The sequence below is a fragment of the Erinaceus europaeus genome, chromosome 7 (genome assembly GCF_950295315.1).
Source record: "Erinaceus europaeus chromosome 7, mEriEur2.1, whole genome shotgun sequence".
NCBI lineage: Eukaryota > Metazoa > Chordata > Mammalia > Eulipotyphla > Erinaceidae > Erinaceus > Erinaceus europaeus.
The window spans coordinates 110286472-110347419 of NC_080168.1; the positions used below are offsets into that span (position 1 = coordinate 110286472).

General features: G+C 49.3%; 2 protein-coding genes across 4 annotated transcripts; one reads left to right on the forward strand and one right to left on the reverse strand.

Moving 5' to 3' along the window:
* The first annotated feature begins 18521 nt into the window (after window positions 1–18521).
* On the forward strand, window positions 18522–27169 carry PPP1R1A (protein phosphatase 1 regulatory inhibitor subunit 1A). Of its 2 annotated transcripts, XM_007518133.3 has the most exons (7): window positions 18555–18890; window positions 22963–23023; window positions 24004–24041; window positions 24324–24387; window positions 25368–25517; window positions 26403–26509; window positions 27050–27169. In XM_007518133.3, exons 1-6 carry the CDS (start codon window positions 18807–18809, stop codon window positions 26507–26509), a joined length of 504 nt encoding a protein of 167 aa, XP_007518195.1. In that variant the 5' UTR covers window positions 18555–18806; the 3' UTR covers window positions 27050–27169. The 2 variants fall into 2 exon arrangements, with proteins under 2 accessions (XP_016041512.1, XP_007518195.1); XM_016186026.2 differs by lacking the exons at window positions 26403–26509; window positions 27050–27169 and adding an exon at window positions 25790–26181 and having other exon boundaries at window positions 18522–18890.
* Window positions 27170–28108: 939 nt separating this feature from the next.
* PDE1B (phosphodiesterase 1B) lies at window positions 28109–60104 on the reverse strand. Of its 2 annotated transcripts, XM_016186027.2 has the most exons (16): window positions 60099–60104; window positions 59888–60006; window positions 40677–40790; window positions 38686–38868; window positions 38530–38596; window positions 37451–37567; window positions 34962–35102; window positions 34557–34657; window positions 34340–34465; window positions 34109–34210; window positions 32859–32979; window positions 32165–32246; window positions 31769–31877; window positions 31209–31339; window positions 30635–30753; window positions 28109–29465 (listed from the first exon to the last, which is right to left on the reverse strand). In XM_016186027.2, the coding sequence occupies exons 2-15, from the start codon at window positions 59995–59997 to the stop codon at window positions 30650–30652; spliced, it is 1608 nt and encodes a 535-aa protein (XP_016041513.1). In that variant the 5' UTR covers window positions 59998–60006; window positions 60099–60104; the 3' UTR covers window positions 28109–29465; window positions 30635–30649. The 2 variants fall into 2 exon arrangements, with proteins under 2 accessions (XP_016041513.1, XP_007518196.1); XM_007518134.3 differs by lacking the exons at window positions 59888–60006; window positions 60099–60104 and adding an exon at window positions 46419–46709.
* Between the last annotated feature and the right edge of the window lie 844 nt (window positions 60105–60948).

A 60948-nucleotide genomic window follows, 5' to 3' on the forward strand; every position in this document is an offset into this window, starting at 1 on the left:
GAGTTCTTGCAGCAAAGGAATTTGACTGTCCATTCACCTAGACAGCCCCCTCCCAAAAGAATGTCCATTACCCACAAGGCCAGGGCTCTGTCCGGAGAAGCTCTGTGACCCCTCACCATGGGCTACAGATGGGGTTCTCTCTGTTGCTGCAGTTTCTGGGTAAAATAAAGGCTGGTCATGCAGAGAAGACAAGCACCAAGCTCTCCCCTCCTGGCCTGGGGGTGGAAGGGGTGGGGGTGGAGTTGTCTCTACCTCTGAGGTGTGACAGCAGAGGGACTATGATGATACCTAGCCCTCCAGAACGTGAGGAAAAGGGGAGCCACCAGCCTGGGGACCAGTCCCTTAAGGCCAGCAGAGAAGTTACTACACTTGGGGGCAGGGATTGACTACACCTTGGTCTTCCCCCTCCCCCCTCCCACCCCAGAAATGTGGCAATTTTTCCAGCACCACCAGCATTAACTTAATCCACCCACAAATAGCTAATGGTCTCCTCCTTTTCAAAATCAGAAGAACTAGAATACAGGATACCTGCTGCACATCATCTGTGTACAGAAACACAAGCATTGTGGTCCGAGAGGTGGCACAGTGACTAAAGCACTGGACTCTCAAGCATGAGGTCCTGAGTTCAATCCGCGGCAGCACATGTGCCAGAGTGATGTCTGGTTCTTTCTCTCTCTCCTATCTTTCTCATTAATAAATAAATAAAATCTTTAAAACACACACACACACACACACACACACACACGAGCATTGGTGTTTCGCACCAAAGTAAAGGACCGTGGGGCAAGGCGGGGGGAGTGTTCAGATCCTGGAACATGATGATGGGGGAGGACCTAGATGGGAGGTTACACAGAAAACTTGAGAAATGTCACATGTGTGCCAACTACTTATTTTACTGTCTACTGTAACCATTAATCCCCCCCAATAAAGAAAAAAAAACAAAAAGAAAAGAAGAAAAAAAAGAAACACAAACATACTCACTTTTTTTGTGTTTTTTTTGGGGGGGAGGGGCTGAGGATAGAAAACTATAATGAGTAATGAGCATCCGAAATGCAAGAGACGGACTGGCTTGACAGAGTTTGCCAATGGCAGCAGTGCCACTGGGATGAGCCTCTGTCATCTGTGCTCCCCGTCAACATCAGTTTTGGTCAGACACTTCTGCCAGGAGTTTGTCTGGCTTCACCAGAGCAGCATGCAGCTGGAGCTCATGGGAAGGCAATGGTAGCCTCCTATGGACACATAGGGACATGTGAGCTCAGCCGTAATCAAGTTGTTAATGTCCGCAGCCCTAGTGGTATCAGGGAGAAGATAGCAGCCTGGGCTTCACCTCACCCGTTTGTTCAGTCTCTGCTGGAATTCCCAGCATGAACTGAAACCTAAGTTGGGAGGCACTAAGTTTTCTTTGAGAGGATTCTCTAATGTCGTCTATCTCTTCTCTCCAAGTGGGAAGTTGAAGGCATTTCTGTCAACTGATGGCATTTAGAAATTTAAATCAATGCTCCCCATAGCCCCAGTATAACTCAGATGTGACTTGCTCACCTTCTTTCCTGCATGAATTCCTTTTAGAGTGTGTCTCTTCTTGTCAGTGAGTACATAGAAAGTCCTGGTTCCACAAACTCCTGGGCTTAGACCCTCAGAGTGGGGAAATGACTCTGGATCCCAAATATGAGTTGTGTCCCTTTGAAACTTACCTGGTAATTGCCCAAGTGCTTGTCACTCAACTTCCCTCTGGGAAAGCAGTCAGAGGCAGCACTCCTCTCCTGGGTCCATGCTCCCACTAGTGGCCATACTCCATGTTGCACCACAATTAGATCTAAGCCTCTGTCATCAAAAATCAACTAATTTGCTCTTTTCTAGTAATATTCCTAAAAGCATTTAAATGTGGAAATCTTCCTTCTTTTCTTCCTTCCTTTCTTCCTTTCTTTCCCTTTTCTTAATATATCTCTGGATTGGCCTCTAAGGACACAACTTTTCTCTCAAGAAAATATTATCTTGCCCAGCAGCTCAATCCCCAGAGCTCCATGTGTCTTTCTCTGTCTAGTGATTCTTCTCCCTACACCAAGACTTTTGTCTCATGAAGACTCCATCTAGCCCTCATTTTCTGAATAACTCTGGCTTCTAGAGAGTGTGTTCCAGATATAATAAGGTCCATTTAGTTCTTATCTTTCATGTTTGTAAACATTCTGCTGATTTTTTTCTCTACTTTCATCCACACTGCAATTTCCTCTTTATAGGAGATCTTGTTCTTTTTTATCTGTATGAAGTCCATCACACCCCTTCAGTTAAACCCACAGCAGGTCTCTGAAATCTGCAACACTGGTTGAGGCTCAGTAAGTGTTTAGCCAGGGCTAGGGAAGTAGCATAGCAGTTTAGCAGACAGATTTCCATGCCTGCGGCACCAGAAGTCCCAGATTCAAACTTTCACAGCACCATCAGCCTAAGCTGAGTAGTACTCTGGTAAAACAAAAAATAATAATAATAATAAATTAAATTAAAACAAGTAAATTTATTTTTAAAATAAAATAAATAAATGTGCAACCTCAAACCATCTTGATATTATGAGGTAGAAAGTTTTTTGTTTTGTTTTGTTTTGTTTTTTGCCTCCATGGTTATCGTTGGGGCTTGGTAACAGCTCTACCAATCCACTGTCCCTGGTGGTCATATTTTCCATTTTATTGGATAGGACAGAGAGAAAATGAGAAGGGAGAAGGAGATAGGGAGAGAGAAAGATACACACCTGGGGTCCAGGTGGCAGCACACCTGGTTGAGCACAGGTGTTATATTATATGCAAGGACCCGGTTAGAGCCCCTGACCCCCACCTGCAGGGGGCAAGCTTTGCAAATGGTGAAACAGAGCTGCTGGTGACTTTGTCTCTCTTTCTCTATCCACCGTCTTCCCTCTTGATCTCTGGCTGCCACTATCAAATAAATAAATACAGATGATAAAAAATAAAAAAAGTAAAAAAGATAAACATCTCATGAAGTGACTCCCCTGCAGAGAGCTCCCCCAGGGAGCTGGGGGTTTGAACTGGGATCCTTGTATGGGTCCTTGTGCTTCATACTTTGTGCATTTAACCTGATGCACCACTGCCCCATCAAGCGTTGGACAGGGTGGGCGAAGATATCCGCGTATATTGGCAGGTCCGGTCGAGCGTAGACGTGGGAAATGAACTTAGATGATGCCGCATCCCGACGAATATCTGGGGGGCGATGTTGCTAAGAACTGGCAGCCATGGAACCGGGGTGGAACGGATGGTTCCAGAAATTATCCTCATGGAGGAATATAATTTGGAATCGACCAAGTGGGCATGGGGGCTACGGAACCATACTGGGGCACAGTATTCTGCAGTGGAATAATGCCAGAGATGATGATCGTAGTGTGGAAGCGCTCGCACCCCATGAGGAGCTGGCCAGTCTTGCAATGATGTTATTCCTCGCACCCACCTTTGCTGCAGTTTTTATGAGATGTTTGTGAAATGACAGAGTGTGATCGAGAGTAACGCCAAGATAGACTGGCCCACCCTGTCCAACACTTGACGTCTCGTCACCCAATCTGGTCCCCTATGCCTACACTGAACTTCTGTTCCAGACTCTTGGAAACAGAGTTGGCAGTCAGCTGAGGTCAAGAACAAACACCTCATCACAGACCCTTGCAAGGGTCAACCCAGCTTTGACCTAGCACGTTATGATTGGGCCCTCCTCAATCGCTATCGAACAGGCCATGGCCGGTGCGCTGCTATGTTCCATCGCTGGGGAGCCAGAGACGACCCGAACTGCCCCTGCGACTACAGACAGACTATGACCCACATAGTCAACGACTGCCACCTCTCCAGATTCAAAGGAGGTCTGGAAACTACATCAGGCTCAACCTGACGCTGTTGACTGGCTACGGAAGAAGGGCAAACGCTAGAAGAAGAACTGCCCCATCCCCCCCCACCCAAGTAATTCTAAAAAGATTTAAACAGGCCAGAAAAAGTTCCCTCTGAGGTTCGTTCTGTGACCATTAATGCAATTTGAGGTGGAACAGGCAATTAGGATCTGGGAGGGTTAACTTCCTAAAGATCAGTACAAATAACCTGAAGCCAAAAATTTAGTCCTGTGCTCTGGGATCCATATGGAGTGGAGGGAACTCCATTCCCCCAGAATCCTGGCCTATTGGAATCTGCACTGGAGTTCCCCAAGGCCAGTCTTTATCATCAAACTCCAGGGAGTTTCCCCACCCTCCAACCAGCATGTTATCTCTCCTCCCTTCTGGCCAGTGGAAAAGGTGCCTGGGACTTTGGAGCCTCAGGCATAAAAATCTCTTTGCATAACAATTACGCTATCTACCCCCCACCCCCAAAGTATCTACTTTACTAATGGTCAGACCAGTACCAAGCAACACACAGCACTGACCTATCTGGCAAAGCTGAGCTAGAAAAGGCAATTGAGACACAGGTCCAAGAGGAGCTTCTTATCTTGCCTCTCCTCCTCTTCTCTCCCCCACCCCTTCTTCTTCCCTTTTCTCCCCTCTCCCTTTATCTCAACTCTTCTCCCCCCCCTTCTGAGGTAGGGGAGTGTGTGTGTGTGTGTGTGTGTGTGTGTGTGTGTGTGTGTGGTGTTTGCATCAGAGCAGGCCAGCAGAGAGCAAAAGCAAAGCTACTCAGGGATATTCCTGTTGATGCTTTAAATCCAGTGCCTGGTGAAACCCATCCAATAAACATACTGTCCCTCCAGCTGCCATAGCAGCCCACCCTGCAGGAGGGATCAGGCCCCCAGAAAAGGAGATCCTTTCATCTTGTATCAGCTTTCAGATTACAATTGCAAATCACAAATTACATAAGCATCTCAACTTAGAACAACACACATTTATTATCTGTGGCCCTGGAGGTCAGGAGTCCAAGGTAGGTCTTGCTGAGCTAAAGTCAAGGTTTCAGCAGGGCTACATTCCTCTCTGGGAGGCTCTGAGGGAGAATCTGGCTTCTTGCTCTTTCCAGTTTCTAGAAGCTGCCTAGGTACCTTAACTCATGTCCCATTGGCCTATTTTCTTTCTTTCTATCTTCTTTTTACTTTTATTTATTTATTTTGAACAGAAACAGAGAACTGGAGAGAAAGTAGGGATATAGAGAGGGAGAGAAAGACACAGCACTGCTTCACCACTCATGGAGTTTCTCTCCCACCTGTAGATGGGGATCAGGGGCTTGAACCTGGGTCTTTGGGCACTGTAATCTGCTTTACCAAGTAAGCCACTGCCTGGGCCCTGGCCCATTTTCAAAACCAGCAGTATCCAGTTAAATTCTTATCACTGGTTTCCTTTCTCTGATTCCTCTTCCACAAGCAAGGAGACTTGTGACGTTAGACCTACCAGATAATCTAGTGACACCGTCTCTGTTTTCAAGTCAGTTGATAAACAGCTTTACTCCCTTAGCCTGTATCCACAGGTGGTTAAGACACGGACGTCTTTGGATGCCACTGCTCTCCCATTTGCAGATGACCTGTTCCTGCAGATCAGTCATGGCACCCTGGACATCAGCTGCCAGGGGGCTCAAGCCATGCAGCCGGGGAATGAGGACTGTACCAGTGTTGCCTGCTCCTGAAGGAAGTCCTTCTGTCACACCAGTTCTCCTCAGTCATCCCCAAGGCCAGGTCAAAACCTTGAAGACCTTGCTATCCAGACTCTATCCACTCCTGATCCAGCCTAATGCTCTTGTTTGGTTTTTCTTTCCCCAACTTTTTTCTGGTGACTTTCAGAATTCCTGATCTGTGATCCATAAACTTTTTGATGCTGCCAATGTCTTCTTCTGAGAGTTGTCTTTATTGCCTAATTGGGGGGGGGGGGTGTTGCATTGTTTTGCTTTGCTTTTTTGTTTGTTTTGTCATCACTGGGACTTCACCACTCAAGGTTGAAATTTTTAGATAGAGACAGAGACAGAGAGACAGAAGGAAAGACACCACAGCACCACCATGCCGACACTTTTTCCGGTGCAGTGGGATCTGTGCTTGAGCCTGGATCAAGAACACAAAAATAAAGTAGGAGTACTAGTCATGTGAGTTATCTTGTTGGCCCTCTACTGTCTAACCTTACACAGCATCTTAAAAATGTTCTTCAGGCTTCTCCAGGGCAAACTACTTTCTCCAACCATCAGTTGCAGAGTCAGAAAATAAATAGAAAGGGGGAAGTCCTCCTTGTCCTTCATGCTGCTTCTAAGTCAGTGCTCCTCCTTCCAACTTCAGAACCTCCTTTCCCTGGAAGCTCACATACAGGCTGCCCCTTGTCCCTACTTACTTCTTTTTCTTCCTAATATTTTATATATTTATTTATGAGAGACAAGTGAGAAAGTGAACCAGACATCATCACTCTGATACATGCACTACTAAGAATCGAACTCAGAACCTCACGCTTGAGAGTCCAACACTTTATTCCCAAGGCCACCACCCAAATCATCCCCACTTGTTTCTGTCATCATTCTTGATGCTCAGCATTCACACACACAATTTTCACCACACACTGCTTCTTGTCCTTGATTTTTTTTTTTTTCACCTCGGCCCATACTTGGCTACAGTTAACCTCCAAAATCTCCAGCTGCAGGTCAGAGAGAGAGCCTGCCAATTAGAGCACATACCTTGTCATGCATGTGGCCAAAGTTCAAGCCCCAGCACCACATGGAAGATGTTATGGCACCAGAGGAAGTTCCAGTGCTATGGTACCTCTCCCTCTCCCTGTCTCTCACCTTCTCTCTTTGTCTGAATGAAAAGTTAGCACAGTTAGCACAGAAATCATGCATGCATGAGGCCCCAGCTCCACCAGACCAAATAAATAAATAAATAAGAATAGCCCTACCACTTCCAGCACAGGATATGGAATTCCAGCAGAAGGAGTCGCTGGATAATCCACAGAGCCTCCCACAGGGCCTCCTCTCACCCAGACAGGGTGACTGAGACATAGGACAGCACGTTTTTAGAGCAGAGGAGGCTCAGACTCCAGAGCCCACAGACCCTTCTTTCAGGAGAAACTCTTCAGTTGCAGGCACTGAGACACTGTTTCAGACCAACTAGAGCCCCAAAGCATTGAGGTAGAAAGAGCCGTTACTTAAAGGCTTAGCTTTGGCTCCCATGGAAGGACACTTCCGACAGTCTATGTTGGGTATTTCTAGCCACAGAGATCTCACACACAGAGCAGCCTCTTCCTGGCTGAAGTGGCTTTGGTGGTAAGAGTGTTGTACTTTGGGGCCCGGCAGCAGTGCACCCTGTGGAGTACACACACACATCCGGGTTCATCCCCAAGTCCCCACTTTTTTCCTTCATGAGCAGGAAAGCAGTGCTAAAGGTGTGTGTGTGTGTGTGTGTGTGTGTGTGTGACTCTGTCTGTGAAGAGCAGTGGAGCTGTGAGGCATGGAGGCCCTGGGATAACTTGGGCAACAGAAACAAAAACAGAGTTTTCCCTCCCCGCCAGTCTGCATCTATCTCCCTCTCCTTTGCATCAGCTGATGGAGCCACACAGATAACTCAGGTTTCCATGTGATCTTTGAAACATCTGAAGGCAATTACCATTCTAATAATAAATGCTACCTTTTATTACCAGGCAGTGTGCTAAGTATCTTATGTATATTATTGCTGTCAGTGCTTCAACATCCCAGCATAAGGATGTTATTATTCCCATTCTGTTGATTAGGACATGAGCCAGGCGAAGAATAGCACTCAGCCCAGAGTCACTCAAGGGTTGGAAACATCGAGATGTGTCCCAACTCCTTCTGATTGCTTCCAAAGTCCATGCCCTCACTTCTCCACTTAGGCTAAGACCGTCTTCTGTCCAACTGATCCTTCTTCTCTCTTAGCTAAACAACATCAAATTCTTCAAGCATTTCTTCTCTGAGATGTTTCCCGTGCTCCCCATTTTCTCTCACAACCTCCCAGTTCAACAAGATCCTTGCAGCCTCATAGCCTCAGACTATCCCAGGAGACTGGAGGGATGAAAAGGAAGCTCTGCTTCCCATATGAACTCTGCCCAAAGTCCCTCCCTCATGGGACTTCTCATCTTCAGTCACGGCTCTGACAACCCACCCCTTTCAGCTACCCTTCACCTGCCTCTGGTCCTATAGTACCATGATTTGTCAGTCTACTTCACACCTCTTGTTTTCCAAAGTCTAACCAATCCATAGAAAATCCTAACTCCAGGGGGCCAGGCACATACACTATAATGTGCAAGGACCCAGGTTCAAGCCCCTGGTCCCCACCTGCAGGGGAAAGCTTCAAGGGTGGTAAAGTTGCAGGTGCCTCTGTGTCTCTCTCCCTCTCTACCTCCCCCTCTCAATTTCTCTCTGTCTCTTTCCAATAACAAATAAATAAATAAATAAATAAGTAGATAAATGTTTGAATCCTAACTCCAGGGATGGAAAACCAGGGTCCCATGTTGGAGGATGAGGACAAGCTGGTAGAGTATGTGATATGCTGACACTTGTCATGGGGAGATATAAAACTGTCCATCTGTGACAACAGCACTGTCTTGTAAATCAGCATTTCCCCTGATAAAGTGATAAAAAAAAAAAATTTAGAATTCTAACTCCAATTCCCCCTCATCTGGGAAGCTTTCTCCATATCCTGCTGCTTCCTCAATGCTCCCGAAGCCCTTATTTATCCACTCCCCACCTCCAGCTTTATGGAGATAAAGCTAACAGGACAGCATATGAATGTAAGGTATGAAACATAGCGATTTGATGTGTGTATGTAATGTCAAATAATTAAAACTGGTGGTGGTGTACCTGGTTGAGCACACGTGTTACCACATTCAAGGACCTGAGTTCAAGCTCCCAACCCACACATGCAGTGGGAAGCTTCAGGCGCAGTGAAGCAGTACAGAAGTTGTCTTTATCTCTCTCTCTCCTTCTCTGTCTTCCTCCTTCCTCAGTTTCTCTCTGTCCTGTCAAATAAAAGAAAAAAAACAAAAGAGAAAAAAAATGGGAATCATAAGATCATTGTGCAGGTACCAAACTCCAGCGATAACTCTGGTGGCAAAAAATTAAATTAAATTAAATAATTACCACAACGTTAACATCTATCACCTCAGCTACAACTGTGCATGTGATGACAACTTTTTTTATTTGACATAACTTTTAAAAATTTTTTAATATTTATTTATTTTTAATTTATTTACTGGGGAATTAATGTTTTATATTCAACAGTAAATACAATAGTTTGTACATGCATAACATTCCCCAGTTTTCCATATAACAATACAACTCCCACTAGGTCCTCTGTCTTTCTTCTTGGAGCTGTATTCTCCCCACCACCCACCCCAGAGTCTTTTACTTTGGTGTAATACGCCAATTCCAGTTCAGTTTCTACTTGTGTTTTCTCTTCTGATCTTGTTTTTCAACTTCTGCCTGAGAGTGAGATCATCCCATACTCATCCTTCTGTTTCTGACTTATTTAACTTAACATGAAGTTTTCAAGGTCCATCCAAGATCAGCTGAAAATGGTGAAGTCACCTTTTTTATAGCTGAGTAGTGTTCCATTGTATATATATCGCAACTTGCCCAGCCACTCATCTGTTGTTGGACACCTGGGTTGCTTCCAGGTTTTGGCTATTACAAGTTGTGCTGCCAAGAACATATGTGTACACAGATCTTTTTGGATGGGAGTGTTGGGTTTCTTAAGATATATCCCCAGGAGAGGAATTGCGGGATCATAGGGTAGGTCCATTTCTAGCCTTCTGAGAGTTCTCCAGACTGTTCTCCACAGAGGTTGGACCAATTTACGTTCCCACCAGCAGTGCAGGAGGGTTCCTTTGACCCCACACCCTCTCCATCATTTGCTGCTGTTACCTTTTCTGATGTCTGACATTCTCACAGGAGTGAAGTGGTATCTCATTGTTGTCTTTATTTGCATTTCTCTGACAATCAGAGACCTGGAGCATTTTTTCATGTGTTTCTCGGCCTTTTGGATCTCTTCTGTGGTGAATATTCTGTCCATGTGATGACAAGTTTTAAGATCCACCCTCAGCAACTTTCCAATATACAGTACACTGCTGTTAGTTCTACTCACCATGCTAGACATGCAATCACCGAAACATATTCATCTTATAGCTGGAAGTCTGTACCTTATAACCAGGAGTTTGCTACCACCCCCGGCAACCACCAACCTGCTGCTTCTATGAGTTCAGTACAAAGCCCTCATTCCCGCCTCTACAACAGCAGTTAGTATTTTGCAGTTCATCGCATCTGTTCACAGTCCTCATTCCTGGCTGGGCTTCTCCAAAGCCAAGAATGTGTTTTTAATCACCAGACCTACTACATTGTCGCTGTTCAATACATGCTGTGACTGTCAAATGCAGTTTAACATTTCTGACACTTCAGCTGGGAAAAGGGTGGTTAGACTGCAGAAGGCACGCAACAATGGAAATGATCGAGAAAACAGGAGAGAACTGAGGCCCTCTGTGTGGCCATGCACTGGGACTCCACCTGCTCTCTGGAAATGGACTAAAATCTATAATCCGAAATCCATAATCTGCTGCAATGAGTTCAGGAAGGAAACAGGATTTGCAACAGGATCTTCTGCCCTCTGGTGGCCATTCACCTCTGGGCAGTTTGGTGTCCTTTCGTTCCCTGGCCTACAAAGTGGCTGACTTTCTGCCCTGTCATAATCCTAACTGTCGTGATTACTTCTGTAACAGAATAGTAAAAGTAGCTTTTCAACTTGGCACCAAGATGCAATAAATGAAATTTCATAGTGAGGTGCCCAAGTATCATGGAAAGAATTTGCAATGGATGTTTTTAAGATCTAGTTTCTGACCCCCTTGGCCAGACCAAGGATATAAAAATGTGTCACGGTAAGGAAAGAAAAGGGATTTTTTTTGTAAGGAGTAAATTTCTGGGGAGCTGGGTTGTGAACCCCATCCTAAGAAAGGGGTGATGTTCCTTATAGCAAATCTAGTCAGTGTTTGCACGGGCTACTCAAAAGCTGGATTGATAGAAGTAGTGTGTCCTGGAATCTGGTTGCCACCTAGGAGTTTAAAAAGACAGAAAAGGACTGAAGAGCAATCACATAAGCAGGCCGACAAGGCTGGCAGGCTCTCAGTTTGCTGACAAAGAGAAACCAGCTCTGAATCTGGGGAGAGACAGGCATATCCCAGGCAGTCACTCAGGACCCTGTTCAGTAAGGTGACTTCAAGGAACATAAAAACTCCAACAGCTGAGAAAGGAGACTCATGTTTCTAGGATAAGGAACCTGTGAGCAGGCTGGAGGGCAAGTCACGGAGGTCTAGGAAAGCAGTGGGCACCAGCGAGCAGCAGAGAGGAGGGGGGTGGGACACTCTCCACAGGTGAAGAAGAACTTTACCTCTCCTTCTATCTACTCCACTCCAGCCACGCCTCCTCACCAACACACCTCACTCAGAAACAGCACCTAGTGACAGTGGGTGGAGGCAGGCTGCAGGGAGTGGGGAGAGGGCATAACAGGCACACAGAATAGAAATCGACCACTCATCACTTGGCCCAGCTCCAGCTTCCCCATAGAGTGTGGAAGACAGCTGTTAAGAGCTTCCATTTTTTATTAATATATTGGCCCAGTGGTCCCAGTCTCTGAACTGAGTCTGTCTCTTAGCTGAGAGAGTGAGCAGAAGAGGGTAGGGCAGGGACTGGAAAACAGCTTCCATGGAAACACCTAAGCACCTGGGGAATTTCCAAGGAAGATGGAGCAGTGCTGTGATCTCTCTCTCTCTCTCTCTCTCTCTCTGTCTCTCTCTCTCTCTCTCTGTCTCTCTCTTTTCCTGTCTATCTCTAGACCTGGGAGAGATATCTGTATCTGAGATTTGAAAAATGGAAAGTCAGTCCAGGAATTCTGGAACTGCACACATAAAAAAGGCCGCATTGCATAAGGGGTGTGTGGGTGTGTGTGTGTGTGTGTGTGTGTGTGTGTGTGTGTGTGTGTGTGTGTGTGTTAATGATAAGGTATATATTCTGCCCTCCAATGACACTAAATTACAGCAATCTAGGATTTTTCTTTCAAGGTCTCTTCAGCATCATCCTCCAGTCTTCAACACCTCTGCTCCCATCCCAACTCCCCCTTCCCTCCAGTAGTCTTCCTTTTTAGGGCTCAGGAGTCCCATCCCAACTCCACTGTGGGATCTGAAGCACACTCTCCACTTCCTGGGGAGGGGAGAAGATGCAGGGCCATTGGCCTCCTACGCTAGCTCCAACAGGACCCCCTTCCTTGCTTTGCCAGCCGCTCTCACCACCTATGATGGGTGGAGCAGCATCTCGGGTAAATGCATGGCCATCCAGAAGTTCAGAAGGTGGCATTACGTGGAAACAGAGTCTTGGCAGAGGTGACCAAGTAAAGATTGGAGGAGAAATTATCCTAGATTTAGAGTGAGCCCTAAATCCAATGGCTGGTGGAGGAACAAGGATTGGCATGCATGAGAGGAAATGACTGTGAAGACAGAGGCAGAATCTGGAGTTGTGTATCACCAAGCAAGGAACACCTGGGGCCAGTAGGCGCTGAGAGGAAGGAAAAGCTCCTCCCTGGGGCCTCCAGGGGGAGTGTGTCCCTGCTGACACTGGCTTCAGAGAGAATAAAGGCTTGTTGATTTAAACCCTGTTGGAGGGACTTGGCCACAGCAGTCCTAGAAAACTTAGCATAACCCCTCACTCCAAGCCTTCCAGCTGAAGCAGCAATCACTGGTTCACCCCTGGCAAGAAGAATGCCAGGGCATGGGCTGGGATCCAGGACCCTCTGCCAAGCCTGGGAGGAGTGGGGGAGGAGAGTAGGTTGCAACTTTCATATGACCCCAACCCCATCCACACTCTCCTGCAGAGCAGCCTCAGGAAAAAACAAAGCAACATACACACAGCCAACCAACATGTCCAGAACCCAGGGGGCCATCCCGCCTGCCCCTGGCAACTGCCCTCCACTGTCCTGTGGCTGGGGAATTTTCCATCTCACACCAAGTCAAAGTCATTAGATCTAATCATTAACAGGGCGGGTGTTAATTAGCAGGGCAGGGTGATCATCCAGGCAGACTAGGAACAGCTGAGCAGAAAAAGATGAGGAACAAGATCGAGTGAAAGGGTATTTTGTAGATACCTCCTGATTGTAGAAGCTGTCAAATCCCCGTATCTTTACCCCTCCTTTTTCCAGAATCAAAGGATAAAGCATTTGCTAAGAACTTGTCACTACTGAGGACCAGGTGGTAGCACACCTGGTTGAGCACACATGTTACAATGCACAAAGACCCAGGTTCGAGCCTCCAGTCCCCACCTGCAGGGAAAAGCTCTGTGAGTGGTAAAGCAGTATTGCAGGTATTTCTCTCCCTTTCTATCTCCTCCTTCCCTCTTGATTTCTGGCTGTCTCTATCCAATAAAAAGAAAGAAAGAAAGAAAGAAAGAAAGAAAGAAAGAAAGAAAGAAAGAAAGAAAGAAAGAAAATTTTAAAAATTAAAAGAAAAAAAAAGGATTCATGACTACTCTTCCCTATTTACCAGTGTCCACAGAGTATTACCTCATCGCTCCCCTTAACACTAATAAAAAGGCAGGCCTGTTTTTTGCAGAAACTAAGGCTCAGAGAGGTCAAGCAACTTGCCCAAGATAACAGAGCTACTAAGTGGCAGAGCTGGGGTTTGGACCCAGGTTGAGGGCTCTGGAAGCTGGGCATTTAATCATCATGTTGGAAGGACCCAGTAAAGGGTTTGGAGGATGTCTCAATTGCCAGAGGTCGTCCTGATCTTCCCCTCCTGGATGTACCATTCTTGTACCCCCACTTTTTTATAAGTGAGGGAAAAAAAGAAAGGACTAGAGCGTCATTCTGGGATATACAGTGCTGGACAAATCAAACCCAGGACCTCATGCTTGAGGGCTCAGTGTTTTACCCATTATGCCACATCCCAGGCCATGCAATTCTACTTTTGAAATAATTATTCCTTATAATGACTAGGTCACACTGCTACCACCCTAACCCCTGCTAGGCTGTGAAATGCAGAGCTTATCTGTTCTGGGTTCTGCTATATGTCAGCACTTTGTATAAGGCCTAGCATCGATAGATGCCCAATAAACACCAGTTAGAAAAAGAAATGCCACCTGTTAGAGAATTAGGGGTGGAAAGCTAGCTAGGGATTGGGTCTACTGGACTGGTTATGGTCATGGGTTTAAATGCATCTCAAGAAGTCACCTGGTCCATTTGAAGTTCCTGCTTCAGGTCCTGTACAGCTACCAAGTCTGATCTGTTGAGGGAGAAATATCACACCATGGGTTCTAATCCTTAGCAGAACACCTCCTTCCCCTGCTTGAATCAGCAGCTCTGGCTTCATTCCTGAGAGTGCCAGCAGCAGCAAGGTGTGCATCTGAGTCTGGAAGAACTGCACCAAAGGCCTTTTCACAGGCAAACCGGGACTTACACAGTTGCAGGTGACTGGACCTCCCTAGTCAACCCCTGAGAGGCCAGACACCTGCTCCCATGGTTCTTCTGGGGCTCCCAGAAGGTCTGGAAATGTGCCCTTTAAACGTCTTCTGAAAGAGCTCCAGGGAACACTTGGCACCACTACAGGGTACTGCACCCCTGTTCCAAATCAAGTTCTGATCCCCACTGCTTCTATTTTCACAAAGCTTGGCCCTAAGACCATCATCGTTATCAGAAGAGTAGAAACATCCCAAAGGAAAAGCTTGTGCCCACTGAGGATTTCTGGATCATGTGGCATGGTTCTAAAAGTTTCCAGAAATGGAGAAACAGCTAGTCGTCATGAGTATATACTTTTCAGGGGGACCACTGGATGGGATTGCTACTCCTTTGGGGGTATAAAGTACATCTCTGGCCTCATATGCTCAGAAATGCATGAAAAAGTGTGTGTGTGTGTGTGTGTGTGTGTGTGTGTGTGTGTGTGTGTGTGTGTGTGATGTACTCAGCAAGCAATGGCTGATCCCTGCCACTCTTGCCTGACCTGAGCTGGCAGCAAAAATAATGTAAAGAGAGGCAATTGGGGCCAGGTGGTGGTGCACCTGGTTAAGCACACATGTTAGAATGTGCAAGGACCCAGGTTCAAGCCCCAGGTTCCCACCTACAGGGGGAAAGTTTCACAAGTGGTGAAGCAGTGCTGCAGGTATCTCTGTCTCTCTCCCTCTCTACCTCCCCCCTTCCTCTCAATTTCTGGCTGGCTAATAAGGAAAGATTTTTTAAGTTTTTAATGCAGAGGAAGGTTTCTAAGCTAGTTTTGAAATTTTTTGTATGTGGCTAGTACACACCCAAATCAGAATGACAAAATATTAGAAGAGGAAGAAAGCTGCTCGTCACCTGGTCCCTCTCACTTTACAGACGAGAAAACAGACCAGTTGGGTGAGAAGGAGGGGGAATGATTGTCCCAGAGTTATCCAAAGAGTTTGAACTCTGACCTCCCAAATCCAGACCCAGATGGTCAATTCCAGCATCCTCTCCCTCCACAAGACCCTGCTCTTGAAAAGTAAAATAAAGATGATAATGCCTGCCCTCCCTCCTGACTGGCTCTGCGGATTAGTGAATTAATGCATGAGAAGGTAATTGGGGGTGAGGAGCATAGATAAATAAAAACAAAGTGTGCTGAGAGCCACAGAGAGCAGCCCCATTAACCCAGACTCCAGCGCCGAGAGCAGGGAGGATGGGTGCTATTAAGTGACAGCATCACCAAGTCCCATCCCTGTCACCTTAAATATTTTATGGGTTCAGAATTGCACTGCAAGGCCCAGCTGCTATTCTGCTAGGACTGGAGATACAGCAGTGACACAAGCACAGGGGCCTACACCAGCAGGGAAGGGGCCAAGCCCAGGGTCGGCTCCAAGTCTTGCTTATTCTAGAAGAGTTTTAGGGGCTGGGTGGTGGTGTACCTGGTTGAGTACACATGTTTCAGTGGGCAAGGACCCAGGTTTGAGCCCCCGGTCCCCACCTGCAGGGGGAAGGCTTCATGAGTGGTGAAGTAGTGCTGCAGGTGTCTATCTCTCGCCCTCTCTATGACCCCCTTCCCTCTCAATTTTCTGGCTGTACCTATCCAATAAGTAAATAAAGATAATTTAAAAAAATTTAAGTTAAAAAATAAATGTTTAAAAAGAAAAAGAGAGTTTTAAACCCCAGAACCCCCAGTGCTCTCTGCTGACAACCCAAATCCAACAGATATGTAATCTCTCACCCAGCTCAGGGTATAATCAAGGTCCCACCAGCATTCACACCTCCACAGACACCTGCACTGCAGCTCACTAGGAGAGCCCAACTCCGAAGGCTGCAGCCACCTTCCAGCTGAGCAAATGCTTTGCTCACCAAATCCAGCTGCCTCCAGTCTGCACCAGGAGCTGCCTCCCACCTCTGCCAGTGCATCCCTTTTCTGCCTTGCCCCAGCACCGGCTATTCCTGGGACCTCTACTCCCACACAGCCCCTCATAATTATCTCACCAAAGTCTGATACCTCTGGGATTCTTTCTATCCCCATAGCTATCCAGGGAAGGATGTCTGGGGATCTGGACTTGGAAAAGCTATATGTACGGTGGGTCTGAGACTTTGAGAGGAATTCCAAGGCCAGACCAAAGTGTATGTGGTGGTGGTGGGGAGGGTTACCCCTCTGGAGAATCTGGAAAGGAGAGGACAATTTTGCTGTCCCACTAGGAAGTAACAAGACAACAGAAGCAGTTACAAACTCATTGTAGGCCTCCTGTGTGCTAGGCACCTTACGTCAGATGATAGATGATGGGAGGAGCTAAGGACTACTCTGCCATCCTAGGAGGACAAGTGAAGAAAACCTGAGAGCTCAGAGACAGAGATGCAGGACTACTGTCTTCAAATTGGAAGTTCCCCTGGCATATGGGGTGGTGGGTGAACAAGCCACCTATTTAGAGGATGCTTTGGATCCTGTTCCATGTACATGTGGCTAGGAGGTGGGTAGAACGGAGACCAGAACCCTCATGGTCCCCTATGTTCCCCACCCCACCCCATTCTTATCCTCTCAAGGCCACTCCCTCTCCCTATTATCAGGGGAGAAGCTCTTGATGAGAGGTGAGGGATAGAGGGGAGTCCTATCAGCTGTTTTCCTGACTGCTGATACCACATCAAACAGAGAGTGAAATGATTTGTGAAAGCTTGATGACAACAGTGCAGGAAACATGCAAACAAACATCTGGCCAGCCAGTCCCTATAACCCCAGCCTCACCCTGAGCTGGGCCTGGCTGGGCAAGTGTAAAGAGATCTGGCCAGAGAGGGGAGGGGATAGGGCAGGGAAGGGAGGTATTTTGGGAGGTAAGAGGGGAAGGGGCCATGTGAAACCCAAGTCAGAGAAAGGCTGCAGGGAAAGGAGGCAAGGCCACAGAGTCAAGAGTGGTCACAAGGTCCCCAGAGAGCCAGGCATAAATCCTATGAAACTTGACAGTGTCAGCTAAGGGTAAAAGCTCAGATCTCTGACCCTGATTCCTTGCCCCACCCCACCCCCAGACTCTCTGTCTCTTCTCCTCATGCCCCAGTCTTTGATCTGCCACAATAATACATCCAGCCCTGGCCCTCTCCAGGGCCCATCTCTCTCCTTTCAGACTGGGATCACCCCCTACCCACCCCCATCCCCTGGCTTGGGGCCCACCAGCTCCTAGGAATAGCTTCTCCCACTCATCACAAATACTGATCGACAAGTGTTCACACCCCCAACTAGGGAGTTCTTCTCACACTCTAACCTCCATCCCTCGAGTCACAGGGGATCATTTTCAATATTCTGCCAAGAGAGGAACTGGAAACCAGCCCCATCTGTAAGCCAGGCACCCCGCCCACCCAAGGAGCTGCCCTCGCCACCCCTCAGCCTTCTCCTCTTGCAGCCTTCCACCTGCCAATCCCCAGGATTTAGCAAGCAGAAAGAGAAAATTATCTCAGAGCACTATGGCCTCCCCACCCCCACTCCCAACCCCCACAGCTCCTTTTGCAGCCCCAGATGGTGTTCTCTCCACCACTCTCTCCACCACCCCCCTTCAACACCTCTGAAGGGGGGCGCGGTTCCCCTAAGACCCCAGCCGAGGGGTTGCGAGGTGCCCAGATGCCACCCTTCCCCTCCGAGTTTCCACCTCCACTCTGGTAGCTTCCTCTCCAGGAAAAGTCCCTCTCTGCCTCTAGCCTTGTCCCTCTGGCTGCATGCAGAGTCCTGTCCCCCGCCTTTATTATATAGATAGATATAGATATAGATATAGATATAGATATAGATATAGATATAGATATAGATATAGATATAGATATAGATATAGATATAGATATAGATATAGATATAGATATAGATATAGATATAGATATAGATATAGATATAGATATAGATATAGATATAGATATCATATTCCCGAGCCGCCACCCCCTTAAAGCTCATAAAGGCGACCTTCTGCTGGCCTTCACATCCTCCTCTCCCGCAACGCCCCTCCATTCCCTCACCGCCCCCCAAGCCCCAAACCCCACCCGGGCCTGAAGAAGTTCTCCGCAGCCGCTCCCCACCCCCATTCCCAGCGCTGATCTCCGGGGACACCTGGGGGACCTGCCCAGGCTGTCGCCTCCGGCGGGGACCCGGCCACGCCCGCACCTCGCGGCCCCCAAGCGCTGACCCGAGCGGGCTGCGGTCACCACTGGGTTAAGGTTCCCGGCGGGGGCGGGGCGGGGCGGGGCGGGGCGGGGGGCCGGGCGGGGAGCCAATCGGTGTCGCCGAGTCCCGGGGCCGCGAGCCGGGAGCGCTGAGTCGCGAGCGGTGAGCCCAGCGCGCCGGGCTGGGGCCGGGCCGGAGCGCAGCGGAGAAGGAGCGCTCCCGCCCCAGCCCCGAGTCCCGCCGCGTCCCCCCAGCCGCAGCCGCCGCCGCCGCCGCCCCAGCCATGGAGCCCGACAACAGCCCGCGCAAGATCCAGTTCACCGTCCCGCTGCTGGAGCCGCACCTTGACCCCGAGGCGGCGGAGCAGGTGCGGAGCAGGGCGGGGCGGCGGGGACTCGTTCAGCCGAGGACTAGGGCACCCCCGGGCCGGGCCGGCGGGATCCTGGGTCCCCGCTGAGTCCTCCTTAGCAGTGAGCCCCCCACCTCACCCCCGCGAGGACGAGCGCGCTCATTTAGGGGGCGGGGGTGGGGGGTCCTCTCTCCCCTCCCCCATCATCAGAGCCACATCTCTCTCTTCTTGGAGACCCACAGACAGTTAAGCACCTGCACTCCCCGCCTGCCCCCCCACCCCCAGTCACTCTCGGCCTCTGCAGCCCTGGGGGAGGGGCCCAGCGAGGACACGACCCCTCCCCCTCCACCCAGCCTGCATCCCCCACCCAAGTCAACCTCCACCAGTTTCTGAACTGGGTGGGGGCATTGATGGGGGTGCGGGGCAGCAGTGCGGCAGGGTTTGGTGAGATTGTAGGGAATGGAAAGGAGCCGGTAGGAGTTGGAAGGAGAGAAATGAGCCCCTTGTCCTCTCCTAAGGCGGGTGGGGGCACGCCTATCCAGCTGACTCTGGGGAGTGATGAGAAGGGACTGGGGAAACGTGGAGGGCTGGGGGCTTTGAGGAGAGTCTGCGGGCTGAGGCTTCTTCTTCTGTAAGTCTGGACACGTGGGTCCTCGTCCCAACTCCTGCCCTTTGAAGTGGGGAGCAGGGCTGGATGGAGCCGCTGTATTAGAAAGGCAAAGGGTTTTCTGGGGCCCTGGTCTGAGCCCAGCTCTGTGCAATGTAGAAGCAGTTGTGCTGGCCTTAGCTCAACGGGTGGGAGTCCAGGGCCCTGGCCCAGCCTCCTGGCCTGGCCTATTTTTAGCTCAGAGCAGCCTGGCAGAGGCGGCAGTGTGTGAGCAAGTGTGCGTCTCCGTGTGAGTGAGCATGTGTGCCTGCTAGGAGGGGGACCACCCGTCGTGGCCCTTACTACCGCCCTTTGCCAAATATTTGCTCATTGATCCATCTCTGCCCGTGTTCTCTGTCTATTCACCTCGACAGCCCCCTCCCAAAAGAATGTCCACCACACACAAGGTCAGGGCTCTGTCTCTCCAGCCAGCTGCCCACCTGGAGAAGCTCTGTGGCCCTTCAGCATGGCCTGCAGAAGAGATTCTCTCTGTTGCTGCAGCAACTGAGTAGAATAAAGGCTGGCTATGCAGGGAGAGGGCAGGCACTGAGCTCCCCTACAACTCAAGTTGTGGAGAGGAGGCTGGTGCTGTCTTCTCATGCTGTGCTGGCCTGGGGGAACCCTGCCTCCACCTCTGAGGTATGACAACAGAAGGAATGTGCTAAGACTAACCCTCCAGAACATGAGGTGGAAGGGAGCCTCCAACGTGGGGACCAGGGAAGATGCTGTTAGGCCTGGAGGCAGGGAACTGACTCAGATAACCTCAGACTCAGAAAAGAAAAGCAGACTGAGGGGGTCTACAAGATTGTGGGGGCTAGGGGTAAGTTTCCAAGCAGAACTGCCTTCCCCTGGCACAGACAGGACTCACTCCTAGCACCTGCATCTGTTTGGTGTTAGAAGAGGCAGGTGGAGGTGAATGTTGGGGGGGGGGGGCTTGAACAGCTGATTCAGAGGTCTTAGGGGTCAGAGCAGGAGGAGAAAGAAGAGAAGGCAATATTACAAAATCAGAGGAAAGAAGCAGAACAGCAGCCTGCTTTCTCGATTCTTCAGAAATCTGTGTCTGTGAGGCCAGAAATTCTACCTGCTGTCTAACCTCAGCCCCTTTGCAGCATGACCAAGTATGTAGGCAGAAAGCTCCAGGCTTGGCAGGAACTCCTAACCCAACCAACATCAGAGGGCAAAGAGGGTTGGAAGCACTGTGATATGGAGCACAGATGGGCAGGGCACACAAAGGCACCCACAGTTACTAGATCCCAGGCCTGAATAAATCAGAGGTGAAGTCACCAGATGTCCTTGAGAGCAAGAATTTGAGAAAGGGGTAAGGAAAAGGAAAAAAATCATCTCCTTAATTCCCAGTGGCTCATGTGCTTGAAGTCTCACTACTGTAGGACATGGCAGCCCTCAAGGAGTTTGTGCTTAGAAAGCTTGTGTGAGAGGGGCTGGGCAGTGGTACACCTGGTTAAGGGCACATGGTATGAAGCTAATGTTCATGCATAATGTTCGTGTGAGGCCCAAGCTCCCTACCACAGGAGGGTATGTGTCACCACTTGTGAAGCATAACCTCTCTACCTCCCCCACCTCTCTCAATTTCTCTCTGTCCTATCCAATGGAAAAAATGGCCACCAGGAGCAGTGAATTTATAGTGCCAGCACCAAGCCCCATCGATAGCCCTGGAGCAAAAAAAAAAAAGAAAGAAAAGAAAAAGAAAAAGAAAAGAAAAGAAAGAAAGAATGAGAAAAAGAAAAAGAAAGAAAAAAGCTTATGTGAATGGCACACTCAGCTCCAGCTAAGCACACATGTCAGCAAGCCAAGGACTTCACCTGTAGGGGGAACCTTCACAAGTGGTGAAGCAGGTCTACAAGTATCTCTCTTTCTCTTCCCTCTTTCTCCTTCCTTCCCTCTCAATTTCTCTCTGTCCCATCAAATAAAAGAAAGAAAAGAAAAAAAGAGAAAGAAAAGGAAAGGAAAGGGCAAAGCTTATTTCAGACAAGGAAACTAATTGAGGACAGAGCTATCCAAGAGCACAGCGAAGCCTGCTGCTTCCTCAGAGATCCTTTCTGTCATACTTGGGTCTGCGTCTCAGGCTCCCAACTTCCACAGACCTCTACCCCATGACTTCCCTGTCTCTCACTCTTCCACAACCACCCCCCCAGGGCAGGAAAGAAATAGAGAGGAGTCCTTCTTGGGAATAGAATGTCCCCATCTCACATGGATGCTACACACCTGCCCGTGTCCTGGTGTCCAGCACATCTGCACCAGGAATAGCCAGCAGTGGACGTAAGCTGATGTTTACATGTTCACACAAAGGGCTGGTACTGCCAAGGAACTTGAAATGTCAACCCAAACAAGGTACCACTAGAGTCTTCTGAGAAAACAATGCCCTGTCCGAACATACTCCCATTCCACATATTCTGGTTTTTCTTGGGGGAGGGGGAAGGGCTAAAATTGCCACTCATGCTATGGCTGGTACCCACTTTTTAGGCATAAAGAATGACATGTGTCTTACTACCCATACCCCCAAAGATAATGATCCTATATAATGAATATGCAAACATGAGACTATGATCATTGAGTGTTTTCATCCTAATCCCCTCAGTCCTGGGTCATTTTAGCCCCTTTTCCAGTCCCACTAGCCTTCCCTTCACAGTGCTGCTCTGGAAGAGCTGCAAGGGGCTGCAGCCTCATCATTCCCCCTCACTTCCAAGCCTCAAAAGCCTCCAGAGAGAAGGAAAAGAACCACATGTCCCGAGAGTCCTTGAACCGACTTCAACAACAATCAACTTTATTGGCAGCATGACAAAAGAACAGCAGCCAATCACCACACACATGTTCATTTCTTTCATCGGGACACAGAGCCCCGTGCAGAATTTGCCAGTTAAACTTTAGTTCCTGACCAGGATCCTGCCATAAGATCCTCCTCACATCGTGTTAACTGTGCCAAGGGTCTCCCTAGGCCAGGATTGGGAAGGGAGATCAAGAGCCAGGAGAACACACCTTCACACCTGCCCTCTCTGTGCTGCCTCCACTTCTTAGGCTGGGAGGGCGGGAGGAGTGCTGTCTGCAGGTGCTGGCTCACAAAAGATTAATGTCCATTTGATGAGTGAGGGGAACTAAAGGAAAACCTCGTGTCTTCTCAGGTTATTTCGGACCATTGATCCAGGATGGATGGAAAGCCAGAGATCAATGCCTTAGAACAGATATAGCCCTAACTGTGGAGAAGTGAGGAGTCTGAGCCTCAGGACTTGGGGAGATGCACAGAGTGGAAACAAGGAATAGGGGTGGTCTGTGGGGTCCCCAAGGTCAAGGGCTGGACCACACAGGGACAGAGGAGTTAGTGTGACATGGTGTCACACTAACGTCTCTGAGTTGTGTTAAGTGGGCCGGCGGAGTCACTCTGCTAAGTGGTATAGGATGCTCCCTTGTGCACTTGACCTCTTCCCTCAGATTCGGAGGCGCCGCCCCACCCCTGCCACCCTTGTGCTGACCAGTGACCAGTCATCCCCAGGTAACATGAAGGCTGGGTCGCTGAAGAGAGAATGGGGACAACGGGGTCCTGGTGAGGGGAGGTGGATACCAGAGAGACCAGCACATCAGAGGAGGGATCTGGCTTCCCACTCAGTCTGGGAAGCAGGATAGCCAAGGCTGGGTTAGCAGGAAAGGAAAGTGGAGCAGAGCTGGAAAATGGAGGGAGACCACCTGGTTCCTAAGCCCCCCCAGGAATTGGGGTGGTCAACTGAGTGCTGGTTGCTGCGGCAACAGCCTTCCAGGTTTCTCCAGCAACTGCGAGGCTGCTACCCCCACCCCCAGAGGCAGTGACAGCTGTGGGGGGAGGGACCGCCTCCATCAGCCATCTTCAAAGCCCCCTGAGGGGAAGGGGAAGGGTAACAGCCCAGGGAGCAGCTGGGATTGGGGTCACCAGTGTCCCTCCCACCAAGGTCTGGCAGGAGTGCCACGTCTCAGAGAGTGTTAGGGCGCTAGACAGGAGAGAGCACAAGCCAGCCGGGACCAAGCTGATCATCTCTGGTGGAGCCCGGGAAACCTGAGTCTCCAGCTATCCTCCAACTACCAAAATCCACTCTGCCTGCCCAGCCCTGCACTGGATGGCTTTGCTGTGCTCTATCCAGTGTCCCCTCCCATGGCACAGTTCACTTCTGAGCCTGGTAACTGCCAGGGATGTTTAGAAAGACAAAGACAAAGACTTCAAAGAAAGGGAAAAGAGCTAAAGGACCTGCTTTGGGGCACCTCGAAGTTAGTTCCCAGGCAAGAGCATACCAGACAGAGCAGGCAAGATGGAACAGGCCTAGGTAAGTGGGGATGAGGAGGTTAGGGGAGCAGGAGGGGACTAAAGGGGGTCAGCCTAGGAACCCACTTGCTAGAGGCAGCCATGAGCAGAACTGGGGGACAGAGGCTCCTCCCCTGGAAAGAACTTGAGGGGGTACATGGGTCTCTCATCCTTCTCACTGTCTCCTCTCCCTGTCCCCCCAGAGATAGATGAAGACAGGATCCCCAACCCACTTCTCAAGGTAAGCTGAACCCAGGGACTCCCTAGACCACCCTGTCCAACTTCTGAGCCATTTGACTCCCCCCCCCAAAAAAAAAGACACTCCCATGTGCAAGAGTGAACATGCACAGACATCCCACACACAGCCCTCCTGCTCACATTGGGGGAGAGAGATTATCTTACACACACACACACACACACACACACACACACCTCCTGAAGTCCACACCTACCCCCAAGCCTGGCATGGCAGTGGAGGAGGGCAGGAAGAGCTGGCACCCACCGCGCCCTGTGTCCTTCACAGACCACTCTGACTATGTCTCCACGGCAGCGGAAGAAGGTGACGAGGACCACACCCACAATGAAAGGTTCGGAGGTCCTGCCCATCCCCTCAGCCCCAGGAGCGGTATACCTCATGACCCCTTAAGGAAAGAGGAACCCTGGGGGAGGTCAGTCTGTCCTGACCACAGTAGAATGTGACTAGAAAGATGAAGCTGGATTCCAGCTTTGCCACCATTTACTGGGGAGCTACTGCGTCTGGAACGCTCCCTCACTGTGCCCTTCGGGTCAAAATATGTGGCTGCTTTGCCATGGGTGTGACTTTGGTTCGAGCCCCACCCCCACCATCTCAAAGGTAGCTTCGGTGCTTGGTTCCTTTCACTGTCTGTCTCTCTGCCTTCTCTGTCTTTAGCTAGAAAAGAAAAAGGTAAAACAAGTGAGCTTGCCCAGCACAGAGCAGGTGCTCAAATATTTCTAATAAAAACCGAGTATTGTTTTGTTGAGACTTTATATCACAGCAAGTTAGAAGGATCTATTATGTTTGTGGTGTTTGGTGTTGTTTTTCCCAATCACTTTACCTAGGAAATGTTGTTCCACAACACCACGGTTGTCACAGCAATAGTTACACAATAGTGACACCAAGACAGGTGTCATCACACTTCACCAGCCACCAAATTGTCACACCATCTCCCTTCACCATAGGACACTGGGCTCCCAACCTCCTTTCAGTACCATCCCTGCCCTCCCCCCCCCCTTTGAGTCCTTGGGTCTGCTGAAGTGAGCCACAGTTTTAGTGTTTTCCCTTGCTTTGAATCTCCTGTCACACCTGTAAGAAGGTTCCTTAACTTCCTTCCCATTGTCGAAGGAAATATGTTTTTTTGTCCAGCTCTAGTCCCTTCTCTTTGCCTAGCCAATGCCTCATTTCATTCAGGTGTGGGGGAGGGGGGATTGGTCACAAGGGTGTGGAAATGCTCAACCACACTTTAGCCAGGTAGTTGAATTGAAGGGGTCAGAGGGGAGACTCGTGGCAGTCATGTCCAACATTGCCTCCCTTTTTCTGTGCCTCCAGAGCTTCAGATGATGGTTGAACATCACCTGGGGCAACAGCAGCAGGAAGAAGAGCCCGAGGGAGCATCCAGCAGCACAGGGACCCAGGAGTCCTTCCCACCTGAGACCACAGAAGTGGAGCCAAGGCTGGGCGCATCTGGGAAAGCACAAAGTATGTTCAGACTGGGGAGGGACACAGCCCAGGAGGAAGCAAGTCTTATCCCTGGGAGGAGGGTTCTTGCGCCAGCTAGAGTCAGTCTTAGAATATGGATATACTGGCACAAATTGCTGAGCTTCTCAATCCTTACTGCATGACCCAAGCCCTCCCAGCTGGGACTTCAGAGCTCCCCTCTGTGCTGCATGGGGACAACGCCCCCACACACATAAACACAGCCCCACCGTAGTAGGAACAGCACTTAGACTAGAATCCTAACTCCACCTCAGGTGCCAGCCCAGAGGCCTGAAGCAACTTACTTAGCCTCCGTCTACAAAATGACCATGATGGTGCCGAGTTCGCTGGGCTGTTTATGAAAATTGAATGAGACTGGTTCTTAGCCCAGCAGCCGACGCATACAAAGTATGCAATAAAAAGGAACTACTGCCCGTGGTCTTACTACCTGTCTAGGGTCCGTTATCCCAGATGTATCCCAGAACTCAGTGTTTCTCTAATTGGATGAAGGTAACACAGTGTATGTACTGTATATTACTTCATGCCCCCAGCAGAGCACCCTGTAATCAAACGCATTAATATTCCTGCAGTGAAACGAATGGGCCCACTAAATGGGCTAAGTAAAGACTAGAAAGAGCCTCATATAAACTCAAGTCATATAAACACATTGTGTTTGTACCAAATTGTTTCTGTTTTTAGAGGGTTTTTCTTTTCTCATTTCTTTGGGCAGACAAAAAAAAATAGTAAAACCGTAACAGTAACTGATCAAAGGAAACACAGAGGGTCATGTCCAGTTGGCCCCTGGTTCAGGATAGGATGAGCATTGCCCCCCCCCTCCAAACCCTCATATATACTGCTTCTCACTCCCACCACATTTCCCCTCTTTAGAGCCTACAGAATCCGTCCTTAGAAATCAGGAGAGAGGCAGTGAGGAGCCCAGCACAGGGGAACCTTCAACCCACCCACCACCTTTGGATTCCCAGGGAGCCAACTAGGTAAGACCCCAGAGCTGGGCTGCCCAGTCTCCAGGCTGTGGGGATAACACGGGGGTTGAGATTTAGAGTGAGGAAGAAGGGGACAATGACCTCAGTTACTCCCAAGCTATTTATTATGACTTGCATTTCCTCTAACAGAGAAATGGGATCAGTAACAAAAGGGACTGAGGTTAAATCCTGCTACACCTGGCAGGGGTATGGAATTAGGCCACAGACTGTCCAATAAAGTACATGTGGAAGCCAGAGGGAGAGCCTCACCTATACAGCCTGGGGGAGTCATGCCTGTCCCCTGCCCCATGCCCCCCAGAGAAGAGGAGGCATTCATCATTTATGAAATAACCTCCTAAGTTCTGATTTTGCAGCCCTCGCTTCTTGGTGTGGGATGGGACAAAGGGACAGTAGTCAAAATTTGGGAGTTAGATGCTTGGCACCTGGGATGGTTGGCAGGCCAGCAGAGGCAACAGTGGAACCTCTCAGCCCCCCCCCCCGCCCCACCCCACCCCCACTCACCCTCTTCTTCTGCTCCCTTCCCCACAACAGGTCTGAGAGGGAAAGAGGCCTCCTGGTACCCAGACTGCAGCTGGGAATGCATGAGCACTGAATTTCTTATTTCTTCACTTTCGGGAACAACCTCATGTTTTTAAAAAGTGATAAATTTGGTGTTAGGCTCTTGGCATTTTCCTTCTTTCCAGACTTGGAGAATCTTTCCTCCCTCCCTCTTACTCTGCCCACTGCAGCCGTACCACATGCCTATATGAAACCCCACCATATGCCCATATGCCCTTAAGAAAGGGGCTGGGGAACAGGGGAGTCTACCCCTAACCCTACCCAACTTGCTGGAGGAAGATATTTGTAGGTTCTCCACAGATGAGAGGACTAACTTCCAGGGTGCTAAGAAGGAAAGATGGTTCCCGGGTCTCTTTTCTTAGGGAGTTGAAAAGATAGGACCAGCTGGCAGGATTTCCCAGCAGCTGCAAAATTTGGTGCAAGTCTGGCTGTTGCATGTACTGTGGGCGCCATCTGCTGGAACAGCTGGGAAACTGCACCCTAGTCCAAGAGAATAAGAAGGCCTGGCTGCTAAGCTTCAGCCACCTTTCCTTTGGATCGCCAAGCTTCGTGATGTGTCCCCTACTCCTGCTGTGATGAAACCACGATCCCTGCTCTTACCCATTCATAAAGATAGGCTGAAATAACAGTGATTATGAATCAAGAGCCCTTGCTGGAATCCAGAAAGGACAGCTTTCCCCTTTATTCAACACACTGAAAGGGCAGGTGAAAGGCAGAAGCTGAGCACAGGTGGAGGGGAATCTGCAGACCTCAGAGCCAGGCCCCTGCATCTGACTTTTCCAGGTGGAAGAGGGAAGCTCAGAAGGCAAGATTCTCTCCCCCACCCCACCCCCCATTGGAACTTCAGGGTGACAGAGATGAAAGAACCTCACAAGTGTATGGCCCCAACCTGCTGTGCCCTTAGCTTCCCCCACCTCTGTGAGCCCGCACACACAGTAGGAAGAATGCCATGCCAGGGCTTCACCGAGCGCCGAAAAGACAGGGCACGCGAGGACCCAGTGGGCTCCCTCCTAATGAACACCACACAGCGAGGCCTGGTCTCCCTTCTTTATTGATCTCTGGCTATAGCAGGGTTCTGGAAGACCCAGGGTGGGGGGCATCACATGCATCTCTGCTCCCCCCTCAGGGTGGGACCAGGGGGACAAGTGGCAGGTCTGAGGGACCGTAGAATATGTACTTCGCACAGACAGGGCCCACTGTACAAATGCATGGTTGGTATTTATAAGAAAGGATAAGGGCAGTCACCTGGATTTGGGCCTTTTCTGGGGGCAGGGCTGGGCAAGGAGAGCCTGAGCAGGGGAAGGGGCACAGGGCTGGGCATTCTTCAGGAGGCAGGATGGCAACAACCTCAAGCCCTCCCCCATTTGCTTCCCACCTACCACCCACGCTGAACCTAGGGGAGGGCCCCTGGGTGCCTGCAGCTAGGCCAGTGCTGGGAGAGGGACCTTCTGCTGGCCACACTGGATTGCTGGGTTACACCCGCCTCATACTCCCTTGACCCTGGCCCAGCTGCTCTCTCCTTTTGTGTACTCACAGGAGGTACCCCGAAGGTGCTTTGCTGGGGAAGTCTCAAAGCACTTTACAGACACAGGTCAATGGGAGCCCTCAACCCCAGGAGAGGAAGAAAGGAGGCAAAGGGCTTCTGGCCGGGGCAGTCGACATGCCCAGAGGCCCAGACCAGATCTGAGTTCTTGAGAACCCCAGGAAAGGCATCCTCTCCAGCCCTGGTCTCAATGGCTCCTCTCTCCCACCAGTGCCAGTTTAGAATAGGAAAGATGGCAGGGGATGGGCTGAAGCGGTGCAGATCTGGGGCATAAAGGATGTGACCCCCCATTCCCAGGCCCTAATAAGGTACCACTCCCTGAATGAGCCCACAACCTCCCTGCACTAAGGGCTCTGAGAAACCCCAGCTTCCTCTTCTATCCCAGCCCTTCCCAGAGAAGGAAAAGGAAACCCAGACCCGCCAGCTAAGATCTGGGGTGGGGGCTGAGGGAACCCCCCAAATGTATTGCTTAGAAACTTGGAGGCAAAAATGATGGGGAGGGCCTGAGGGCTGGCATCGCTGACCCTCCCCCAGGCCCTGGGGAGCCTCCAGGAAGCTCCCTCTCAGCCAGCCACCTGTCCAGCTGTGAGGGGGTGTCCCGAGGCAGGGGATGGGCACAGTGACTACTGGGAGTCTGAAGTTCCCCAGTCTCGCTGCCAGGAGATTAAAATGTGCCCCAATGAGTGTTGGGCGGGGAGGGTCCTTTCCCCAACCGCACAGTCTCTGGCATTTTGGCATTCGGATGAGCTGTCTGTTCCTCGCCCTCCGTGCTCCCTTGGAGCAGATGGGGAGTCCGTCCTGATGGATGGTGCTGATGACATTGAACATTCTGGACTTTGTAAGGACCTGCAGGAAGAGGAGGAAGAAGCCTCAGTGCACTTAACTTTGTCTCTTTTTAAAAGAAAAAAAAAAGCTTATTTTAAGACCCTGTGATGGGTTGCCCAGCAGAGTTCACACAATGCCATTGCAGAGGACCTAAGTTCAAGTCCTAGCCCCACTCCCTGCAAAGGAGAAGCTCCACAAGTGAAGGAACAGTGCTGCATGTGTCTCTCCTCTGTGTCTCCCTCACTATCTCTATCTCTAATACTGCTATAAAGGAAAAGAAAAAATGTGGCCACTGAGAGCAACGCCTCAGCAATAACCCGAGTGACAAAAATAAAAAGGGGCGGACATGAAAAATGTATATCATACGAGGTGGTTTCACATGGAAAAGGCAGAGAGAGACGCCAGAGCATCACTGATACCTGCAACGCTGAGGATCAAAAGAGCCCTAGGCTTGCAAATCCTGCCTTTGTTCACGGAGCCATTTCTGGGCGACTGACCTTTGTCTCCCATCTCCAGCCTGACTTAGCTTTTCCAGGCCCCATGGGTCTACACTCAGCCCCACACATAGTTGTACCAAAATTGCCCCTGGATGGCTAGGGAGACAGCATAGTGGTTCTGCAAAAGACTTTTGTGCGTGAAGTTCTGAGGACCCAGGTTCAACCCCCAGCATCACCGTAAACCAGAGCTGAGTAGAGCTCTGCTAAAATAATAATAATAACAATAATAAAATAAAATATAAGTTATCAATACTCAAAATTTGCCTCTGGGAGGTGTCCAGGGTGAGCAGGGGCTCCAGGTAGCCACGTCCAGCTGACTTCAGGTCTCGTGCCCTACTCAAGTTTGTTTCCTGAACCCTCAGGTGGGTGCCCCAGGAACTAACTATAACCTTGCTCAGCCTGCCCTCCTCCTGAGGACCTCCCTCCTCCTTTCTTCCTACAGAAACTGGGACAGAAGAGGTGGGAGGATTTCCCTGCTTCCTCCTCACTCCCTCACTCAATTCCACACCTTCACTTCCTGTTTTCCTGACTAGAAAGAGGACACACTCACAGACACACACACACACACACACACACACACACACACACACCTCCAGAGATGACTCAAAGGTGCCATGCTGGACCCCCATCTCTCCCTGCATCCTGCAGTCTCCAAGAGCCCAGGCCCCACGACCCCCATCAGGTCAGGCTCACCTGGGGAGCCCCGGGCTAGTCCAGGTTCCCATTCTGGTTGTGCTCATCCTCAGAGGGAGAGGGCGGGGCCTCTTCATCACAGGGGGACAGTTCGTCGATGGACATCTGGTTGGTGATGCCTGCCGGGGGAGGGGCACACAGGAGGTGGGGCCTAGGACAAAATCTTTTTCCACCTGACTCAAAAGATTGTGTGCAGAAAAGCCAGAGATCCTAGGCAGCCCCCCTGCCTCCCAGTCGAGCTACATCTAACCCACCACCGTGAGGATCAGCCTCTCCAGCCTGGCTGAAACCACCACCTTCAGTTCCCACACTAAGGAAGACTTTTCCCAGCCAGGACCCATGTGTCCTCCAAACCTGCCAGGGTGCTGTTTACAGACCACAGTGTGCCTGAGGCACCTTAGACTGCAACCCCCACACCCACCATCCCTCCAGTCCCATGCTCCAGGCCAGTGGGTCTTGCTTATGATCTGACTTGAGTCAGATCAGGCCCACTGCTAACAAAGGGCCGCTCCAAGGGCTTAAGGAGAAGGTCCACACAGCCCGTCTCAGTGCCCTGCCCTCTGCTGGCACCCACCACTTGCTGCCCGCTCCTTCCACTTCTGCTTGTTCTCCTGGATGTACTTGGTCCAGATGGAGCGGAACCTGACCACATCAGGGTTGGGGTCTCCTACTTCCACATCCAAAGAAGGCTGGCGCCACTGGAAGCTAGACACAGGACACCCCACCCCCACCCCAGAAGTTAGACCCGGCCCATTCCAGAACTGCCTGCACAGCCCACGGAGTGGATGAGCAGAAGAAGGCTGGAAAAGCCTTATCTGTTCTTCTCCCCTCTGCTAGGTGTCCCCAAGTCCCTACCTCTCTCCCTACATCTTTACCCACCCCCCCATACACACACACACACACCTAGCAGAAGGAGAATACAAAGATTAGTAGAAAGACAATGAAGACCAAGCTAAAGGAAGGCAGAGGGGAACAGGTGCAGGTCATGCCCTTGAGATTTCATGCTCCTGCCCATGTGTGTCTCTTTGCCAAGGGACCCCCAGCTTGGAATGGTCCTCCTCCCTATGGGATTAGTCCCCTCCCCCAAAGCAGGAGCCCCAATCCTCCCCCCCCCACCACCACCATCCTCCTCACCTGGGCTGACTTTTGGGTTTGGAGTCATCATCTGCCAAGGGCTGGACACTCTTCTCAGCGACATCCGTCAGCACGGAGAATGTGGGCTCCACGATGAAGTCAATGAAACCTGCAGTGATGAGGGTGATGCAGTGGACTGTGCTGGAGGACAGGCAGAGCTATACCGGCTATGTGGAAACTGAGGAACAGAGGGAATCTGGGGCCAACATTTCCCCAGCAGGAGCAGGCTTTGCCACAGTCTCTTTGTGACCCCCAGAGAAGCCCCCGCACAACCTCAGAACCTCAGGCTCCATCTGGCATGTGGACTTGCCTCTACAGGAGGAGTAGCTTTATGGGACAGGGACTTGGGCCCAATCGGCATTCTCTCTCTCTCCTTCCCACCATAGAGACACTCACCAATCTGGGACTGTGCCACCAAGGTGGAAGTGCGGTCACAGAGCGGAGAAAAGGGCAGGCCCAACTCTGCCTCCTTGTCGCCCTGAGGGTGGAAACAGGATCTGCTCTGGAGAAGATACCTCAGAACTACCAGACTTGGGGTACAGCTAGGGAACAGGGGGTTGGTATGGGAGAACAGGCATTTCTCCTTTGGAAATGAGTGGCATATGGGATTGGGTGGTGGTGTGCCCAGCTAAGTATACACATCACAATATGCAAGGACCCAGGTCCAAGCCCCTGGTCCCCACATGCAGAAGAGAAGCTTCACTAACAGTGAAGCAGGACTGAAACTCTCAATCTCCCTCTCTCTCTCTCTCTCTCTCCTCTCTCTCTCTCTCTCTCTCTCTCTCTCCCTATATATATATATATATATATATATATATATATATATATATCTTAATTTTTCTCTGTCCTATCAAATAAAGAAAGGAAATGAGTGGTCAGTGATAGAATACAACTGAAACTAACTATTACCAAGAATACAACTGAAACTAACTATTACCAAGCTCTGAGGAGAGTGATGTTGGATACCCAAGAGCTTGAGGTCAGGTCAGAAGCTTCAGCGTGCTAAATAAAGTTCTGGAGGAGGACCAGGGAATGTGGAGAGCACAGGGGAAGACCCCCAGAGGCAAGGGCTGGGAAGAGGCCACAGTACCTGGCGGAAGAATTCTTCCATGAGGGCCTTGGTCCAGCGGCTGTGGACTGACCACTGCTTGGTTGGGTGGCTAATGTCGGCAGCATGGAGCAGCAGAGATAGAGCCTTGGACTTGTCGATCCTGGTCGGGACAAGACAAGAGAGACTGATACTGCAGGAAAAGGGGTCCCGCATCACTCCACATCTTCCCGACACTCTCAGAGCCTTTCAGATGGCTTCGAACACACCTGCACCCGCACACGTGTATAGGAAGAAGCCCAGACTCGAAGAACCAGAGGACCTGGGTGTGTATCCCCACTAGCCCTGCAGCCAAAAATCTATCAAACATTGGCTCTGCAATATGGAACAAGTTATTTAAAAACATCTACATTAAAAAAAAAATCTACATCTGTGGCCTGGGAGGTGGCACAGTGGATAAAATGTTGGACTCTCAAGCACAAAGTCTCAAGTTCTCCTTGCCATAAATATGCCAGAGAGATGCTCTGCTCATTTCTCTAATATTACTAAATAAATAAATAAATAAATTTTCAAAAAAAGCCACATTTCACTTTCCCCAATCCCAAATGGAAGTCACAACAGAAGTGGCCACATCGTTATTCTGAAAATTAAATACAACCTGGAAGTGTTTAGCAGAGTGTCTGGCACATGACGGGTGCTCAGTAGACGTCATCTACAATTCTCAGGAAGATCATGATTAGTGCTATTCCCCAGCAGCGACACGCTCCCCCACAGACATGTACACTTTCAGGACCCAGGCAGTCCATTGTCTCTCATGCACATGTGCACATTCCCACCACTTCTAAGTAATAGTAGGTCGAATCATGACATTTCTCTTGTATGCTTTTTCTAAATCACACAACTCTCCTAATTTCCCTATTAGAATGGGATCTGATGGCAAGCCATGGTGGGGCATGGAGGAAGGGGAAGGGGGCCTTATCATTTTCACATTTCACAGCTAAGAGGGGTGAGTTCAGGAAGCTGGATAATCTTCCCAATAATCTAGAGGAAGCGTACGTAGTCTGGAGGTACAGTGAGAATGCCCATTTCCCAGCCCAGAGGACACCACAGCAGACCAGATGTCTGAGCTGTACACAAGCCCCAGGTTGTATACACATGCATGTCATACACAGAGGTACATCCAGATTCCCAGGACCAGAAGAGTGTCTCTATTTAGGTAAAGATGTAGCATTTCTGTAACCTACACATGTACCCCTCAGTTCACCCAACACGTCACTGGGGCCTGACCCCACCTCTCCAGCTGCTGCAAGGCCGTCTTCATAGTCTTCACTTGCTGAAAATGGCAAGACATGTCTGTGGCCAATACCATCTCGATCACCAGGGCTCGGAGCTCTCTGAAGGGACAGAGCCAGAGGATCGATCAGCCTCCGCAGCACTGCTAAGGGAGGAGGTTCCGGAAGTGGGAAGAGAGGGGTGGAGGGGGAGAGGTCTCTGAGGGATGCCCACTCCTGGTGTTTGCTCACACGAATTCATCCTTAGTGAGGTTGATGAAAATGTTCATCTCATCATCCTGCATAATCCGGAAAACTGAGCTGATGTGGTGATTCTCCAGCACCGAGCGATCATTGTACAGGATGGCACATTCAGACCTGTAAAGCAAAGGTCACCATGTCATCCCTCTGCAAGCGCGGACCCCCTCCCCCACCTCCCAATGCCATGGCAGCATTACCCAGGCCTCACTTGGTCTGGATGTGGAAGCTATTGGTGGTGCCTGTGTGCTCATAGTCATGAATGGCTGCTGCAAAGATGATAGCCAGGAGCTCGATCTCTGACAGGCAGTGCTGGGAGGAAGAGACAGGAGAGAAGGCTGAGCCTTGCCAGACAGGCCCAGAGGCCTCCAGACATGAGTGGGGTCACTCAATTCACCCTTCCTATCCTCCCAGGCAGCTCACAGCTCCAGTACTGCCCATGATGCCGGGGTCCACCTAGGAATTCTCTAGAGTGAGAAAATCAAATTGGATGCTGTCAAGATTCTGAGATGCCAAAGACAGAAACATAGAAACGGGAGTACTGTCTAGACTCCTCAGCTCTGCTGCCAGAAGACCCCCCCCCCAACTATAAAAGAGTAGTCTCCAGGGCACCTACCACCATCCCAGTGCGGAGCAAGAAGCAGTGGACCGTCTGGGTAACGTCAGCTGCATGGATCTGGTTATGGTAAGGGTTCTTGTACTTCCCATAGCCTGTCTCCAAGGCATCCAGGAAAGTCATCAAAAACACAGTGGGAATCTGCAGGAGGGAGGGAATGGAGGGCCTTGGAGGCTCTGCCAGGATGGCAGGCAGCCAGGGACTGAGGCTAGTATCACCATCTTGCTTCAGAGAGCAGCAATCAAAGATCTAATGTGGGCTCTGCAGCCAGGTGAACCTGGGCTCACTTCCCAGCTCTACTACCTGCAGGCAAGGTGACCTTGGGCAAGTCTCTGACCTCCTGCACCTCCCATACAGAGGGAAGATAATGCCACCCACCTTGGATTTAATAAGATAAGTACAAGGAACTTAGTAAGTGCTCTCTGAAGACTAGCTATAATTATAATTATTTCCCTGGAGGTTTTTCAGAAAAGGGGATAAAGCTTACCTCCTACCTTCCAACAACTGCACTCCATCTCCAATCTAATACCATGGAGAACAACTCAAAGCAAGGGAAAGAATAAGATTACCTAGAGACGACGCTGCTGGCCTGATATGGATCTCCCCTTCTTGAGAAAGCCTTTCCAGACCTCCTTTCTTCCTTACCCCCCCCCCCCACACACACACACAGTAGGACCCAGAATTCTGTCTAGAACTCAGTTCTGTCTCTATCTTGATCCCTGCATAGACCCTTGGTGTATTCCTGCCTCCTTTACAACTTCAAGACTCGCAGAGAGGAGGACTGGTGTCTTCATCTGTCTCTGCTTCTCCTGAAGCCAGGAGGAGACCTAGCCCCAGACCTGGAGAAGCTTAGTGACAAGACACACAAAGAAGATACACTGTTAATCAGTCAGACATCCCCCACCCCTGGCGGGCTGTGCCCCAAATTCAGGGAATGTTAAAGGACTGTTTCCATGACAACTGCCCTTGTTTTTGCGTTGCCATGGTGTCCCAGGAGGGGAGGGAGAGAAGGGGAGGAGCAGAGGGTGGACTGGGTACCCGAAAAGGGGATGTGGAGTTTGAGAAGGGCAGCTCCAACTGGGGTCTTCTCCAGGAAGCACACCAAAGCAGGAAACACCCTTCCCTCTAACTGCCATGGAGCAAGGCAGACTAGGACTAGAGTGTCACACCCAGTCTGATGCTCCAGTTCTTGGAGTCTCCCAAAACAGTGTTCCAGGTATAGAAACAGAATTGGGAGAGGAGCTGGCATCTGCAGCCTGACAATGACTTTGGAGAAACATGAGTTGGGAAAGTCTTTGGGAAATGAATCTCTGCTAGTCTCTGTTCTGGAGGGGAAGGTTAAATGGGAGAAGGGGAAAGAAAAAAAAACTTCAGGAAGGCACTGAAGAAAATCCTAGCTGAGCAAATCAGGAAAGTGCCGGAAACCCTCCTGGGAATTACTGTAAAAGGAGGAATCAAGGGTCAAGGAAAGGCATCGGCCTGTTAGAGTGAAGTAGTGGAGGATGAGCTTCCAAGGCCCTCGGGGAGGGGCCCTTCTCTAAGCCTCTCCTCACTTCTATCTCCTGCCCACCTTGCTTAAGTACTGACCAATTATCCCCACTGAAACTCTTCAGCTTCCCTCCCCCTCTGCTTCCAAGTGTGGTGGTTTTTCCAAGCGGATGTGGTGTTGTTTTTTTTTTTTTTTTTCCAGCCCCTGTTCCCAAGAGACACTCCTTCCTGGCACAGGCTCTGGGGAGGACTTTAAACTCATGTCCTTCTTCCTGGCCAACCAAGCCCAAGAGCAAAGAGAAGTCACACACTCCACACACTCTCCCTCCCTCCCTCCACGCCTTCACTTCTACCCAGCCTCCCTGACAAAATTGCTGGAACAGAGACTGGATATGGGAGGTGGGGGTAGTCTCCAACACACACACACACACACACACACACACACCATCCCAGGAAACAAACAGAAGCTCTAGTCCCCAAGGGCACTGGCTGACAGCATCTGAATTCAAAGTCCCCCGGGAGTCCACAGGCAGGAAGCTGGACAGCTAGATTGGGGAGGTGAATTGTGAGGCAGCTTGGAGAGCAAAGGACAAGTTCAGGAGGGGTGCAAAGAGCAAAAAAGAGTGACATCCTAGGTTAGAGGCAGCATAAAAGAGCAATACATCATATCAGCAGCTAGGGCAACAAGTAAAACAGGCCAGGTTGGGGAGACGGGGAGATTGAGTCAGCGACCCTGTGAATCCACTTGTAGAAATTTTATCTTCTTTGCTGTGTTGGGGTGACTTCATCACTCCCAGGTGACTTTTTCCATTCAGAAAGAGACAGTCAGAGACAGACCTTCCTCTGATGCCACCGCACACCCCCCACAATGCTAGAAAGCTAAAGCAGGGCTTCATGCATGGCAAAGCATATGCCTCTCTTCAGCCCCTAGTAGATCTTTGGGAGCAGGAGTGATGGGAGTGGAGAATGTGCCCAAAGGCAGGAGTCAACTTCTACTCAACCTTAAAGCGGCTGATGAGGTTGTGCCGAGTCAGCAATTCAAAAACAATGGTCCTCAGGGCATGGTCATCAGCTGCCCGGTTCAGGGAAAAGACGTCAAAGCACCAGCGGTCCAGGTTCTGTGGAAAAGCAATCGAGTAGATGGGGGGCCCTGGGGTTGAGAGATAGAGGGTGGGAGGTCTCAGAAGCAGCAAAGGTTGCCTTTAGACTGGGGGGGGGGGGTTACTTCCCAATGATTACAGAGATTGGGAGAGCAAAGAAAGAGATGACAAAGAGGACCTCTTGCTCCCCAGATAGCTGTCAGTATGGGAGAGACAAGAAGGTAGCTTTCCTCTGGAGCTGGAGAAGACTGTTCTGAGGCACATGGGGGTGACAGGAGGGAAGGCACGAGTTGGAGAGAGAGCATAAGGGTTGTGCAAAAAGATTGAGGTTCAAGTCCCAGAACCCTAACTCAGACATGAGCAATTAAAAAAAAAGTCTTTTTTAATTTAAAAAGAGGTAAGGCTGGGCATTAGTGCACTCAGTTAAACACACGTTAGAATACACTAGGCCGAGGGTCAAGTCCCCAGTCTTCACCTGCAGGAAGTAAGCTTCATGAGCTACAAAGCAGTGCTGCAGGTGTCTCTCCAGTTCCCTCTCTTCCCATTCCCTCTCAATTTCTCTGTTCAATAAACAAATATGTTTTTTTTCTTTTCCCCTTTTGTTGCCCTTGTTGTTTTATTGTTGTTGTAGTTATTATTGTTGTTGTTATTGATCATTGTTGGATAGGACAGAGAGAAATGGAGAGAGGAGGGGAAGACAGAGAGGGGGAGAGAAAGATAGACACCTGCAGACCTGCTTCACCACTTGTGAAGCAACTCCCCTGCAGGTGGGGAGCTGGGGGCTCAAACGCAGATCCTTAAGCAGGTCCCTGCACTCAGCGCCATGTGTACATAACCTGCTGCGCTACCGCCCACCACCCCCCCCCCATGGCTTTTTTTTTTTAAGAAGAAAGGTAAAAATCATCCCATGGACAGTGTGGAAGTCCCAATGGTCAAGCTATCCAGCAACCTTCCCCTCTTTGACGAAGCCCAGGGGTTACCTTGAGACAACTGAGGACTGCAGTGGAATAGGTGGGGCCCACAGAGGTGTATGTTCTCCGAAACATCCTAAGGGCAGAGAATGAGAAGAACCTCGGGCTCACAGTCTGGCGAGTGGGGACAGAGGGTGACTGGAGGTGGGGGAGGTGAGGACTCACCGCTCCACAAAGATCCCAGCCTGCACAGCGTGCACGATGCTCCGGAACTTGGGCTTCTCCTCCGCCCGCCGGCCTTTGGCCCGGGTCTGCTGTGTGAAGGTGGAGGCCAGCCAGTCCCGCACCTCCGAAGGGACAGCGTCTGACCGTAGCTCCTGCAGTTCATCCTCCGTGTCCAAGATTTGCCTGAGACCCCAGAGAGGAGTCACAGAAGAAAAGGGAGGGGGGGTGCTTCCACAGCCTCGAGACCCCTGTCCAGCCATAGCTGGACACACACCACAGTCACTCTCACACTAGCTCTCTTCTTACTCTCCTTTTCCCAGACTTTTGTTTGTTCCTGCTTCTCTATCCCATGTTCCTGTTTTTCTTTTCTTTTATTTTATTTCTTTCTTTCTTTTTTTTTTACCAGCGCACTGCTCAGCTCTAGTTTATGGTGGTGTGAGGGACTGAACGTGGGACTTTGGAGCCTTATGCATAGGAGTTTCTTTCCATAATATTTATTGCATGTTCCTAATAATGAAATGGGTGAGGAGGTGGAAGGTGTTCAGTAGACACTAGAATACCACTATCCATGAAATGAAATGAAATACATGCTGGGCCAGCAAAACATCTCACTTAAATAGTGTGCTGCTTTGCCATGTACACAGCCCAGGTTCAAACCCAGCCCATATCACATTGAAGAAAGCTTAGTGCTGTGGTCTCTTTCATCATCTCTTGCTATCTGCCTCTGTCTCTCTATCTGAAAATAAATACATAAATAAAATCATCCTGGAGCAGTGATGATTAAAAAATAATTATTATAGGACTGGGGAGATGGCATAATGGTTATGCAAAATGACCTTCATGCCTGAGGCACCAAAAGTCCCAAGTCTCCAGCACCACTGTAAACCGGAGTAGAAAAGTGCTCTGGGAATAGTTATAATAATACTGAAAAGAAATGCAAGCTACATACAAGTGAGTTTAAACCTTCCAGTAATAAATAATAATAATAATAATAATAATAATAATAATAATAATAATAAGGGTCCAGAACATCCAAGAGCAAGCTCCCCTGGTAGATAGGATACTTTACTATGCACGAGGACCTGGGTGCAAGACCCCAGTCACCACATGGAAGCACCGCCTGTGGCACTGGGAAAGCCCCCAGGAACAGTAGAGGAAGGGCAGTAGTGTCTCTCCTTCTATCTCTCCCTGTCTTTGTCTAACATAATCACTTAGGATTATGTTAGACAGAAGAATATTTTAAGAAAAAAATTTTAAGAAATTTTCTTATTTTAAGAAAAAAAATAATTATGTAGACAGGTGATCTTCAGTGGATGGGGGGGGGGAGTTAAAAAATAAAAAGACAAAAAAAGAAGAAAATAGTGAAGTGCATATTAATGATAGATTTTACCCAACCTGTCATCACAAAATATCATCACTTCAATGTGGAATCAATATAAAACACGGGCATGAACTAGCTTCAGTTGTTCCTTCTAAGTCTTTGAAATCCAGTGCATCTTCTCCATGTCCACAGACACACCTCAGTTCACACTTGACACATTCAGGTGCTCAACAGCCATGTGGCCACAGGTCCCCAAACTGGACAATATGGCTGTGGAGGGATTCTACACAGGAAATGTTAAAAGACTAGGTGTCACCAGGCTCCCTCCAGCTCTGAAGCAGTCCTCACCTTCCTGGCATTTGTGTTTGTTTCTCTATCTGTCTGTCCCTTTAACTCTATATCTTCAAACATTTTTTTTAAATAACCAGAATATTGTTCAGTTCTGGCTTATGGTGATGCTAGGGAATGAACCTGGAACCTCAGAGTCTCAAGTGTGAAAGACATGGAACATGTCTAGCTGTCATTTTTTCCAATCCTCCATCTCTCTCTCTCCCTACTCCACCTTCACCCCAGCTTTCTGTCTGCTCCCTGACCCTGTTCACTGTGTTTGTCTGACAGCTTCCTCCTCTGCCCTGTGGTCTCCTCACCCCAGCAAGCAGCACACCCTCACCGGGTCTCATCTATGTAGACGGCCTCCAGCAGGGACGCCGTGTATTCCAGGTTTTTCTTCAACTCTTCAATGTTCACCTCCCCGTTTTCTAACTGCTTCACCATGTAGCGTAACCTGGGGGCAGAGGAGAGACAGAGACGCCCAGCTTAGGTGCTGCTACCTTGGGATACCCTCGAATCTGGTGTATTTTTACCAAAAAAGCCTTGGTCTTCCAGAAATCATTAATCACTTTCACCAATAATAATAGCAACAACAATGGAAGCTAATGGTTTTCACCCCAGGCCACTGCCACTACAGTGAATATATTTACCCTCTCCACCCCACCCCTCAGTTTAATTCAGCTCTGGTCCCCACCCACTTCTGACCTCTCAATATTACCCCCACCCCATCAGCATTTTCTGGAAACTCTGGTTCAGAATGCCCAGACCCAGCAGAATCAGGCAGGTACAAGCCCCCAGGGTGATGCTTTTGGGGAAAAGCTATTTCACAGTCCAAATAATCAGGAACTGAAATTGCTTATTTGCCCCATGAGAAAAGGTTTTGGAATCAACATCCATAAAAAGAGCCCTCTAAAATTCTTTCATTATGTCTCATAGTCACGGCAGGGAAGGGCGGATGTGTCCACAGACCCCCCGTCCCTGGCAAGGATGGCAAAGACACAGAACAAAGACTGATCTGAATGCTTTCGCCTGGCCTCACTCCATGCAGGCAGAGCTAATGGATTATGATTCCAGAATCCATCAACCAGGACAAAGCAGGATTAACCCCTGCCTCCCTGGTGCCTCACCAGAGACCCAGTGAACACTGACTGTACCCATCCCCAAAGCCAGAGCCAGTGGGGGTACAGATGGGGCAGAAACCCATGCTCAGCAAGAAAGGGCAACTCCTCTCCTGCATTCATGAATTCTGGAGGGTCAATGCTTAGCTAAAGGTTTCTCAGAAGGCCACGCAGTCACAAAGCAAATGATGTTCTCTGATTTTAGGTGGTCATTTTTTAAGAAAGCAAGAATCTCTGATCCCTTCCCCACCTAAAACCTAGAGAGGGGTGACAAGACAGCCATCTTAAACCCCCACTCAGGGGGGCTTCAGAAACCCAAGGTCACCCTCTGAGTCAGGGAGGAGAGAATGAGTCAGGACCCAAAGGCTGAAATTAGCAGCAATTCCCAGGGATGCCGGGGAGGGTGAACAATGGCGTTCCTGAACAGACTCGGAGGCAAAGTCCTGGGGTCTTGGCAGCTCTGGAATAGAGGTGCTCAAAATAGCCAGCTGGGAAGTGTCATGGGTTAGCTCTCACCTCAGAGACCCAGCAGTCCTGGCCAGAGACATGTCTAGAAAGGGAAAGAGCAAAGTGGGAGGGCGCCAGGGGCAGGCATCCATAGCAGGTTTTTCTTGCACCAGCTTCCTGTGGAAGCAGCAAGTTGTTTCATGAGATAGAAATAGGCCAGGCTTAGTCCAGCTCATGCCCAACTCGCGATTCATTCGGAAGGAGGAATATAGACTAGGCGACAGAAAAGGTTTCCCCAGGCAAATGAGCCAGAAAGGAGGTGCTGAGCCAGCACCCCCCCCCACCCCCAGAGTGCCAAGGCAAGATCATAGAACAAAGAGACACTTCTGCCTTTGAGGCTCAGACACAAACCAGGCTTTCCTGTCCAATCAGATCCAGTGGTTGAGGACCTTTGAATTCAGGAGTAATTCTTTCAAGGGAGAAAAGCTGGACTCACATCTCCCCCTAGAATTCCATCCCAGCCCTGAGCTTCCATTCTATACACACGCACACGCACACGCACACGCACACGTACACACACACACACACACACACACACATACACACACACAACTTGTAGGGTTAAGATCTAGTCCAGTCCCAAAATTTTTTTTTTCATTTATTTAATTTATTTATTTATTTTGCCTTCGGGGTTATTGCTGGGACTATTGCCTGCACTACAAATCCACTACTCCTAGAGGCTATTTTTTCCCCTTTTGTTGCCCTTGTTGTTTATCGTTGTTGTTGTTGTTATTGTTGTTCTTGCTGATAGGATAAAGAGAAATGGAGAGAGGAGGGGAAGACAGAGAGGGGGAGAGAAAGATAGACACCTGCAGAACTGTTTCATCGCTTGTGAAGCAACTCCCTGCAGGTGGGGAGCTGAGGGCTCAAACCAGGATCCTTACTCGGGTCCTCTGCTGAGCTACTGCTGGACCCCTTGTTTTTCCAGTTTCTAAAAGGCACATCCCTGCAAGAGCTCCCCAAGTGAACAGCCCAGCCCACGGGTGCTCATTTGCATGTATTCGCATAATCACTAACAGTGCTGCCAGCTCTATATTTTAAAAAGCACCTTCTCCTACATTATCTCATTTTATCCTCACAATGAGCCTAGAGGGAGGAGTGTGGGGGGAAGGAAGTGCTGCCCTGATTTCCAGGGCAGAATCCAAGGCTCCCTGCTCCCTCTGGGGAAGCTGGAATCCCTGTCATTTCTTGGCTTTGCTTCCTTGGGCAAGTCACTCATTCTTAATCACTGTCTCACGGAATGTAACCAGCAGACCAGAGGCATAAGAATCACTTGAGAGACTTGTTCAAATTGTAGGCTTGACTGGATACCTGTGGGGCTAGCATTTCTGAAGTTCTGTTCCAGAGATCTGCATCTTTAATAAACATCTGGAAGGATTCTCCCAGACACCAGAGTTTGAGATGCTACTGTAACACTTCTAATCCTTCATCAGTAGAATGGTAAGGATAATAAACCACACAAGAAGGGCTCTTAGTACAGGATGTAAATAAAATAATGTTTCAGGAAGGCCCAAAACAGACAAAGGTTCCCTGCAAATGTGATTTGAATCAGAATTCATCCACCAGCTCACACTGGCTCTGTCCAATTCATACCTCATTCCCTTCGTGGCCAATAAGCAAGCTCCCTTCTCCATCCCAGATTCAGGCTGGTAATTAGGAAGCTTCCCAACATAGGAGCGGAAGAGTGATAATGACCATGACCTCGTATTTTAAATGATAGCACTTAAAGCTGAGTGGTGTTTCACCCAGCAGACTGTATAGGGTACCATGCTCAAGGAGCTAGGTTCAAGCCCCTGATCCCCACCTGCGGCTGGGGAGCTCCACAAGTAGAAGAGCAGTGCTGTGGGTGTCTCTCCCTCTCTGTATCTCCTCCTCCCTCTCATCTTCTATCAAAAAAAGGAAAAGGAAAAAGGTGGCCACAGGGAACAGTGGAGCTTTGCAGGCAGAGTCCCAGCAATAACTAGTGGGGGGAGGGAGAGGGGGAAAATGACAGCCCTCATTTGAACCTCACAGTCTTCTTAAGAGGGAGGTTTAGTAGCTTGTCCAAGGCCATACGACTTGTCCGTGTCAGGTTGGCAGGCCTATAGCTCACACTACTGGAGCCTCACCGAGTCTCCAGACACCAGAGGTGTCGAAGCAAGAGCACCCTATGCAGTTAGCTTAGAGACACATGGACGCCCTCCCAGCTGAGCTGCTTTCTGTCAGTGAGTCCATCCCTCGTGAGCAGCAGCATGTGTTGCCCCACAGTGACAGCACCAACAATGACTTGTTTATCTTGGCAGACGCAGACAGAACAACACAGTACTTGATGGATAAATGCGCATGAAGGAGGGAGATGGGGAGAACAGTCAGGTACACGGCTATCTACAAAGCTCCTGAGATCTCTATGCCAGGGCTTCTGGGTCTCTGATGGAGAACCTGGGGACAAGAGTAAGGCTGTAGGCGGACTTTCAACAGACCACTCTCTCCAAGTTCCTAATCCAGGAGGTGTTTTGCTTTGTTTTTTAATAACTTCTGTTGAAATCAGAAGCCAGCATGAACGAGACACCAGAAAAGAGGGAGGGAGGGAAGAACGGAGAGAGAGGGGGTTGGGTGGTAGCACAGCGGGTTAAGTGCATATGGTGTGAAGCGCAAAGACAGGCATAAGGATCCCGGTTCGAGCCCCTGGCTCCCCACCTGCAGGAGGGTCACTTCACAAGCAGTGAAGCAGGTCTGCAGGTGTCTGTCTTTCTCTCCCCCTCTCTGGTCTTCCTCTCCTCTCTCAATTTTCTCTGTCCTATCCAACAATGATGACATCAATAACAACAATAACAATAATAATAACAAGGGAAAAAATGACCTCCATGAGCAGTGGATTCGCAGTGCCAGCACTGAGCCCCAGCAACAACCCTGGAGGCAATAAATAAATAAGTAAATAAATATTTTTTAAAAAGAAAGGAGAGAGAGAAGGGGGGAAAATTAAAGAATATATTTGACAAATAGAGAAGTCAAAAAGGGAACCTGAACACAGGCAGCTGGAAGCATCTAGATGTTAAACGCCACCCTCCTGAAGTAATATAAACACACATGTTACTCTTTCTGGATTCTCGGGGATCAGTTTTTCAGTGTTAGGATCCTCCCTAGACCTGCCCAACGTCACCACTTTACCTTTCTCCTACAGGGAACCCAGTCCGCCCATTCAACACAAGTTTTAATCCAACCCCTCTGGCTCAGTTCTCAGAGAATCTGCATGGAGTGGTCCTTTGCCCAATAGAACTGGATGCTCAACTCTGTCTAGTCCTCTTCCAGACGAAGGAAAACTGGAAGCTGCCACCAACATTCCAGCCATCTCTACCCCAAGCCCTGTTGCACCACCACCACTCTTTCTTTCTCCTCTGCCTTCTGACTGAGCACCACAAGAAAAAGCTTCATATCTTGACCCGTGAGAGACCACCATCACTCCTAGCTTCAGAAAGTCAGCTGCAAGAGATGGCTTCTGGCGATGAGATCCCCAACACCCCAAATGAGCTCTGCTCCTGCAGCTACCAGCCATTCACTTCTTTGAACTACTTGCAACCCCCATGTTCCCAAAAAGACCTCTATAAGTGGAGGCTTGGAGAAGAGAGTCTCAAGCTGAGGTGGGATAGAAATTAGAAAAATGGTGGTCCGGGAGGTGGTGCAGTGATAAAGCTTTGGACTCTCAAGCATGAGGTCCTGAGTTCAATCCCCAGCAGCACATGTGCCAGAGTGATGTCTGGTTCTTTCTCTCTCCTCCTATCTTTCTCATTAATAAATAAAGAAAATCTTTTTTTTTAAAAAAAAGAAAGAAATTAGAAAAATGGGAGTTAGGCGGTAGCACAGCAGGCTAAGCACACATGGCACAAAGCGCAAAAAAAATGGTGTGAGGATACTGGTTAGAGCCCCCAGCTCCCCCCCCTACAGGGGAGTCGCTTCACAAGCAGTGAAACAAGTCTGCAGGTGTCTGTCTTTCTCTCCCCCTCTCTGTCTTCCCCTCCTCTCTCCATTTCTCTCTGTCCTATACAACGATGGCATCAATAACAACAATAATAACTACAACAACAATAAAAACAAAGGCAACAAAAAGGAAGTAAATATTTTTTAAAAAGAAATTAGAAAAATACTATTTCCTTCATGGGTTCTCAAGACAAGACAGGAGCTTTCAGAAGGAGTGATGTCCTAGGATACTGGGTGGCAGGAAGGAAAGAGAAAAAAGAAAGAAAGAAAAGAAAAAGAAACAGTACTAAGTGATGCATCAGCACAAGAGGAGGCTATCAAAAAACATGGAAAGGGAGATGAAGTGGAAGAAGAATAGGGAAAAGGGCAAGATAGATGGAGTAAAAAGTGAAGGTGGTACATGCTAGCTGGACATAGGCAGACTGTCAAGTCTGGATCCCTTCCCACCACTAGCAATAACTGGTGGGTCCTCCTCCCCCTCCCTTCTCCTCCCTGGCCCGTACCTGAGGATGGGGCCCTGGAGGTGGCTCCTCTGCACAGGAACAGGGTTTGCCATAGGAACCAAAGTTTGCTGCTTCCAAATGTCAAAACGCTGCCCCAGGGGCCTGGGGCCCTTGAAGGGAGAATGATTCCCTCTGGGACCCTCAGACTTCTTCCTCCAGGCTCAGCAGAAGTGAGCCACCGACCAGAGAAAACCTTGGGACTAAAGCGGTGCCTGACTCGAAGAAAGGAGTGATGTGGCCTGAGACCCAGCCTACAGTAACTGGGTGAGAGGCCGAGAGAAAAGTTTCACGTCTGAATCAGACTGAAAACAAGAAACTGTTCTCAGAAGAGTCCCAGAAGGGACAGAAATAGCACAGGCCAGCCCCTTGCTTTGAGGAGGTGGGGCTCTTCTATTGAGAAGAGGGGGTTAGTAGGAGGCCCAAGGGTGCCTGGACAGGGAACCATCCTGACAATTCGCTGGAAAGGGAAAGGGGACCCCCGCAAGGGGGCTAGAGCAGATTCAGCTGCCTTCCTTGATATTTTTTCTGGGGCCATTCCATTCTTCAAAACCAGCTTTACTAACCCACCTGCAAGAACAGCACTAGGAGAGAAGAGCATTAAAAACAACAGGGAAGGGCCAACCAGAAGCTAAGGACTGGGGGATCCTCCCTTCGAGACTCACTGCACAGGCCAACTCCACCACCACCTCCTCCCCCAAAACAGGGTTTGAAAGTCAAGACTTGCTCCTGGAACCAAGAGGTTGGACAAGTTGCTTTAATGCCCTCATCGCCAGTGTTCTAGTCTGGGAAACAGGGACTGGGAGATAACTGGGAATTAATGGTTCAACGGTGGGTCCAGCCCGGGTAGGATAAGCAGGGTCCCCTCTGTAGGCCCGGTTTGCTCGGGATCCCGCTGGGGGAGGCTGGAAGCCAGCCTCTGCGGTGGGAAGTGGCCCTGCGCACAAAGCCCCAGCCGCCTCCGGATTGGCTGGCGGGTGACGTCACCGATACAAGTGCATCGGGGCCTCAATTGGTCAGATCTTGGGGGGGGCGAGGCCAAATGCCCCCCAGCCCAGAGAGTTCCGTGTAGCTGCAGCCTCCTCCTTTCAGGATTTAGGGCTGGGGGGAATGCCGCAGTGAGGGAAGGACACGGGTGGCGATAATATAACAGGAGGATGGAAAGTGAGAAGCAGGCCAAGTGCCAGGATTTTAGGACTGCAAGCCTTCCCTTCCCCAAAGGCAGCGAGAAATTAAAACACTTTGTCACCGTGCCAAAGCCTTGAAGGATTATAAACAAATGAAGTTTGGGAGCCTGCAGTTTCTCAGCCCCACTGAGCACTGGGACAAGCAGAAGTGGGTTTCCACTGCAGCGAGAAGAACGGAGGTTAAATATCTACAAGTTGTTCTCCCTGGGCTCCCCAACACACACATATAGAGAGAGAGGGGGAAAGAGAGGGAGAAAGAGGGAGAGAGAGGGAAAGAGGGAGGGAGAGAGAGAGAGAGAGTTTTTAGAGAAAAAGTAACAAGGCCCAGAAGTCACAGACCCAGAACTGCCACCCAGGAGATGAAGAGGAAGCGATCTGGCCTGTTCTGTGGGCATGTTTGCTTGGTGGGGTATAGATGGGGTTGGGGCTGGGGACAGGTGGAGCCTGCCTGAAGCAGGTGTTGTGTGCACAGCCTGCAACAGCAACAAACATCCCTCCCTCACCCTAGCCAAGCAGTACTAACTTCAATCTGCCTACAAAAAGGGAGAGCTTTCTTAGGCTACAAGAGTTTGAGAGAGACTATCTAGACCATCCCTCTGCTTTCTTGCCTCAGTGAATCAAAGGAGGTCTCGAAACTTTACATCAGGCTCACCCTGACACTGTTGACTGGCTACGGAAGAAGGGCAAAGGATAGTAGTCGTAGTGAATCAAATTTGGTTACCACCACCACTGTTTCTCACTTCACACCCTAGCCCATTGTTATTATTAACCATCCCTAATGAAAATAAATATTAGTTGGTTACCATCATTTCTTTGGGTGGGGTGGGGGCTCATGTATATTCATTCCCCCACATGTATACACATGCCCCACCCTCTACCTCGGAACTAAGGGGACTTCCCCTGGGTGGAAGGTAGAGTACAGATATGATGAAGCCAGCAGAAAGTCAATAAAGACCCCAGTAGGGGCTGGGTGGTGGCACACCTGGTTGAGTGCAAGTGTTACAGTGCACAAGGACCTGGGTTCAAGCCCTCAGTCCCCACCTGCAGGGGGGAAAGCTTCATGAGTGATGAAGCAGAGCTGCAGGTGTCTCTATCTCCCCCTTCCTCTCAATTTCTGGTTGTCTCTATCCAATAAATAAATATAATTTTAAAAAAATTTAAAGACTCCAGTAAAGGAAAATGTAGCCTTTAGATTTATTTAAAAAAACAGAAAGGAACTCAATCAAAATGACTCCCTCCCTGGCCTATCTCTGGCTATCCCTACCTGCACTGAGGAATAGGAGTTACAAATGAGCAAGGGAGCACACACTTTGCCTCTGTCAGAGAAAGAGGAAGGGTAGTGGGGAATAGAGGGGAGGGGAATTAACTGACAGGTCTCAAGACCCCAAAATCACAGGCAAGTCACACTAAGCACCAGTTTCCTTATTTGTGAAATGGGTAAATAATGCACACTTCATGGAATTCTCACAAGAGTGAAGGGGATCATAATAATGGTACCTTGGGAACTATAAAGTGATGGGATATAAACAGTCCCTTTAAGTTAGCTCCACAAGTGCTCACTGGAAGTCCTCCATGAACAAAGTCCCTATGCCCACCCTTGTACCCAGCTCCCTGAAGTGTCCTAGCTGCCCCAACACCGCCATAACTCCAGGTGTATGGGGCTTGCCTTTAGTCCCTTGTTCCACAGGCAGACAGTGGGAGAAGAAGCTGTTGATTATGCAGAGTTTGGACCTCTCGAACCACCCAGTTGCTGCCTTACCAGCACTGCTGCTCCCCTCAAACCCCTGGCTTCTGATCGCTATACAAACAGCCCCAGTTCTGGCAGCTGTCTAGGCATAGCAGCGGGGGTGGCTTGCAGAGATAAAAATAGTCCCTCCCTGAAGAACTGGGGATCCATCCTGGGAAGCAACAGGGCTCAGGTTGACATGGCAGCAGTACTGAGATCTCTGGGCACTGGACAGAGGAGCTGGGGGAGAGGAGAGCAAGGGGCAGGGCCTGAGGAAAGTGGAGGACAGGCAAGGAAGGAGTGAAAATCAAATGGGAGCATGGAAGGGAATGGGGTCAAAGTTCAGGAGGGATAAGAGAAGCAGGAAGGAAAGGAAAGGAGGTTTGAAAGATCTGAAGATCTGGGAAACTGATTTGAAGGAGAGAGGGAGGAGTCAGCTCCTTGGGGTACCTGTATCAGAAGTCAGTCACCCCCCACCCTCACAGAGAAGCCCCTTCTGACAGGTGTTCCCAGCAACACCAGATCAGAGAAGAGAGTTTCCTAAGCAGTTTGATCATTATCCCAAACTAACAAGAGCACATATACCCCAGATCTCAGCTCATCACCCAAAGGAGTCACCTCTCTCTCCCCCTCAGGCTTCAACCCTTGAGAGAAGGAGGAATTGGAAAGAATAGGCAGAGTCGAAAGAAGTCTAATCAGAGAGAAGACTGCCATGAGTTAGTCCATGAAAAAAAAAAAAAAAGCACTCCTTTCTCTGACTCTGGCTCACTAGTCCTCCCTCTCCTCCCTCCCTGCACGACTGAATTCTGCTTGTTAGCCACCTCCACACAGGCCACCCCACAAGCTCTCCAAACCACCTCCCAACAGATGTTCACAGTAGATGTCCTGCTTCCAAGGGGTCTAAAAGATGTTGAAAGAGGCCTGAGATGGGAGAGTGACTTGGAGGCTTGGCAAATGAGTGACTGCAGGTGTGAGAGGAGCATCATTAGACTGTGAGTCAATGGAGTTTGGGTCTGGTCCAAACTCTCCCCATTCCCTCCCCTCCACCCCCAGGCACATAAAGCCTACAATCTCTGGGTACTAGTGTCCTCTTCTGCAACACTCTGTGGTTCTGAGAGTCACTGTCCAAGTTGAAACACTAGAGAAGTAAATGACCAGCTCTCAATTCCCCAGTCCAAGTCCATTCTTTCTGGCTTCCCTCCCAACTCAGCCCTAACCTAAATGCTGAAGGCAGGAGAATGACTTTCTTCTTTATCATAAAAATGTCATCTAACCTCCATGAACTTTCCAGAAACACCTTTCTCCCATTTATTTTACTGCAATCAAAACAACAGCATTTTCTTTCTGGGCATTTTGAAGAAAAGAAGAAAGCAAGCAGGCTGGACAAAGAGGTCAATAGGGTGAGTCTAGTGCAATTGTCTTTCCTTCCTTTCTTCTGGATTGGAATTTTGAAAGTTTGGTAAACAAATAGGGATTAGAGAGCTTGGAAACACTGTTTAGGGTGTGTGTGTGTGTGTGTGTGTGTGTATGTATGTGTGTGTGTGTGTATGTGTTTTCACTCACCTGGGCCCCAGGAAGTTTCCAAATAAGGTGGGCATAGAGAAGAGAAACAGGGTGATTGTGCCAAGTTAGATATGCCGGAGAGGATAAACAGGGAGCAGAGAAGCTAAGAAGTGCAAAAGAGAGGCATCCCTAGCCCTCAGGTCCTGCCTACCAGAGGATCACTAAGCCCCCTGGAAGCCAACCTTCTCACTGAAATGGTGCCAACACCAGCTGGCAGCCTAATCATCCCACTGCAGGCGCCATAATTATTTGCAAATCTGACTTCTTATTGCAGCTGTAGAATCAACTGACCTGGGGGCCACACTGGATCCAACAGCACCACTGGAGCCCCCCTTTACACCTCTCCTCTGAGCCCCAGACCTCTCCCTGGGTACATCTTGCTGCTTTTCTACACTAAGTCTGCTTCTGCACCACTGGTGGACTTCTGCCAGGTCTGGGATGCTAACACAGGATTCTAACCTGATGTTTCCTTCCCCGACTGGGCTAAGCTCCACGCATGCAGTTGAGGGAAAAGGAACAGCTGCATAACTGAGGGATATTAGGGACAGAAGAGAGGTCCAAGAGCACCAGCTACATTGAAACCTCTCTGCACTGAGTGGATCACAACTAAGCTGTCTTTCCTTCTCAGTAGCCCATCTTCGCCCTCAATTCCCATCTAGATCCCCCTCCCCAGTGTCCCCAGGATTTTTCTCCCAGTTCTGTTTTTACTATTAAAACTTCCTCCCTGAGAGGACAGTTTATTATCTGACAACTCCCATTCTCACAGTTGTCTCACCTGCATCCCACCTGCCACCCTGGCCTTGACCCTGTCTCTGCTGTTGTCCTGAGAAGAGTTGGAAAATAGCTACTCAACTTCCGTACCTGAGAAAAGCAGCCCCCTGAGATCAGAAGCAATTATTCAGCTTCCTCCCCTAGGAGCTGGTAGGATGAGGTCACCGGGAAAGCAAAAGGAAGGCTTACAGAAATGCAGGAGTTGAGGCTGGACTTTGAAGGTAGCCCTAAAAGGTGCCTGCAGCAACCTTGCCCACAGCATTACAACAACACCTGGGCAAGGGGAACCATGAGGATTTCCTGGCTCCTAGCCAAGGCAAGGAGGAGTAGGGGAGCTGGCAGCAAGGATGCAAGGGCAAGTCAAAGGGATTGGGGAGGCAGGGGGAGTGAGGCTAGGGAGAAGAGTAAATAGTGGAGAGGGATATGAAAGGACAGAGTCATGAATCACAGAGGAAGAAAGAAGAAACAGAAAAGCTGGAAACAATTTGTCAATGACTCCTTTAAAGATCCTGCTTAAACAGAGAAAGGGTGGTCCGAGAGGTGGCACAGTAGATAAAGCATTGGATTCTTAACCATGAGGTCCCAAGTTCGATCCCTGGCAGCACATGTACCAGAGTGATGGCTGGTTCTTTCTCTCATATCTTTCTCATAAATAAATAAATAAATAAATTCTTTAAAAAAAACACAGAGAAAGGGGAGAACTAGTCCCTGCTTCTCCACCCCCATATCAGCCCAACCCCCACCTGCTGGGAATGGCCAAAGGTGGAGGGCAACCACCCACTGCATTGACTTTAGAAACTCTCTTGACAAGACATTGGTGGAAAGATTCTCCTTCTGAGTCTTCCTAACCCCAGCCAACTTTACCCTCCTGATGGCCAGAATGATAGATGCAACCTAAAATATGGACTCCCTTCTCAGTCTTTTTCCAACTGACTTCCTGGGGCACTTGGGCAGGCAGAGTGATGTCTGGGTTCCAATGTACATTAGGGATTATCTAAAATGGAAAGGGGACTTCCAGAGGTGTAGCCATGGACTATAACATACATGGTCATATTCTCCTAGGCCTAGGGACTGAGGGTAAGTGTGAGAGAGGTAAATTCCTCTGCTGCTTTTAGAACTCACCCATGGTAATCCCTGGATCCCCACCCTACCCCCGCCACACATATACAGACACCCATGTCTTAGAACTGCAGTTGGTCCATCCACCTCTAGCTTGACCACTAGGAAAAGGAGTGATACAGGGTATATGTTTCTCTCCTTTTTTTTGACCTCAGTGGCCCACATCCTTTGTAGGAAAGTCTTCCTCCAGCTCCACCCAGCTTCTACTCTAACTCAAACACCTGCATTACCCATTCCAGACACTCATTCACCATCAAGACTCTTCCACAGTCCTGCCTGTTGAGTCTTTATTTTTCTCTCCGTCCAAACCAATGGTCACCTACCTCCATCTCTTTGCACAGCGAGCTCTCTCCCCCCTGCTGAATGGACTACAAATTAAAAACAACTTCAGTAGCATATCACCATCAAGACTCTTCCACAGTCCTGCCTGTTGAGTCTTTATTTTTTTTAATTTTTTTTTAAATATTTATTTTATTTATTTATTCCCTTTTGTTGCCCTTGTTGTTTTATTGTTGTAGTTATTATTGTTGTTGTCGTTGTTGGATAGGACAGAGAGAAATGGAGAGAGGAGGGGAAGACAGAGAGGAGGAGAGAAAGCAGACCTGCTTCACCGCCTGTGAAGCGACTCCCCTGCAGGTGGGGAGCCGGGGTTCGAACCGGGATCCTTATGCCGGTCCTTGTGCTTTGCGCCACCTGCGCTTAACCCGCTGCGCTACAGCCCGACTCCCGAGTCTTTATTTTTCTCTCCGTCCAAACCAATGGTCACCTACCTCCATCTCTTTGCACAGCGAGCTCTCTCCCCCCTGCTGAATGGACTACAAATTAAAAACAACTTCAGTAGCATAGAGGCCAGGCAGTGGTGCCCCTAGCTAAGCACACATATCACTATGTGCAAGGACCTGAGAACTGAGTCCCAGCTTTCCATCTGCAGGAGGGACGTTTCAGGAGCAGTGAGGCAGGTCTGCAGGTGTCTATCTTTCTCCCTCTCTATCTCCCCACACCTCTCAATTTCTCTCTGCCCTGTCAAATAAAATAGAAAGAAAATAAGGGGGGAAATGGCCAGTGTGAGCAGTGGATTCATAGCACTGGCACCAAACCCCAACAATAACTCTGGTGGCAAATAAATAAAACCCAATTTGAGTAGACAGGGAGGTAACTGAGAGAACATTGAACTTGAATGTGTGGGCTCCTAGGTTCAATTCCTGACACTGCATGTGCTGCAGCAGCATTCTGATCTCTTCAGTCTCTCTCTTCTCTGTGTCTTATGAAATAAATTAACCTTTAAAAATAAAATGAAATGAAGCGCCAGGTGGCGATGCATCTGGTTAAGCACACACATTACAGTGTATAAGGATTCAGGTTCAAGCCCCCAGCCCCCACTTGCAGGGAGGCAGCTTCATGAGTGGTGAAGCAGGGCAACAGATAGTGCTCTCTCCCTCTCTATCTCCCCCTTCCCTCTCAATCTCTCTCTGTCTCTATCCAAAACAAATACATAAAATACAAAAAAAAATGAAAATCGTTATCATATGAGTGCTATCAAAGGAGAACTGAGATTCAGAGAGATTAACTTGAAGATCATACAGCTTGTACTTGGAAAAATGAGAACCAGAACTCACACTCAAGCCTCCCAGTATTCTCTCTGCTCTCCCACTACCACCCCCTGCCTCCCTCCAGTCACCTATTCTGATCACAGGTTTGTATAGTTCTTCCTCTGGCCTGACTTGATTTCCTTTATCTCTGCACCTTCCCTTTACCTTGCTGCAGACATTTTCCACCATTTGTCACCCAGAGATGCCTCATTCCCCGCAAAGCTGGTGGAGGAAATAGAGAGCTAGAAGACATGATGGGAAACAGATTAGAAGGCCCAGGGAAGAGAGATTCCCTTTGCCAAGGTTAGAATAAAGGGAGAAGAGCAGGTGGGAAATCACTAAAAAAAAATCACCTCCCACCCCCACCCCCCGTCAAGATGAAGTGATGCTCCTTTCTCTCCAGAGGTCCAGGGAGGCCTGGTTTCCCCTGTGATCTTTACAGGAGCACCACAGCCATATACACAGAAAGGAGGTGGCAGCATGGTATTCAGAACTGGTGAGGACCACAGAAGATCATTCAACAGAGAATAAACAAAATAAGGACAAAAGGTGGGACAAACCAGTGAGGCACCCAGTCCACTCTCTTAGCTTCCACATTCTGTCAATGTGCTCTCCACAGAATGGTCAAAAAAAGTGAGAATTCCACAAACACATACACAAGATCACACATGCATAATATTCAGTTAACTACACATACATGCATACACATTTGCATACATCATCTCATGCATACTTAGGACAATTTCAGGTATGCAGGTAAGTATTTATTCTCATCCATGCTGTTTATAAACATGAAAGCAGAGACAGCCTCATGGTGCTTTGACTCCACAAACAGTCTTTGGCATCACATTAACCTTTAGAGATACACACACATAAACATATAATGTCAGCCATTCACAATTACATCCTGATAGATCTCATTCACATACCTGAATAACATTTCTGTATGATTTTTGTAACTCCTTCAGTTCTAGGATTTGTCCTGAGACTCTCAAGCCCCATATCTTTTAAACGCCACCCTCTAAAAAAGCAATACCATCTTTCCTTCCATCTCTATTTCCTACTTCCCCACTAGACTCCCCCCACCCACAACGAATGCTGGAACACACGCACCACAGAATCAGAGGCAGAACTGGATTCCATAACATATGTACATAGATTCATTAATCCTTCGTTTAGCAGCTTTTATTGAGTGCCTATTATGTTCCAGGTAGCACAGTATATTCTGAAAAACAACAAAACAGGCTTCTAGAAATAATACCCAGCTGGGTCCTTGCTCCAGCTCAGCTGTGATGACCTTGAACCACGGCTTAGGACAGTAAGCCTTCAGAGTCTGTGTAATATATGGAGAGTGTAGAAGAGAAAGGAATTATGTCTATAATATCCCAAAGGAAGAGGGAGTTCTATCTGTAAGATTCCAAGAAAACCCGGAGCTAGGAGGAAAGAATAATGCTGGGGACGGGGGTGGGGGGGGGAAGTCCACTATCTATGCTGTTCCTGTGTCTGTGTAACTCCTCAAAGCAAAAGATTAGGTATAAAATCCAGAAGGGTAGGATTGTTATCACTGGTTGGGTTTAACAAAACACAAAACAGGATACCTTTTCCACTTTCCACTCCACTTAACAGAGCTGGACCAGATTGCAACTTCTGTAGGAACAGGGACTATTCTGTCTATTTTGTCTACCACTACATCACCAGCAACACCCTTCCTGGCCCCCAGGAGGCACTCAACAATTACTGAATGAATCAATCAATGAATAAATGAGTGAATGAGTGAGCTGAGGATGGCAAGCCAATCTCTGCTCCTAGTTTATTGATTTGTTCGTACTTGTCATCACTGGAACTTCACTGCTCTGGGATGACTTTTTCAGACAGAGACAGAAACACAAAGAGAAAGAGTGAAAGCAGCCATAGCCCCAACGCTTCCTCCAACTCAGTGGGGGCCAAGCTAGAACTGGGGTCACGCATATGGCAAAGCAGCTGTATGTCTAGGCCACTCCTAGGTTCTTCTTCTTCTTTCTTTCTTTCTTCTTTTTTTTTTTTTTCCAGATTGATTTATTTTCCTGAGAGAGACCAGAAAACTTCTCAGCTCTGATATACAGTGATGCAGGGGGCCTAGGTCTTCTGGCATCTAAAGCACTAAATTATCTCCCTGATCTTTTTTCTTCATTAAAACAAAACAACAAAAATAAACACTCCTTTGATCCCTACTCATATGTCCCCCAACACTCCCCCAAAAGCTTCTCATCTCAGAGAAAGGTGGACAAGTCAGTCAGATCCTTCATCACAGGGTTATAGGTGCTAAAAATCACCCTGGTCAACCCATCATCTCCAGATCACCTCTTCCAGCCTCTCTCCTGTCTCATCCTCAGGGTCTGCTTACTGAGAAAAACTGTCCTGCTAGGTAGAGGAAACCCAACAGTCAGAGACTATCCAGTTCCTATGCTCCAGAGTCTGGATTTATCCTTGGCAGAGACCTAGTATGGGAAACACAAGAGTTCCTGGATGCCCTTCCCCAGACAAAATTGCCCTGGACAAACATATTAGTATAACTTTTTAATAAGAGGCAAAACACAAGACCTGGGGTCCCTGAAGAGTCTAGATGTTTTAGATTAGAAATTAAAGGTGTGACTGGCAAACTAGTTCACTCACTGCTGCCATGTGTGCAACCCGATTTGAGCCTGACCCCAAATGCATTGAAGGAAACACTGGTGTTGTGCTTTCTTTCTTTCTTTACCTTCCCCCCTGCCCATCCCAAATACCCTAAAAGAAGAAAAAGAAGAAGAAGAAGAAGAAGAAGAAGGAGAAGGAGAAGGAGAAGGAGAAGGAGAAGAAGAAGAAGGAGAAGAAGGAGAAGAAGGAGAAGAAGAAGAAGGAGAAGAAGAAGGGAAAGTGGTGCATACAGTTAAGCAAGCGCACGTGTTACAATGTTCAAGGACCTGCGTTCAAACCCTTAGTCTTCACCTGCAGTGAGGAAGCTTTATGAATGTTGAAGCAGTGCTGCAGATGTCTCTCTTCCTCCCTTTCTATCTGCCCCTCTCCTCTTGATTTCTCTGTCTCTATCAAATAAATAAGTTAATAAATAGAGAATTATTTAAAAATTAAAAGAAAAAATTAAAAAAGTAGAAGTCAAGAGATGTTGAGTAAAGGAATCAAGATACATATATATCTACTTGGTACTCAGTCCAAAGATAATTATGTCTACCTCTCTATTTCCAGACTAAATAACCTCATTCTACTCACACTCATTTTGGGACACTTGGCCACTCATTGCGCCTGAGGTAAGATGCCTCTGCTCCATTTAAAATATTTCTTTGCTTGCTTCTTTAGGAACCACTAGACTGCTTAGAGATAGAAAATATATCTCTCCTATTAAGCAAAAGTTCTAAGTCCTTTAATTACCTTCATCTGATATGTAAAACCTCCCCAATATTCAAGGAGGACCAAATCTAGCAAGCCATCAACTTGGAATCTACTTTGATTTCAATCTCTGTCTTTGTTTTGAGGGAACAAAAGAAAGAAAGAAAGAGAGAGAGAAAGAAAGAAAGAAAGAAAGAAAGAAAGTAGGAATCTATTCCCCATGACTAATAATGAGGAGATGGTACATTTCTCAATAAGTTATTACACATACACAGAGCTAGCACAGTCAAGGACCAAATAGTGAGTGAAGATCAAAATAATCTAATCAGCAAGATTAATGATCCTTGTCCACCATGATCTCCTGTGAAGACATCTCAGCAGACACACTCTAGAGGGGCAACTGCCTCTCTCCTTTTCTGAGGCTCCAAGGTGTCTTTATGTGGGTCCACTTCTCACACTAAAGAAAAAAATTGCAATTTATTGCCAAGCAAGATTTTTGGTTAGGAAGGTCTATGAGAGAGTGAAACTGGTCACATCTGCTTATGTGCAGGGCCGGTTACCTGAGATGGAGGTCAAAGGAGAATATGATGAGCCACTGGTTTTCTGAGGAAGCCATCCTTGGACACCTAGAGTTCCCTCTTTTGTAGACCCTTAGGCTTCCTTCTTTGCCTTTCAGCCACTTCCTTACCTGCCTCTCTTCCCAGCACAGTTACCACTAACAGACCATCATTTTCTATCAAGGACCTAGAGGTCTACTGCCCCTTCTCCCCCCAAATCAGTTCAATCTACTTTTCTATTTCTTCATCCCCAGAACCCATTCCAAGGTTGTGCTTCATGGAGTTCAGTAAATTACACTGGCTGGAGGCAGCCAAAGAGAGGGACTGAGAACATTTGAATTCTAATCCTTGCTGCCTGCCATGCCTCCATCCTCCCTAAGGCCTTTCTAAGGCGCTCGTGTATCTACCAGACCACCTGCCTAATATAACAGTCTCATCACCACAGGGGAATTATTTTAAAAACACAAACCTAAGTGTCTCTCCCTCTGCTAGAACCCCAAAATGGAAAAATCTGGAGCTTGCCACTAAGGATATTGGGCAGCAACTGGGTTTAGGGACTAGTTCCCCCTATTTCTTCCCTAAACATCTACAGCCTCTTTCCTGGGAGGCAAGGAAATTCCTTTGTTCTCTAAGAATAACCTGACTGTGGTAGATTACCTGAGGACAGGTGCTTGCCGGCTAAACATGGTTTATGACTTATCTTTGGCCCAATCTTCTCCTTCCACGAAGAGCAAAAGAAAAGGTTCCTTTCTCCTCACCCCAGCCCCAGACCCAGAATATGGAAGACCTTTCCCTTTATTCCTCTCCATATTCCTCCCCATCCTGCAACAATCAGAAGAGATGCCCAAAGGTTCTTAGAGATCCTTGGGTGACAATATAGTGAAAAAGGCTTTGACAGTTACCTTGTTCCTGTCATTCTTTCTTCACTACCACCCTCAGATTCGGGGGGGTGGGGAGCCTTCCTAGAGCCCAGGTGGGTCTCTCATCATTAGTAATATGGGTTTCCAGACTCAGAGAGAGATAAGCAGCCTATGGGACGCTGCCCCTCCCCAGGATACAGGAGGCAGAACCCCAGCCCATCCCCACTGAGGTTCATAGGGCCCACAGGTTGGTGCAGGGAGTCCTATGCGCTGCATCTGCTGCTGTGTGCACTCAGCCTGGACACACTCGCTGGCCCGCCGACACTCCAGCACACACTTGTGATGTGTCTTGCATCTGCACAACCCTGCACATGTGTCCCTGTGAGTCAGCCTGGCACCTCCTGAAGGCTGCCGGTCTGCAGCCCTACCTCGCTGCACATACTGTGCCGCCTCTGTGCGCTGCGTGTATCACTGGGGGGTTGAGGGGGCTGTCCACGGGCACGTCGGCAGCTTAGCAACTCCTAAACCAGCTCCAACCAGCAGGCTAGCTCCGCACATGCCATGCACATGCGGCCTTGCCACGCATGTCAGGACAGGACAGTTTATCCCCTCTCACCTGCCAGCATGTGTGCCTGATAGAATCCACCAACCCGTTCCACCTACCCACCCTCCCCTCTTTTTTTTCTTCCAGGTTCTCTAAAATCCCTTCCCCCACCCCCACTCCAGGGTCCAGGACTCACAGTGACCGAAGCTTAATCCACATCTTCTTGCTGGGGGCTGACTTCAGCTCCAGGGGCGACGGGCAATCTGACTCCAGCATCTCGGGAGGGCTGCGGGGGGCTAGCTCCATGCTCAGTTTCTGTACGGAGAACGGAGAGATAAGAGGGCACCACGACTCAGCCTCGGCCCCCAGCCCGGAGACCCGCGGCCCCCAGCCCGGCCCCTACCCACCTGCGGCTGACGTGCTCCAGCCAGGCCGGGATCCCGAGGCTCGGCCCGCGCTGGCGGAGCTGCAGTTGCTGCGGATGCGGCTCTGCGCTGCCCGGTGGAGCTCGGGGCGCCGGGTCCAAGCTCTCCGCGCCGCCGCCGCCGCGCGCTGCCAGAGCCGCCTCCTCGCTCTCTCCTCCTCCCGCGCCCGGGTTCCCTCCCTCTGCTCCCCCTCCCTTCTCCTCGGCCTGCCCGCCCGTCTCTCACTCCTAGCAGCCACTCCTCCCCATCCCGAAGGAAAGACTGGAAGCAGGGGGGCACCCACCGCCAACAGCGCCCCAGGGCGAGCGCAGGCACCCAGGCTCCGTGCAAGCCGCTGCGCGTGCCCCGAACAAAGGTTGTGGGTGCGTGTTTACAAGGTGCGGTGCGGGGGGCGGGGGTGGCTGCGCGGGTGCCCTCGGCGTGTGCGTTCTCAGTCTGGGTGGATGCCCGTGTGGGACCGTGTGTCCTGTGTGTCAGGAGGAAGGGGCTGAGTCCCCATCGCTCTGCCTCAGAGACCTACCCCAGACAGGGCTCTTCTTCTTCTAGCGTTTGCCCTTCTTCCGTAGCCAGTCAACAGGGCTCTCATACTTGTGCACTCCCCCCCAACACACACACACCCCACCACCACACACACACCCTATAAACGATAAAGTTCGGGGTCTGCCTGTGCTGTTCCAATTCCTCTCTCCAGTGCGAATGGGAGTTTCTCCCAAGCTGCAGGTTTCCAGACAGCAGGCAGTGCAACGTTTTCTTTGACTATATAATAATTCCATCCGAGCCAGGAAAACGTCCCTGAGATATCATCTCGACCCCTCTTCTGTAGCTGTTGCAG

What these genes read in the sequence shown, in the direction of transcription:
- PPP1R1A (XM_007518133.3), top strand. Translation starts at nt 18,807, where the DNA reads ATGGAGCCCGACAACAGCCCGCGCAAGATCCAGTTCACCGTCCCGCTG. An exon ending in TCCCCAACCCACTTCTCAAG is followed by an intron (nt 24,042 to 24,323) that starts GTAAGCTGAACC and finishes TGTCCTTCACAG; the next exon opens with ACCACTCTGACTATGTCTCC. An exon ending in CGCATCTGGGAAAGCACAAA is followed by an intron (nt 25,518 to 26,402) that starts GTATGTTCAGAC and finishes TCCCCTCTTTAG; the next exon opens with AGCCTACAGAATCCGTCCTT.
- PDE1B (XM_016186027.2), bottom strand. Translation starts at nt 59,997, where the DNA reads ATGGAGCTAGCCCCCCGCAGCCCTCCCGAGATGCTGGAGTCAGATTGC. An exon ending in TGGATTAAGCTTCGGTCACT is followed by an intron (nt 40,791 to 59,887) that starts GTGAGTCCTGGA and finishes CTCTGCCCCCAG; the next exon opens with GTTACGCTACATGGTGAAGC. An exon ending in ACCTCATCAGCCGCTTTAAG is followed by an intron (nt 35,103 to 37,450) that starts GTTGAGTAGAAG and finishes TCCCTCCTGCAG; the next exon opens with ATTCCCACTGTGTTTTTGAT.